The following is a 72,089-nucleotide window of genomic DNA, read 5'->3' as shown; positions in this document are numbered from 1 at the left end:
GATTAGTCACTCTTTTCATCACTCCCAACTCACACACTCACAAACTCATCACACACACACAGGGCCCTCACTCACTGCCAGCGCAAGGGACATCACTCTTTCACACACACCTAATCCTATCCATGGGACCTCTCACTACCCACACAGGCCAGGCTGACGTCCTGATACGCTCTTTTCTTCATCTCTATCCATGCAGGACAAACTGGCTCACAACAGGAGGGAAAGGTCACCGACAGGTGGAGAGATGCCGGAAATCAAAGTTCTGACAGAATTTGAAAACAGAGCCATACAGCTAGCCGGCGAGGATCTGGACTGGTCCTGTGCTGACGTTAAGGTCAACGCTGCTCTATCAAGTGAGGATCCAGCAGTGCAACATCCATCAGAAAGCCATGCTGTCAGTGATGTGTCCTCTTTCACAAGCCACTGCCATGCACTAATTATCTCCCCTTGCTTTCGCAGGCACATCTGCCAAACAGCCGACAGAATCCATGACCCAGGGCCTTCAATCAAGCTCCGAAGAAACCTCTGAAGAGGAATCTGAAGGCACCCTCCATGAAGTCCCGTCAAAGCGCTCACTCACACCCTCCACCAGTGCAGAGACACATCCACCTCAGTGGGACCTATCTTTAAAGTAGTCTCGGGATTAGAATCTGGTGAGCACATCGCTCTTTCTGATCCACAGCAGGCAGAGGCAGGGACTTCTCAGGTCCCCGGCACTCAGAGGACTCCTGGATGCCAGAACATTGTTGAGTCCAAGTCAGATGATGAGCCTCTGGACTCGGTCATGTCACAGTTGCTGGAGCTGCAAAGGCAAGCTGGGAAACATCAGGAAGGGATGTCCGCTACACTCCTCAGATTGCAAGGCACAATGGAAGAGTCCATCCATTTTCAAGCTGAGGTGATAGCACGGCATTGCAAAGCACCAAGGTCAACACTGGCAGGATGGTGGCCGCCATGGAGACCATGGTCCAGGACATCACTCCTGCACTGATGTGCAGCTTAACTCCATCGGTGACGCCATTGTTGGCCTCCCAAAGTGTGTATGCGAGAGAGGTGCTGGGCAGCTCGATCTCACTCCAGCTACCCCTTGTGCTCATGGAGTCAGCCAGGGGCCCCTGGGCACCCAAATGGAGGAGGATCAGCAGGTGCATACTCCAGGGCCATCTACCCACGTAACTCTGGGAGTGACCAACCCATCTTACTCCCCTCTTCCTGTGACCTCTGCAGATCAGCTTTGCAGGCCAAGGAGGATGCCACTGTCACACAGCAGGATCCCGAAAGCAGGCCGGGGCCCTCCAAGTCTCGGCTCTCCAGAGGACACCCACCAAAGTCATCACAGACAGGGGTCACAGTCAGCAGGCTGCCTCTACCTCTGCTGTAGAAATTCAGGGAGCACCAAGACATAGCGGCAGGGTTAGGAAAGTTAGGTAAAAGTAGTTGCACAGCCTGGCCTTGGGTGTTGATCACTTATACATACTGTTCACTAATGTCAATAAAGTCCTAAGAATGTCACCCTGTCTGTGGCTCCTTGTTCTGAGGAGCAGTGTTCATGTCACTCAGATGTGAAACCTTTCTGCACAAGATAAAAGTCAGGTGTCTCAGTCCAGGGCCTCTTCCTTGTGCTCTGTGTGGCCTTCAGACCACAGTGATGGTCCAGCCTCACACTCCCTGGAAACATCACTGATGCCTGCACCTCAATGGTGTTAGTCATTGCTGCCAGAATGTAGGGGGCAGGTGCCACAGAGTTCTCTCATTCTCTGTGTGCTCTTAGCACCTTTAGGGTGGGGCTGGCCCCCATCACACCAGGACCTGCAACCAACAATACTGTGCACCATCTCCTGAAGGGCTGAGGTGCTGAAGGCGGACATAGCATCAGATCCATCTAAAGTTTCATGGCTGCATCTCTGAGATGGCCCTGATCATGCGAGCTGCCCTCAGCTACACAGGAGTCAGACATTCTCAGAAGCTATGTGAAGATCTGTGGAGTGTCCACACTGCATGTTGTCATCATCCACCTGTGGTCAAGTGACTATTAGGGCCTCCACTGCATCTCCATGACAGGAGCATTCTCGTAGAGGGTATTGGTGCTGCGATAAGCCAGATTGGATTCAAACGTTCACAGCTACGACTTGAGAATCTACGAGGACACCTCACTGCATGTCATCATCATTCTCCCCAAATCTGGCAACTATGAGGGCCTCCCGAGTGTGCCTGCCAGTACAAGAGCCTCATTCACATCATCGCCAACACCGAGGATCCCCTCACCTTCATCCCTGTCAGCGTCCTCCTCATCGGAGGAGACATGTAGCTCCTCCATCTCCTCCTCAGACAGCTCCTCACCCTGTTGCAGTGCCAGGTTGTAAAGGGCGCAGTAGATGACGCCGATGCATGACACCCTCTGTGGGTAGCCTTGTCCCCAAGAAGCCAACCTTGCAGCCTCTATGGACCTGGAAAATGCAGGGATCTGTGAGCGACTCAGGATATAGGCATCGTGCACATTCCCTGGAAACATTGCACATACCTCCACGATGTGTTTCTGGTGGTTGCATCCTAGCTGCACACTCAGTGAGTGGAAGCCCTTGCAATTGATGAAGTCCAACGAGTGTAGCGATGGAGACCTGAGTGCCACATGAGTGCAGTCAATCGCATCCTGAACCTGTGGGAATCCCAAGATCAGGGCGAATCCAATGGCCCTTTCACCCTGGCTGTCCTGGTCCTGGGCGAAATGCACAAAGTTGTGTGCCATGGAGAAGGTGGCATCTGTGAACTCATCGATGCATTTGTGGGTGGCGGATTGTGAAATCCCACAGAGGTTACCTGTGGAGCCCTGAAAGGAGCTACTGGCATAGAAATTGAGCGCTGCGGTCACTTTCACAGCCATGGGCAATGGATGCCCTCCATGTCCCCTTGGTGCCAAGTCCTGCAGTAAGTGGCAGATGTGAGTCACCAGGTCCCTAAGCATGCACAGTCGTCGGTGACACTGGTTCTCAGTCATTTGCAGGAATGGCAGGCGGTGTCTATAGACCCTGGGTGGTGCTAGGCGCCGACCAGCCACAGCTTGCTGTCGCTCCTGGGCAGCGGGTGCAGGAGCCCCTGCTGCCCCTTCTTCATGAAGCTGCTGCTCCTGCCTTTGCGCAGCCAGGAGTCTCAGTCGCTCTCTTCTCTGTCTTCTATGGTCTCTGTAGACCATCAGCCACACAGCTAGGTCACCAAGGTCCATGATCCTGACGTGGTCCTCCTGCAGCATGAGAGAGACGTGGCTATCATGGGCGTACTTAGCGCCTTTCCTGGCCCTGTTTGACTGCCCTTTAATGCTTCCTAGAGAGTGCTGGTCACCCCCTCAGATGGTCAGAGCTGAGTGTGCTGCATGGCTGCCCTGTCAACCTGCGACATGGGGGAGACTGGTCCAAACTGGGATGCTGAGATTGCAAGGGGCTGTGAGCACCTCCATGCTGCATGTCCAGCGTTGGTGAGGAAATCATACAATGTGTGCAAACCAACTGCTCCATGGTCCAATAAAGTGGGTGGACTGTGTCAGGGGTGGGGGTTGGGTGTGGTAAGGTATGGAGCGCTTGGTGGCCTTCTGGTGCCTGCATGATGCTTACATGGGTGGGCAGGCTAGGAGCCCAACCCCAATCGTATCACTGTGGCTGCGCCTGATCGGTCTTAGCTGCAGAGACATGGTCAGATCTTACAGGTGTCCCTAATGCATGGCACTCCCCTTGCTTATTCCGCCCCCTACCTCAATTGCCAATGCACAGGATGCAGTGTCAGGGCAGCACCTGACCCTTTGCCCCCTTAGCAGTCACCTCCGAGGCTGGCCAGCACTTGACCCCAGACACCCCCCACCCCTCAGCAGTCATCTGCGGGGTCAGGCATCAGTTGCCCCATCCCCCAGCGCCCCTGAGGCCTGTAAACAATGGATGAGTTGTGAAGAACGCTGCTGCTCACTCACCCAAAGTGAAGGCAGCCAAGGGCTTGTCGCCTACATACTGTTGTGAAACACATTGGTGTGCTTTCAGTGTGGGTTCCAAGAACCTGGTGGGATGGCCTTTTAATTATATACTAATGTATTACAATTAGCTCCCTGCTGACCAATGACGGGAAATGTGGCCCGCTGTTGATAGGCTGAGCGGGAGATCGTGACCTGCTTTCATGCCAACGTGAAGTATGTGTCCCCCATATTTTCCACGCATGCCACCTATCACGCCCGCTGCCAGCGGGCTCAGAAAATTCCTCCCTGTAACTAGCTTATTAGTGATCAACAACACCTCTTCCCTGTATTGGTATGTTACAGCAATAGATTTTCAACTTAAAAGTCCATGCTCGCATTTTGCATAATTTTCAAGCCCTTACATTAGACTCCCTCACCCTCATAATTAGTTACCATGACTCCTATTTTAGTGTCAATTGCAACTTTGGACAGCATTCCACTTGGTCCTGTATCCAAATCATTAAATGTATGTAGTGAGCAGAAATAGGCCCAGAGCAGAATCCTATAGAACAACTGCCCACTTACAGCCGCTTTGAGAAACTGCCCTTAATTCCTACTTGAAAGCAGTGTTTAGTTCAACTTCTTATCTTCTCCCCCAATCCAAACACTCCAATCCATATCCCTTAATCCCCTTGAATAGTCTCCTACACGGTACCTTACTAAAGGCTTTCTGAAAGACCCCATACACCATCCACTACATTTTCCATCTGTCATCTCCAAAGAATTCTATCAGGTTTCTCCAACACAAGTTTTGGCTGTTTCTAATTAGCTTTTTTTTCATCTGACTAATTGGTAATTTATATTTTAAAGTAAAGAAGCCAAACTGTTCTTAGCCATGGACTTTAAACTAAACAGCCTGTGACCTTTGTGATTTCTGCCTCCCTTTTTGAAAATGGGCATCACATTGGCCACTCCCTAGCACACATCCACCCACAACAGAAGAGTGAAATATCATTCCTAGAGCTGCCACTACTCCTTCCTCCCTGATCCCACAGCACCCTATTTCCTTCACAGTGTTTCACTGTATCCCTTCAGGTCACTGCACTCTCTCCTCTTTTTGCTTAACTGACTTCCCTATTACTTCCCTTTAATTTATTTCAGTATCTCTCTTCCCACTTTAATGAATTCAGGATGTTCCCCTTCTTAATATTTCGTAATATTTTGTAATCACTGAAGTGAAGCACGAGATAAGTATTCCTATCAATTTCCACTTATCTTCTACTGACTCCCAATCCTCTCCTCTCAAGGTTCCTATATCACATTTAACAATCCTCTTTTCACTGATACATTTGTCGAATACCATACTGTTCTTTGATTTTTTTTGTGACCGTCTTTCCTCCCTTTCGTTCCTAACCGCATTAGAAACATAGAAACTTAGAACAATTGACAACAATGAAAGGGATCATTTGGCCAGGCTATTCTATCCATGCCAGCCAAAAAGGGAGTGATCCAGCCTAATCCCACCTTCCAGCTCTTGCCCCATAGCTCTGTAGGTAGCAGCACTTCAAGTGCACATCCAAATGTGTTTTTAAAAACACTGAGGGCTTCTTCTTCTATTATCCCTTCAGCCAGCAAGTTCCAGACACCGAGCACCCTCCAGGCAAATAAATTACTCCTCAGCTTCCCTCTGATCCGCCTCCCAATTATTTTCAATCTCCTGCATTGTTGTTGACCTCCCTACTGTCTACTAACAGAAATATGTCCTTCCTATCCACTCTGTCTAGGTTCCTCAATTTCATACATCTCAATTAAATATCTCATCAATCTTATCTGTTCAGCCTATCCAATCTCTCCTCATAATTAAAATTCTCCATTCCTGGCAATATCCTCAAATCTCCTGCACACCCGCTCGAGTGCAATCACATCCTTCTTGTAGTGCAGTGACTAGAACTGTATGCTGTACTCTAGCTGCAACCTAACCAGTGTTCTCTACAGTTCACGCAGAACCTCCTGCTCTTATATTCTATGCTTTGATCAATAAAGGAAAGTATCCCATATGCCTTCTTAACCACTATCTATCTGCCTTGCTACATTCCAAGATCTGTGAACATGCACCCTAAGGTCCCTTTTTTCCTCTACACTTCCAAGATTCCCACCATGTATTGTGCATTCTCTTGCCTTATTAGCCCTCCCCAAATATATTACCTCACACGTCTCTATATTAAATTCCATTTGCCAATTTTGCACCTGACCAGTGCATCGATTTCTTTCTGCATCCTACAGCTTTCTTCCTCACTATCAACCACATTGCCAAATTTCGTACCACCTGCAAACTTGTTAAAAGGAGGGGGTACAATTAAGTTTAAACCATTGATATACGTATACCACAAAAAGCAACAGACCTAGTACTGAGCCCTATGGAGCCCAACTGGAAACAGCCTAGTCACAAAATCCTTCAACCATTACCCTTTTCTTCTGATCACTGAGCCAATTTTGGATCCAACTTGACACTTTCCCTTAGATCCAATGAGTTTTTAATTTTCTGACAAGGTTGCGATTATCAAAAGCCTTGCTAAAATCCATACAGGCTACATCAAATGTGTTACACTCATTAACCCTCCTTGCTACCGCCTCAAAATAAATCTATCAAGTTAGTCAGAAACTATATTCCCTTAACAAATCCTTGCCGACTGTCCTTGATCAATCTCATCTACCAGAATTTTTTCCGATAATTTTCCCACCAAGGTTAGGTTGACTGGCCTGTACTCAGGTTATTTCTTCTTCCTTTTTAAAACATCAGTGCAATATTAGCAATCCACAGTCTTCTGGAAAATACTAACTCCTGCCACCAACAAACAGGAAAAGGAAATTAGGAAGTCAGCTCCCACTCCGACTGTCAATTTCTCCAACCACTTACATCATCATTGTGTGCCCTAAAACCTCAATCGCTGCTTCCTGCCACCCCCCCAACCCCGCTGTTCCCCCCCTATCCCTTTCCCGCTCTCTTCGCTCCCCTCGCTGCTTTGCTGGCTGCCCTCACTATTCTCCTCACTCCTCTGCTGTTTCCCTCACCACTCCCTCCCCCACTTCCCCCACTACATTCCTCGCTTCTCTCACCTCTTCCGCCATTCCCTTTGCCATTCTTCTTGCTTCTCACCTCCCACCCCACATCCCTAGCCAACCCTCCATTCTGGAAACAAGTCAGCGGTAAGGGGCCACTGAGAGAGCAGCAGGGGAAGTGGGCAGAATGGCGAGGTGAATGGGACAAGTGGCGAGGGAGTGGTTGAAGTGAGAAGACTGGCAGGTGCCACGGGGGAGCAACAGAAGAGGCGAGGAGAATGGCGAAGGGAGCAGGGAAGCAAGGAGAGACTGTCAGTAAACCACTCTTAAAGGCTAATGAAAACTCATATGTTTCTCATTGTGTGTCAATAACCAGTTTTTAAGGCAGTATTAAGCTAGGACAGTGCCTGGTCTGGGAAAATCCCTAGGATTATCTAAGTTAACTTGGAGTTACAATGTTTAATGAATGCAACTGCCTGGGGCATCACTCTCCATGTCTCTGACATGGCCTCTGCGCATGTGGAGGATGTTGTGGCACAAATAAATGTAGCCAATAAAAACAGCCACCTGCTCCTGGACTCTTGTGGACAGGACATCTGGTGTTGCTTCGGAAAAGGCAGCTACCTGTTTTTTTAGTTTCAATGGAGTCTATTGTTTAGATTTTCCAGTGTTTGTTTTTACAGGCGAGCCCATTATGGGTGCTTGGCTGAGTTTCAAAAGCTATTGAACCACATACCTCAGCTGAGGCATGTGCTCATATTTTGATAGACAGTTTTAAGGTGCTATTAAAGGATTGTGATAAGTAAATAAGTGTCTTTAAAACAGATTGACCACGACAGCACTCTAAATTGATACATACGATACCATCTCCTTGGTACATACATTACCAAGTTGCTGAGTAACCTATGAGTGGGTACTACAGTCAGTAATTCCATCCCTGGCCCTTCCTCCTGCCTTTAATGGTAACTATTCCACTATGCCTGCAGCAGCAAGTCCTTATTGCAGCATCCCTTTAAGCCAAATTTCTGGCTCCTGTTCAGCCTTCTAAGGCCTGGTACAGTGCTTTCCCCTATCCTCCTTTCTATGCCCTTCTATACCAAGAGGGGCCTAGATTTGGGTGTCCCACCCTTTTTTTTGTGGGAACATATTTGTTCTGAACGTTTCTTAAACTTGTTCCTCAGTCTCACATATATTCACTTGTTTTTATTATTTTTTCCATACCTACAAACTGTGTGCCTTCCTTTGTTACTTTAGTTTGTTTCTAATGTCTATTGCGCTGTGACACTTTGAAACTTAAAATATCTTTTTTAAACAGTTTATATTTATTCTGCAGGAGACTGACATGGTCCCTGGAGAAATAGAATAAGTAGCCTGAACACAGCTATTAACGTTGTTTTTCAGGAGTTCCAAGGATTTTTTTTTAATTCATTCTGGGGATGTGAGTGCTGATGTTAAGACCAGCATTTATTGCCCATCCTTAGTTGCCCTTGAAAAAGCAGTGGGTGGGTCTTCTTGAATTGCTGAAGCCTGTGTGGTGAAGTTGCTCCCACAGAGCTTTTAGCTAAAGAGCTCCAGGATTTGGGCACAGTAATAGTGAAGTAACAATAATATATGTCCAAATTAGGATGGTGTGTCACTTGGAGGGGAACTTGCAGTTGAAGGTATTCCCATGCATCAACTACCAATGTTCATCTAGATGGTAGAGATCTCCCACCAACTGCATCGCTGTCACAGACAAGGAAACCATGACAGTTTTACATAATTTTGTTGTGGGTCACTGAAAGGTTTTACTAAACATATTTCTGACCTAGAAAGTGTTAATTGACGGGAGCCTGGACTTTTGCCCCCACCCCACCACCACCCACCCCCCCAAACCTGGGAGCAAGCCTCGCCTCAGAAATGCCGCCAATCTCACTGGCCAGTAGCTCTCTAGTCCCAGCAGAGCCAGGAGCTGCAGTGGACAGGATTAGGACTGCAAACAGCCCCCAGAGCCTAAGTCCCAGGAATGCAGAACCATGTAAAGTTTTGGGATCTCGGGGGGAGGGGTTGAAAAAGAAGAAGCACCTGCAGTGGCCAGATATTTTGGGAGGGTGCCTGATGTTAAAAGGAGCCCATTGATGGAGGCAGCCCTCCCCATTTCATGCCCAAGGCCTGAGCAGGATCACTTTTTTCCCCCCTCCCCCATCCCTCAACTCCTCCTGGAAGCCTAGGCAGGAAACAGCCCTTTGTGGCCACTTAAGGGCTTCAACTGGGGCAAGGCATGGTGGGGCGGGGTGATCTGGTGCTGGTGGGTGGGGGGGGTGCGCATGTGGCGCTGACCTAAGCCTCACCTGTCCCAATGTAAAATTGTAGAGAGGTTAGAGCAGGTGAGAGCCCGGTTGGAAGGCCATCAAAAGAATTTCATGGCCAGCCCCCACCTATAAACCTGCCAGTGGGGAAACGTAAACTTCTGCCCATGGAGTAATGAGCAATGATTTTTGAACAACACACAGACATTCTATGTTCCTACATTTGCAGCCCTATAACTGTGCTGCTAACTCCTTGCTGTCTGCATGTTCAGGAAAGCCATCTTGGATCATTCTAAACCCATAAGAAAATGAAATAAAACTGTCATGATGTCGTTGTGTCTGACATTAATGCAACACAATGTTGTTTGTTTCTTTTCACCTTCCAATTCGCAAACCCATGGGGCAGGGTTTTACCCTTGGCGCGGGTGCTCGGCGGGGGTGTGTGAGGGCAGTCGGGAAGCTGCCCGCCGCACGTGACCAGCTCCGCTCCACGATTTCACACAGGCGGGCCAATTAAGGCCCGCCCTGCCTGGATTGCAAGCAGCAGCACTGAGCGCTACCTGTACAGGCGGGGGGAGGTGGGAGAGCCAGGCCTAGCCCATGGTTCGTGCTTGCACCGAGCTGCCTCAGAGAGATTGAAGCGCTTTTTTAAAAATTAATAAAGACAATAAAAATTTAATGAAACATGTCCCCTCATGAAATGGGGAATGTTTTAATTCCAAAATAAAGTTTTTATGTAATGTTTATTTGCTTTAGGAAAACTCATCCCACTCGTGGATGAGGTTTCCTAAAAAATGTAAAGGCCGCTTGGCCTTTTCTCCTGCCCACCAACCATTAGGTTGGACAGGCAGCGTAAATTTGAATTTAATTAGCTTGTTTATGGCCTTAATTGGTCTTTTTATTATCGGTGGACACGCAGCCGACTCTGGCATGTGCCTGCCAGACGAAATATTGCATGAGTGCGATGACTTCAGGATGCACGCCTGATCTCATCGTGCATCATTTTACGCTCGGGTATGTCGGGCACACACCCGCACACTGAGCACAAAATTCTGCCCATGAAGACAGTGCCCTTTTAACACGTATCGTTGTTAAATCCTATCAATACAATGGTCCTGAGTTCCTACAGGAATTCTCCCGTTACCCTGCCAGTACTTTGTTGGGAGATCTTTCCCACCTAGAAGAGCAAGGGCAGTTGGTGCATGGGTTACATTGGATATATGGCACAGAACAGGCCATTCAGCCCAACCAATCCATGCCAGTGTTTATGCTGAACTCCAGCCTCCCCCCATCTTGTTTCATCTAAATCTATCACAGTTACCATGTGTTCCCTTCTCCCTTTTTCTGGTTTCCCCTTAAATGCATCTACATCATTTGCTTCAACTTGGTAGTGAATTCCACATTCTCACCACTCTTTAGGGAATTCAGAAGAAACTTTTCTTTTCCCATTGGATTTCTTGATGACTATCTTAGATTGATGGCCTCTAGGTATTCTCTGTAAATGAAAACATGGTCTCTGTATCCACTCCATCAAAATCTTTCATAATTTTAAAGATTCCTATAAGGTCACCTCTCAGCCCAAAGAGACCCAGCCTGTCAATCTTTTCCTGATGTATACACCCATGCTTTCTGGTATCATTCTAGTAAATCTTCTCTTCACCCTCTCCAGTGCCTCTATATCCGTTCTATAATATGCAACCAAAACTTCATGAAGTACTCTCAAGTGTGGTCTAACCAAGATTCATTACCTGTTTAATATAACTTTAAAATTACAGCAAAATACTGGAAGCTGGAAATTGGATATAAAAACAAAAATGCTGGAAAAGCTCAACTGGTCTGGCAGCATCTGTGGAAAGAGAAACAGGGTTAATGTTGGATCTGTATGTGTCATACAGGCTCAAAATATTAACTGTTTCTCTTTCACATTAACTATTTGACTCTCCACAGATGTCAAACCAGCTGAACTTTTCCAGCATTTTGTTTTTATTTAACATAACTTTCCTGCTTTTCAATTTTATCCTTATAGAAATAAAGCCAAGCGCTTGGTTTGCTTTCTTTAAAAAGAAGAATGGCCTTGCCATGGGAACACCATCATTTCCAAATTCCCATTCAAGCCACACACCATCCTGACTTAGACATATATCACCATTCCTTCACTGTCACTGTGTCAATATCCTGGACTCCTTAACTAACAGCTCTGTAGGAGCACACACAGAGTACAGGAGGCATTTCCACTGGCCTCTGGTTCTCACTAACTTAGTGCAGGCCAGAAACGGAATGACTTAATGCCTTGGACTGCAGCTGAGTCAATAATGAACGGTTGCATTCACTGCTGATCACTGTGTCATTCACTGTTCCTGCTGCAAATATTTAAACAGCTCTACACGAGTTTGTGAAAACAAAGAGCAAAAGAATTTGCTGCCTGTATAGCACTATCATAGGACGTCTAAAAGTGCATTACAGACTGCTGCAAAAAGCAATCCCATAAACTGCATTGAAATAATGAGCAGATGCCCTGTTTTATCCTGTCGGATGGTTCCCCGAGCAGACGGTCAAAGTCATTTGGCAGAATGCCTCATCGCCAGAACTCTCCAACAAGCACCAAGATGTAGCTTAGCTGGTGGTGAGAAAGACCCTCATGTCAGATCCTTCCTACATGCCAGGAGTCTCACTTCCTCCACACGTTGCCCTCGAGGTGGCTGTGGTGGGGAAGAGACTGTTGTTCACCTCCTTGTGGATTGCGCCTTTGCAAAGAAGGTCTGGAGAGAGATGCAATGGTTTCTGTCGAGGTTCATCCCGAGCAGTGCTTTGGCACAGGACTCTGTGCTCTATGGGCTGTTCCCAGGGACACACACCAACTGCATCGACTGCAGCTAAAGGACCATCAACTCAGTGAAAGACATTCTTTGGTCTGCCCGAAACTTGTTGGTCTTCCACTGCAAAGAGTTGGGGCAGCTGCCACAAAGGCACAATGGGGAAAGGTCGCTGTCTAAGATCTTTCTACCACAGTGCACTGAGGAGCTGGGAATTGTATAGACTGTACGACTCACAATAAATGTATGTAGTGAATACTAAATGTATTATAAGTGTATTGAAGCACCTCAGAGAGTAACATGATGTATGTCGATAACTCCAATCCCATTGCATTGTCTGACTGTCTGTAATGTCCATATTGAAATGACTGTAATGTTCATTGATTGAATTGAAGCACCTTGTGATCCATGTGCAAAAGTTGAATATGATTGTACTTTTTGTGATGGCCATTTAGAAATGTTTTGTAATGTTCTTTCAGATATTTAATGAATAAAGTATATTTTCCTCAAAAAAAGATGACCTGTTTAGTGATATTGGTTTGGGTCAGAAGTGTGAGGAAAGGCCCCTATCGACACACCTCAATGGAGCAACCTGAATAGTGATTGGGAGACATGGGAGTTGATTATCAAATTGTTCTCTCAGCTAAAAATGTTACTTTCTATGTTGGCAAGAGAAGAAATTAAAAATTATAATCAAGTAGTATATTATACGCACATTGCAACTTAAGACAGTGACAGATCTAACAGATCTCTCAGTGAACAATTTATTTCAATAATGCAATAATTCTATTCATTCTCTAACAAGACTGCTGCACTTCTGATGCCAGAACCGTATATCACAAGGGCTCTTCTATTAAGTGCTGCATTATCAAGAGTAGCACTGGTGAGGGCTGGTGTTACACAGAGCAGTGGTTGAATCTCTGTTTTGAGTTCCCGCTTTCTGCTGCAGACAGTCATTAACAGTGATATGTATTGATTTTCCCCTGTATGATTGGCATCACAAAGCATCAGAGCCCTTCATGCTTCAGTCACGGTTCTGTAGATAGCATTCTCGTCTCTGAATCTGAATGTTGGGGATTGAAGTTCCAATCCAGAGATTTGATCATAGAATCTGGCATTCCAAAGTAGCTCTGAGGGAGTGCTGCGCTGTTGGAGGTGTCATCTTTTGCATGGGATACTAAACCATGGCCCTATCTACTCTCTAACTTGAATGTGAAAAATTCCCACAGCACTATTACAAAGAAGAGCAGCAAGGCTCTTATGATCAATATTTATCCGACAACTCACATGAATTAAACAGGTTATCTGGTTATTATTTTATTGATAATTGTGGGAGCTTGCTGTGCACATATTGGCTGCTGGACTACATTACAATAGTGACAACACTTTGTCTCATTGGCCTAAAGTGCTTGGGTCATGAAAGGCACTATATGAATGCAAGCTCTGTCTTCCTATTCTCCTCACCCACTCGATGATAAACAGAAGTTTATATTCCATGTTCTGGTCTGGAGCAGAAAGAGAAGCTTCTTTGCTTGCGCAATATGACCTCTGCTGCAACCTACCCTCTGCTGATCTCAGTGTACCATTAACCAGAATATTCTCCCAGCCCGTCTATTAGCTGCAGTCTTCCATCAGCAGTTAGCAATCATGGGGCTAATCAGAGGCTCTCTGGTTGTACAGTTTTTAATCCTTTTTGTTGTCCACTTTTGCCAGGCTGACGATGGTATGTATGATGATGTTTGTTAAAAACAGTTTTGCATTTATAAGAGATGTTAACTGGGCCTTCTGTTCTCTCAAGAGGGCTGGGGTCCAGATGGAAAGTTTATTTTAGTGTCCATAATTTAATAGGGGGTGAGGGAAGGAAGGGATGGGATTCAACAAGAACCTTTGACTGGGGGCTTAATATAAAAGGGAGGAGATTATACTTCAGTTGTATAAAGTCTTGACCCCATCTGGAGTTATGTTCAGTTTTGTGCATTACAGAAATGATGTGTTGCCTTTCGATAGGGTTTAAAGATTTTTTTCTCTTTTGTTAAACTGGGGCTGTAGTTTAAGCTGATACTGGGGAAATATAAGTATAATATTAAAGTTATAGCATAGCCAGTTAAACTCCATAACATAACTGGAGATAATCATTGAGTAATATTTCTATACTTGAAACCTAATTAGTTAAATAAAACAAAATAAAGGTGGCAGGGAAGGTGACATGTTACAGCTGTAGCACGTGGGACTGGTGGACACCAGTGTGGTCCACAGCAATCACATCTGCAGTCCGTCTGTAGCTTGAGGAACTTTGGCTCAGAGTTGATGAATTTAAGTCCAGGCTAGCGATGGATGCTTCGGAGGGGGAAAGTTACCCAGGCACTTTTGGCGGAACATTGTGCCTCCCCCCATGGCGAGTTTAATGCCCCTCTGCCATCAAATCAGACAGGAGGGTGATGGGTGGGGACCCAACCACCTTCTTGCCTCCAACTTATTAAGTCCATGGCTAAAAGGCCTGTGGATGGCCTTCCTATCCCACTGTCGTATTAACCGAGTAGATGGTGGGGGAGCTTGAAATGCAGGGGGCCAACAAGCAAACCCTGGCATGTTTGCTTGCAGATTCCCCGGGGAGGTCTCTCATACAAGGGCACTCAGTGCCTGATTGAGGGACCCAGCATCAGGAAAAGAAGGACCACTAAAAGTCACACTTCCCCAAGATCCCCTTTTGCCATAGGGAAAATAAGATCAGAGAGTTGAATGCATTGCTCAAAGGTTGGTGTGGGAGAAATGGGTTTCAAGGGGCACTGGACCCAACACTTGGGAAAGAGGAATCTGAACTGTTGGAATGGCCTGCACCAGAATCAGATTAGGACCAGTGTCCTGGTGAACCATAACTAGGGCTTTAGAGATGATTTTAAACTAAATAGTGGAGGGAGGGGTTCACATGTGGGGAGCTTTAGAAAGCTGAAGAGAAAGCACAAATCAATAGTGCAAGGTAGTGATACAGGTAATGATAACTAGAGTGTAACAGGAAGGGACAGAGTGTACAAACATAAGAGTGAACCAACAAATAGGGTCAGAGTAGGGAAAATGGTAAAAAGACCGAATGAAAGGCTTTTTATCTGAATGCACGTGACATTCTTAACAAGATGGATGAACTGAAAGCACAAATAGAAATTAATGAGTATGATAGCCATTACAAAGAAATGGTTATAAAGTGACAGTGCCTTGGACCAGAATATTCAAGGGCATTTGATATTTTGGAAGGACAAGAAGAAAGGAAAATGAGATGGGACAGCTCTGTTAATAAAGGATGAGATCAGTACAGTAAATGATCTTGGCTCAGTGGATCAAGATATAGAATCAGTTTGGGCAGAGATGAGAAAAAGCAAAGGAAAGAATTCACTTATGGGAGTAATTTATAGGCCCCCTAGTAGCTGCACTGTAAATCAGAACATAAATCAAGAAATACTTGTATGTAAGGTACTGCAATAGATTGGATGAATCAAATTGGCAAAGATTGTCTGGAGAATGAGTTCATAGAATGTACTCAGGACAGTTTCTTAGAACACTATGTTCTGGAACCAACCAGGGAATAGATTAATTTAGACCTGGTAATGTGTAATGAGACATGATTAATTAATGATCTCATAGTAAGGGATTCTCTTTCACATTCAGTTTGAGGGTGAGAAATTTGGGTCTGAAACTAAAGTCTGATGTAGAGCTGGACATGCAACGTGGCATGGACTTTTTCTCCAGTGCATGCAACAACTTTGGATTTACAGCCAGCACAGGGAAAACTGAAGCAATGTACCAGCCCACTCCAAAAAAGCCCTATCTCGAGCCCAAGGTTTCAGTCCATGACCAGAACCTGTTAGCAGTGGATATGTTCATTTATCTTGGCAACACAGTATCTCAAGCTGTTGATGACAAAACATGCAAGAATTACCAAAGCGAGTGTGGCCTTCGGCAGACTTATAACATCAGTCTGGGCATGAAAGGCAGTAAGTCTGCCTCCCAAATGAAATTGTATAGAGAAACAATCCTATTCACTCAGCTCTACGCAGAGAAGACTTGGACTGTGCACTAGCACTACACCAAGAAGCTCAACCACTTTCACTTGAGCAGCCTTCGGAAGCTTCTGAAGATCAGATGGTAGGAAAAATACCAGATACTGAGGTGCTCACCTGAGCTGGTACGCCAAGCGTCCATACCATATTGAGATAGCCACAACAGAGTTGGGCTGTTTATGCGGGCAGAATGCCTGACACTTGCTTACCAGAGTAAATCTTCTTGGAGAGCTCAAGTCTGGGGTGTGTTGTCATGGCATTTAAAGGAAGAAGAATGCTCTGAAGACTTCACTTAGGTTATTTAATATTGACTTTGAGTACTGGCAGAAGTTCACCCAGGATCACTACACCTGGCACAACCAAATAAAAGAAACAGTATGACATCCTTCCAAAGCAAGTATATGTCAGAGGCAGAAAGAAAACGAAAGGAGGAAATCCCAAGCCAGAAACTCATCCAAAACACATCATCTCTGGGAGCTGATGCACTGGATTAGAACACTGCTCATACACCTTTAGGAACTGGTGCACTGGATTAGAACACTGTCCCATCATCTCTGGGAGCTGTTCTAATCCAGTGCAGCACTGTCCCATCACTCTAGGAACTGGTGCACTGGATTAGAGCACTGTCCCATCATCTCTGGGAGCTGTTCCCTCACCTCTAGGAACTGGTGCACTGGTTTAGAGCACTGTCCTATCATCTCTGGGAGCTGTTCTAATCCAGTGCACCACTGTCCCATCATTCTAGGAACTGGTACACTGGATTAGAGCACTGTGCCATCATCTCTAGGAGCTGGTGCACTGCATTTGAGCAGTAATTGATCTTGTAAAATTCCAATCTATTGGGAAGAAGCCCCTTTACTCTGCTGATTGTTGAGTCCCATTAGAAATGTGTTTAGGCCATTTAAACCAAATTGACAAAGGACAATACTACAGTTTGCAGTATATTAGTTCCCTCATTCAGCATCTCCAAGGAAACCAGCTGTGGGGAATGTAATAAACAGTTTTTTTTTTAAGGTGATTTTCTATGAAGCTCTATTGGAGCACAAAACTTTACATCAGCTGTTCCTTACCCAGCAGTGCTTGGCATTGATACTGGGTGCTAAAATGCAAGTTATGTGCCATATAGTCCTCAAACAGTTGCATGATTTCATCAGTGTTTAAAAGTTCTTGAAGTAAAAAATTTATTGCTATCCTTTTTATACAAATAAATATTTTGTATACTACAGCAAATTCTATTGGGATACTCTAATTTTTAAGTTCTGATTTCAAAATGGCAATCCTGGTTACATTAAAGTGTGATAAGGTCATTAAAAATATTTTTCAAATTGCTATAATCTAAAAAAAGGAACTATGGATTATCCAAGCATTAATTTTATCAATTGGGATTTAGAAAAATGAGTGATGACCTTATTGAAACAGATAAGATCCTAAGGAGACTTGACAAGGTGGATACCAGGGGACGCAATTTAAAAATTAAGAAGTCTCCCTTTTAAGATGGAGATGAGAATATTGTTCCCCTCAGATGAAACAAGATGACAAGGCAAAAGCAGGAGATTTAGAACAAGAACTTTGTGACCACGAGGAGGCCCATGAAATGTTCAAGGGTGACCAGTAAACAGTAAGCAACAAGACCAGAAATTGCTCTTAATTCTCTGCCCCAGAAAGCAGTGGAGTCTGAGACATTGAATTTATTTAAGACTAAATTGGATAGATTTTTGACAGGCAAGGTTATGAGGGGCAGACAAGAAAGTGGAGTTGAGACCACAATCAGATCAGTCATGATCTTATCAAATGGCAGAGCAAGCTCAAAGAAACAAAATGTATAAAATTCTGACATGGATGGACAGACTGGATGCAGGGATGATATTTCCTCTGGCTGGCTGGTCTAGAGCAAGGGGTCACAGCCTCAAGATATGGTGTAGGCCATTTAGGACTGAGATGAGGGGAAATTCCTTCACTCAAGAGGATGGTGAACCTGTAGAATTCTTTACCACAGAAGGCTGTGGAGGCCAAGTCACAAAATATTTAAGAAGGAAATAGATAGATAGATTTCTAGACACTAAAGGAGTCAATGAGTATGGGGAGAGAGCAGGAGTACGGCATTGAGATAGAGGATCAGCCATGATCATATTGAATAGTGGAGCAGGCTTGAAGGGCCAAATGGCCTACTCCTGCTCCTAGTTTCTAAGTTTCTAAAGGGCCAAAATGCCTACTCCTGCTCCTAAATCCTATATTCCTGCCTGGACATGGGAAGAGCAATTGAATGGAGAAGTGTTCTTCTTGGCCACCATCACTGAATTTACTCTTGGTCTCTGCTACAATGGCCTGGAGGACAATTGCAGTGTTTGTTCCTACCCTACTTCAGCCTTTTATAACCACAAATCAAACGTCACCTGTGAAGTGAAAAAAGAAATGACTTGAATTTATATAGTGCCTGACACAACTGCTAGATGTCCTGAAGTGTACAGCCAATGAAGTACTGTTGTAGTGTAGTCACTGCTGCAAGATAGGGGAAGTAAACAAATGTGATTTAAATAATTGCTCTTAAAATAAAACTCCTGCTTTTCAGTAGTCCAATCTAAATAATAGTGGCCAAAGTCACCCATTGGAAAACAATTAGGCATCGAATGAAGCTTTGTGGGTAGAGCTTAGGAATAAAAAAGGGGCAGCCACATTGTTAGGTGTTTATTATAGACCCCCCAGATAGTCAGTGGGAAATTGAGGAGCAAATATGTGTACAATTTGCAGAGGTGTGTAAAAACAATGATAATAGGGTAGTTATATTAAATGATTTCAACTTTCCCAACATTAATTGGGATGGATATAGTGTTAAGGGCTTGGATGGAGTGGATTTCTTGAAATGTGTACAGGAGAACTTTTTAGGTCAATATGTAGAGGGTCCAACAAGGGACGGCGCAGTGCTGGACCTAATTCTGGGGAATGAAGCAGGACAGGTGGCTGAGGTGGTGGTGGGCAAGTATGTTAGTGATAGCGACCATAACATGGTACAGTTTAAGCTTGTTATGGACAAAGAAATCGACAAGTTGCAAAAAAAAGTTTTGGATTGGAGGAGAGTGGATTTTAGTAAAATAAGGGAGGATCTGGCCAAGGTAGACTGGGAACAGCTACTTGTGGGAAAATCTACACAAGAGCAGTGGGGGGTATTTAAAAAGGAAATGGGGAGGGTACAGGCACAACATGTTCCCTCTAGGGTGATAGTTAGGAGTAACAAGCCCAGAGGACCATGGATGACCAGAGATATTCAGGATATGGTGAAAAGAAAAAGAGAGGTTTTTAGCAGGTACATGGGAAGCAAATCAGTGGAGGCATTAGTGCAGTACAGAAAGTGCAGGGTGGAGCTTAAGAAAGCATTTAGGAGAGCAAAGAGGGGATATGAGAAAGCTCTGGCTGGTAAAAGTAGGTAAAATTCCAAGAAATTTTATAAGTATATCAATGGGAAGAAGATAACCAGGGAAAGAGTAGGGGCCATTAGGGACCAAAGGGGCAATCTATGGTTGGAGCCAGAGGACATCGGTTGAGTGTTGAACAAATACTTCACATCCGTCTTCACCCAAGAATGAGGATGAAGGGATCGAACTCAGGGAGAGAGAGACTGCAAGGTTCCTGAGCAAATTGATATAGGGAGTGACAAGGTACTGGAGTTGTTGACAGGCTTAAAAGTGGACAAATTTCCAGGTCTGGATGATTTGTGTCCCAGGCTGCTGAGGGAGGCAAGGGAGGAGATCGCAGGGGTTTTGACCCAAATTGTTAATTCCTCTCTGGCCACGGGGAAGGTGCCAGAGGACTGGAGAACAGCTAATGTGGCTCTGCTATTTAAGAAGGGTTGTAGAGATAAGCCAGAGAACTACAGACCAATGAGTCTCACGTCAGTGGTAGGGAAACTATTGGAGAAAATTCTGAAGGAAAGAATCAATCTCCACTTGGAGAGGCAAGGTTTGATCAGGGATAGTCAGCACGGCTTTGTCAGCGGGAGGTCATGCCTAACAAATTTGATTGAATTGTTTGAGGAGGTGACCAGGTGTGTTGATGAGAGTAGTGTAGTTGATGTAGTTTAAATGGATTTCAGCAAAGCCTTTGACAAGGTCCCACATGGGAGATTTATAAAGAAGGCAAATTGATAAGGTGGATTCAAAATTGGCTTAGTTGTATGAGACAGAGGGTGATAACAGAAGGCTGCTTTAGTGACTGGAAGCCATTGTCCAGTGGCATACCACAGGGATCTGTGCTGGGTCCCCTATTATTCGTCATTTATATAAATGACATAGATGACTATGTGGGGGGTAGGATTAGTAAGTTTGCGGATGACACAGAGATTGGCCAGGTGGTTAACAGAGAGGTTGAGTATCTTGGGCTACAGGAAGATATAAAAGGGATGGTCAAATGGGCAGATAAGTGGCAAATGGAATTTAACCCTGAAAAGTGTGAGGTGATACACTTTGGAAGGGGTAATTTGACAAGGAAGTATTCAAAGAACAGCATGACACTAGGAAGTTCTGAGGAACAAAAGGACCTTGGCATGTGTGTCCATAGATCTCTGAAGGCGGAAGGGCATGTTAGTGGGATGGTGAAAAAGGCATATGGGACACTTGCCTTTATCAATCGAGGCACAGATTACAAGTTGTATAGAACTTCATTGAGGCCACAGCTGGAGCACTGTGTGCAGTTCTGGTCACCACATTATAAGAAGGATGTGATTGCACTGGACTGGGTGCAGAGGAGATTCACCAGGATGTTGCCTGGGATTAAATATTTAAGTTATGAAGAGAGGTTGGATTGACTTGGGTTGTTTTTGTTGGAGCGGAGAAGGCTGAGGGGGCAACCTGATCAAGGTGTACAAGGTTATGAGGGGCATGGGCAGGGTGGATAGGGAGCAGCTGGTTCCCTTAGTTGAAGGTCAGTCATGAGGGGACACAAGTTCAAGGTGAGGAGCAGGAGGTTTAGGGGGGATGTGGGGAAAAAGTTTTTTAACCAGAGGGTGGTGATGGTCTAGAATGCGCTGCCTGGGAGGGTGGTGGAGGTGGGTTGCCTCACATCCTTTAAAAAGTACCTGGATGAGCACTTGGCACATCATAACATTAAAGGCTATGGGCCAAGTTCTGGTAAATGGGATTAGGTAGGGAGGTCAGGTGTTTCTCATGTGTTAGTGCAGACTCAATGGGCCAAAGGGCCTCTTTTGCACTGTGTGATTCTGTGATTCTGTGAATGGGAGAAGTTTCCTCAGCACCATGCAGTGGGCTTGGAGAAGGGTAGGTAAAAAAATTAACGTGTTGGGCCGGCTTCCTGATGTTTTCCTGCCTCCGACTGCTTTTCCCAGGCGCTGTATCGGATGGCAACACACTTGTCAGCAGCAGGAAACCAATTAAGGGCATCATAGTATCACTTCCCAGGTCAGTGGCCATTTGCCAGAGACACATCTGATCCTCGTTGTGTCTCTGCTTATCTCCTCACAGGAGGCGAGAGCATAGCGAAAGGTCAGAGCCACCTGAAATGAATATACAGAGTTAACATTTCATGAACGTTTCTGTTCCATTCAGCACATCTGCAGCTAAATGCTTTCAAGTGGAAGCGCTTTCCTACATGGTAGTTTTGGGTGTTATGATTTGTCTGCCGGTTCCAGCATTAGTGTCTTGTGATACCACCTTCCTCTCTGTTCACCTGAGCCTCACCCACTTGTATTGGGGCTGCACTTCCCTTCAACTGCTCTGATTGGCCTTATTCCTGCATCCAGCATACCATCCCAAATTGGATGGTGCTTTCTGGGGGGGAGTCTTAAGTGCCCGTCTCCAGGATAATTGAGCCTGATGTCCCACCACTTGCTCTTCTATGTTCCCAATCCTGAATTCATCCCAACAACAGGCAAAATTCAGCCCTGTACGAATCATGAAGAAAGGCGAGGAGCACTCGATTTTCCGGAGCTCAGTGAGGGTCCAAACTGTGGGCAATCAGATTTGACTCTGAGACATGTGCGAGTCAAAGTCACATGTGAGCATATTGCTCCCTTTCACCTGCTTTGTGTTGTGCAACTTTCACATGTTTCTCAATGTATTACCTTCTTTCTTCAGTGTTCCTGGAGGCCCGGGATGCATTTTCTCTGTTGAAGCGAGATCGACGAGCCAACAGTTTCTTTGAAGAGGCAAGAGCAGGAGATTTAGAGCGAGAATGTATAGAGGAATATTGTGACCATGAGGAGGCCCGTGAAGTGTTCGAGAATGACCAGCAAACAGTAAGCAACAAGGCCAGAAATTACTCTTAATTAGAAAGTATATTTTCCATTGTGCTGTAATGAGGCTAATAGTGTCATGTTCAGATGGGTTTTTAACTGGCACTATTAATCAGACATTAATCAATTTGCCCAATGATTCTTGAAGCTGGGGATAGTGTAAATGCCATCTCAAGAAAAGCAATTGGCTTAGGGTGCATAAGGTAGAATGTTAATGAGGATTCATAACATCAACAATAGCAGTGTGGGAAAGAGCAACTGCACAATCTTTCCACAGGAGATCAAGAGACAGTTCTGCATTTACTCTTACAATCTTCATTTCCAATTATTTCGATTTAAATTTCTCTCAAGATGTTTTTTAACTTGTGCTCCATTTAACTGTCATCTGCTACAGACAGCCCATGTTTGCCATATTTCCCATTTCCAATACTTGATTTGACAAGTGAAAAACATGGTATAGTATATACACAGGGGAAGAGATGAGCCTTTCTACCCTTATGGTATACATTGCGAATAATATGGACTGCCCACCATCTGACCATTGTCAGAATTTTGGTATCATAACTTTTGCCTGGATACTGGACACTGACCTGCATGTTTCACTGCCTATTGTCACACACCAGCTGGATATTGAGGGAGTGGAATCCCTTTCAGTTCTGCTGTAGGATAAGAGTTCTCATGCAGTCTGTAGAGTGATGTTGAGTGCAGTCAATAGCATCCTGCACCATGAGGAAGCCTGTAATCCTCATGAAAGCATGTGCCTGTTTCTCTCCTGTCTGAGAGAATGAATTATATTTACTTCTATTTGGTCAGTCCCATTCCCATTAAATGTCGTTTTTTTTAATAATATGCTAATTCATTCTTTCTTTTTATGAACTGGGCTCCTTCCAGGCTGGAAATGGCGATACTAGCACCAGCTCATAGATTGCCATCCACTGTTGCATGAGATAAGTTGCTGAAGTTCTCTATTCAGCAAGAGGTAAACATAAGTCATTCTCTCAGGTGGTAGAGAAACAGGCGCATGCTTTCATGAGGATTGCAGGCTTCCTCATGGTGCAGGGTGCCATTGACTACGCTCAACATCACTCTACAGGCTGCATGAGAACTCTATCCCATAGCAGAACAGAAAGGGATTCTACTCATTCAATGCCCAGCTGGTGCATGACAATAGGCAGTGAATCATGCAGGTCAGTGTCCAGTATCCTGGCAAAAATCATGATGCCATCATTCTGTGCTATTCCTCTGTGCCAGCTGCAATTGAGCTGGCACAGCAAACCAAAAGGTGGCTATTGGATGCCAAAGGACTATCCACTGACAACGTGGCTGATGACTCCAGTGCCCAATCCACATACATATGGTTAGAATATAGACAATGAAAGCCATGGTGCCACATGAAACATGATAGAGCAGACCAGTGGTGTGCTGAAACAGTGGCCAGCAATTTACACTCCACCCCCACCCCCACCCCGCCCCTGGGATCGGGCTGCCAGGTGGGGTTGATGTAAAATCAGTGCCATGGTAGGGACGCTGCCTCCACTGGTATTTTACCTGCGACAGAGACCTGTCAGGCGGCCTGCCTGCCCTTGGGCCAATTGAGGCCCTTAAGTGGCCAACTAGTGGCCAGTTATGGGCTTCCTCCCACCACCCCTGGTATTTTACCATGCATGTGGTGAGGCCACCAAGTAAACTCTGGTAGACTTGCTGCAGGTTTGTGGGGTGGTCCCTCCTGTTTGGACACCCTGTTCACAATTGAGTCCCTGGTCACGATACTCCCCCTCCCTGCTTGTTTACCCCAATTGCTTTCTCAATGGCAGCCCCACCACTCTGGGGACTGCCAGGCTGACCCCAGTGAAAGCCTCAGCACTCAGCTTGTTACCTGGCAGCATACATGTGATTAGAATATACAAAATGAAAGCCATGCTACCAGTCCCCTGGGGGAACTGGCTGCAATCCCAGCACTGGCCACTGCTGGACCTGAAGAGCCATAGCCATCTGATTGGCCAGCAACTCTTGGAGGTGGGACTTCCTCCCAGATGGGGCGGAAGTCTCATTCTGAGCCAATTAATGGACAGCTATAAAATCAGCTCAGCGCTTCTAAGTCACATGAGATGGGCTCGCCCCTGGATTTTCAATTGGGGAGCAGGGCAGTGCCTCTGTGTAAAAATTCTGATCAACATTTCAGTTGCCTGGACCATTTGGAGTAGCCCCGCTGTATCACCATCATGAGGGGATAGCCTTGCTACCAATGAACAGCTGAGAGGAAAGAACATAAAGAGGAGGTGGTGGAGGGGGAACAGAGGAGGCAACTTGGACAGCCTGGGCTGTCCATGAGGAACTCATCTGACTGCAAACACCAGTAAACGCAACCCTACTTGCCTATTCAGCAACAGTCCCACACTTTACCCTTCCTCTGCACTTGACTCATCACACTGTCCACTTAGTCGCAATGCAAAAATAAAAGCTACCACAAAATAAACAATTGAAACAAAATTCATAAGTGAAACCATGCCATACTGCATGCAAAAATCACCCTTGTTCATTTCTTTACTGCCTGCCTTCTGTGTGCTTTTGCCTGGCCTAGTGCTCCAAAGCAGAGCTACCCAGTGGTTGCAGCATGGCTGGTTGAAGACTGATGTCTTTCAGCCTGTGGGCTGCACCATCTTGATATGGGCAGCAGAATAGGTTGGTGAGCTGCCAGCTGACAAGAAGGGCAGTGGGTGAATGGCAATAGTGGGAAGACAAATGTGGTCAATCTGAGAGAGGATAGCAGGTTTGTGTTCCATGGTACTCTCGCAGAGCAGTGACCTGTTGGAAGATAGATTCCTGGACTGTTGAGATAACCTGCAAGCCCCATTGTAATCCAGAGCCATGATGCCAGCAGTCCAAACTTGTACATTGGCAATGTGAACTTACGCGACAGCAATGTGAGCTTTCACTGCAGCACTCAAACTGGGTGGCTGCTGTCGGAGCTGAAATGGAAGGTGCAACGTTGACCATCAGACACTACAGCATGGTTGGGTATGTGCGTGAATGGAGTCGGCTACCAGCTCCATGTTTGAAAGGATAGGTTGCAAGCTCGGTGCAAAGCCCTGTGCCAAGTTGGAGCCCAGATCCTCCATGCACCTCAACATTGGCCTCAGTCTTTTTGAAAGGCTTCAAAATGCAACAACATTTTATTGTACAAACTCATCAGCATTCTTCCGTAGGCTGCCCAACGAAGCCCTCTGAGTCCACTGCAGCAGGACACATGTCACACCTCACCCTAGGGTAAACTGGCACCTGTGCAACCAGATACGTGAAGCCCATTTGTGCCCTGTGTCTGTCCACGTGCAGCTCCCTCCTTTAATCTCTCCTCTAAGATATACAAAGTGTCAGATCCTGAACTGATAGCTGCAAGTGTTATAAGTACATATCTCTAAGAACAATGTTTTTTTGAAATTGGAAGGACGTTGAATTATTTGGACACTTTCTTGGGAACTGGCCTGGATTTTTTTTAAGACTATAAGTTCACTTTGGACTCTAAGAAAACTGTCTTTTCCAAGAAGTCACATGACTTCAGCTAAATGACCAGCAAGACACCTGAGGAGATAAGAACTATTTGTTTACGTGAACCTTAATTGCTGGAGAGAAAAAAAAAACTACTGTTTTCAGGCTTTGAGACACTGGTGATTTTCTGGAAAGCACCTGACTGAGATAAGTTTTTATGTTTTGATATTGTTTTTTTGGACTCACGTTTTGGGAATGAACCTAAAAGGAGAACATAAAAACAAAAATCTGAGGACTCGAAACATCAACTGTGCTCTTCTCTGCCGATGCTGCCAGACCTGCTGAGTTTTTCTAGGTATTTCTGTTTCTGTTTTTGTCTAAAATGAGAAGGTTGCCCAACTCACCCTCTCCCTGCCTCAACTGAGATTGTGTAGTTATCAGTGTCTCATCAGATTCTCATCTCAGTATAATTCATCTGTGTTTGGAAACCTGAGAAGCTGAGAGGTGGGAGAAATCCCAAGAGCATTGATTCCACCCTGTCCTCCTCCACACCAAAGTTCCTTTGGAAAGAACTTCTAGACAATTACTGTGATCAGCAATCCATCTTCTCATGCAGGAACACCAGATCGATAGCATCAAAACCCTTTGAACTTTATCCTTTTTCATGAAGTTTTCCCATTGGCCAAATGTTGTTTTTCCCTTGAACATCAACCTCTGCAGAGACCTTATTTTTGTCGTGTGTGTGAGTGTGTGTGTGTGTGTCTGTGTGCGTGTGTTGGAATTTAAAGGGGTATATAGTTATACATCCAGATTACAAATTGTATGTTGACCAGTTTTTGCAAATTGTTTTTTAAAATGAAGCTTTGTTTCATAATAAATAAATTAATCTGAGTTTATTGAAAGAAGCCTAGTAAAAGTCTCTTATTCTGGTTCTAACAATAGCAAAAATAAACAATTGGCCATTTTAGTGAGCGAATAACACATTTACACTTATGGTGCGACCTGTGGAGTAGTGGGGCTAGAGAAACTGTGCACTCCTCCTGTCCCAGTCGTAAAGCAAGTGTGAAAACGATGACAGTGCTATGTCCTCATCATCACTCTCTTCTTGGTGTTCCTCCAATGCCTATCCAGGTTGCAGCTCTTGAGTATCTGAAAGAAAAAAGACATAGGGTAAGGTTGTGGTATGGGGAGGAAGGAAAGTAAGACAAGCATGTTTTGACCAACTGCAGTTTGTAAAACAGAAGAGAGGGAGGAATGAGGAAGAAATGGGATGTGAGAAATGGGATTAGGTATGAGGATACTATCATCTTAAATAGTTTCAGCTCCATTGCAGGCCCTGAACTTAGCAACAGGCATCTCAATAATGGCCAGTCCCATCTCCTCCAAGGAGATGTTGGTATGCGTTTTTCCCCTCTGATTAGCTACTACTGCCTCCTGTTGTGAGTTACCTTGTCCTGCAAGAGAAAGGGTAGGGTAGCATGTCAGTGATTGTGGTGGAATCTGTTTGGGTGATGCCACTGTCTTGTTGAATAGCTAGCTATATATGCAAGGGGTGAGATTGGGTGTGAGGCTTTCCCAAGTGTAAAGTGTGTGAGGTTGAGGTGAAACTTTGGAGTTTTAGATAAGAGTCCTCAGTTTATTGGGAGGTGAGTGATGGGGCTGTGGTGACTTGAGCACTGTGTGAGGCTACTGGTGAAGATATGGCATTTGAAGGTGCATTCCCTGATGTGAACCACTTGTGTGAAGTCATTGAGCTTGTTGTAGCATTGCATCCAGGTCCTCGGGGCACCTGGCATTCACAGCTATCAGCTCTCACTCTGAGTATGTGCTTCAAGGGCCTCCTGTGAATAGAGAACCTCCCTCCTACTTTTCACCTCCTCCACCCAGGTAGCTGGGGCAGCATTCAAAGATAGCAGAGACAATGTTCTCCCATGTTGTGCCATCCTCACCACTTCCCTTCCAGCAAAACTATTAGCACCTGCTCCAGACACAATGCAGCTCGCCTTTAAGAGGTGCAGGGGATCTTTACGATGTGCTAGGAAGTTACGATTTTGGGTCCCCGAATGAAGCTGATAAGCAATGTGACACATTCAACAGACGCATCACAATTCCTGCGACCATTTTAAGGGTCTATCGAATGTAACCTCTAATGATAGTATCTCCTCTCACTTTGATAACCTTACATATATTTACATTAGAAGCAATTCAGCGAAGGCTCACTCAGCTGATTCCTGGGATGAGGGGGTTATCTTGTGAGCACAGGTACCCATTGGAATTTAGAAGAATGTGAGGTGATCATTTTGAGACATCTAAGATCATGAAGGGACTTGACAGGAAGGACATTGAGAGGACTAGAACTAGGGAGCCCATTTTAAAAATAAGAAGCCACCCATTTAAGATGGATATGAGGAAAATATTTTTCTCTGGGGGTTGTTAGCCTGTGAAATTCTATTCCCCAGGGAGCAGTGGAGGCAGGGTCAGTGAATATTTTTAAGGCTAAGTTAGATTATTGATTGATATAGGGGGTAGATAGGAAAGTAGAGTTGAGGGCACAATCAGATCAGCCGTGATCTTATCAAATGGCAGAGCAGGCTCAAGGGGTCGAATGGCCTACTCTTGCCCCTATCCATTATGTTCATATCCATATTAACATGTCACAAACCTGGAGTGTTTGGTCAATAATATGGCCCTGATAGGGGAGTATTGACAAACTAGCACACAAACAAAAGGCAGATTGCCTGTTCCTTCTGCTCCCCCATTCCCCTGCAATTCAACATCAAACCCAGATAGGATGTGTACCCTTTCCATAACAATGACAACCTCTTTTGAAAGTGTATGTGTGTAGATATTGGGTGATTACGTTTGGCTGGGATGAACCTACACTTGAATTTTTTTTTGTTATTCATTCATAGGATGTGGGCATCGCTGGCTAGGCCAGCATTTATTGCCCATCCCTGACTGCCCTTGTTTAGAGGGCATTTAAAAGGAAACCACATTGCTGTGGGTCTAGAGTCACATGTAGGCCAGACCAGGTAAGGATAGCAGATTTCCTTCCCTAAAGGACTTTAATGAACCAGATGGGCTTTTACAACAATCAGCAATGGTTTCATGGGCATCAGGCTTTTAAACCGAGGTTTTTTTTTAATTGAATTCAAATTCTACTAACTACCATGATTCAAACCCAGGTGCCCAGAGCATTACCCTAGATTATCTGTCCAGTGACAATACCACTATGCCATCACCTCCCCCAAACTCAAAGATGTTCCGTTTGGTGAGGTAGGAGAAAGGCGCCCATCACCTGTCAAACTCTAGCCCAACATGATGTCAACACTCAAACAAGAGGTGGTCCAAAAGGCAACAAAAACAGACAGGGGAGAGATATTGTTAAGGGAGCAGCAACATTTGCCGCAAACCATGTTTCTTCAGTTATTTATTAGTTATTTTAGATTTCCTTTGCTGTACCTACTTTTAAATCCACCTTGTGCCAACAGAGTGGTTGGCAGCAAGGTCAGGGGGTGAAATCTTGGGCCCTGGTGCTTCTCCTGTTTCTGGGCTCTCACGTTTGCCTATGCAACAGAACTTTTAAGAGGCCAGAGACTAAAGACTGAATGGTTCACAATTGTATCTGAATTGAAAGCTCTGCTGATTTCTGCCTCTCATTACAATATATTTTCAATATCTGCTGTGCAATAGAACTTTATCACAATATTTCAATCCCTCAAAAGCACCAAGATAAAGTTGGGTAATAGGTAAGTAGACAAAAGGACTAAATTGAAGTTAATCATGTGCTGGATGAAACAAGTTACTGATTCACTACGAACTGCATTTACAAAATGAATTCAAATTTGTAGCTAGCTTCCCCACTCCAAACTCCCCCCAACACCCCAACTAAGCTCTAACTTCCTCTCTAACCTTCCCCAACCCCTTACTCCAAGCTGCCCCCCAACATCCCCTCACAACTGCCCCTCAAACCTTCCCCCAACCTCGTTCCAACTTTACCCCAACCCCCGCAACAACCTCTTCCCTCAATCCCCTTCCAAACTCCCCCACAATTCCTCTAATGCCCCTCACAACTTTCCTTACCAACACCCCCTCCAACCTTCCCCCAAATGCTCTAAATCTCCCCAACCCCCCTCCCTCCCTCCTCCAACCTTCCCCACAATGCCCCCTAACTTCCCTCCAACCAACACCCCCCAAACTTCCCCTCCCAATCCCCTCTCAAACCTTCCCTCCCAACCATCCCCTCCCTCCTTTCCCCCAACCTTCCATCCAACCTTTCCCCCCAACATTGTCTCCAACCTTTCCCAAAACCCCTCCAACCTTCCTCTCCAACGCCCTCTCCAACATTCCCTTCACAGCCAGCCCGCCACACACAGCATCCGATTGGTTATAAAATAAGAAGTTTTTGAGCAGGAACACTCTCAGTTGCTGCTGCTGCTTCTCACCTTAGGAAAGGTTTGTGGTTTCCTGGTGGCCTTTTCTAAAACAGAAATCGGAAGTAGCAGCAGCAGTAGCAGCTAGTGAAATTGACCTGACACTGACAAATAGGCTTAAAAAATATCGCAACTCTCAGCCTGACAGATCCATTTTTTAAACCGGTCTTTCAGGTCTGCAGCTCTGGCTGCTCAGTGTGGACAATGAGAAACTGTTTACAACATGGAGCCTGAGCACCCTCAGACCCTGGGCCCACCATCTGCCTTGCCCTCTCCCAGTCCCTGGCTGGCAGTTGTATCCCTGGGCTCTGACAATGCTGCTAGGAGTGGTGATGACAAGGTTCAGTGACTCCCCCCGCCGCCACCCATTGGAAATTTCAGATCTCTGCACAGCGGTAGCAGGCCTGGGATCAGGAGCTCCAAGTGAGAGACCATTAGGTGTGAAGCTACATTATATTGTTATTTATCATGGAGGTTCAGTACTTTGATTCATTGAGACATTTGATAAAAGGACAACTTTGGTTAATATCAGTTTCTTTGGTAAGCAAAAGTGCAAAAGAGTGTTTTAAATTGTTTATTTTGCCCAGTGGCATGGTGTCTAGGTGCTACTGAGCAGGAAGGTTCGGATTCATGCATTGTCCTTCTTGACCTGAAAATTCCTCATCTTGCCCAAATGAGGGAAAATTTCAAGCCAGTTATATTGAGAAAGGCTCATGGGTCAGTTCTCCCTTTTAGCCGAAGAATAGTGAATAGGATCAGGTAACCTAAAGAAGTAGAGGAATAAAGTTAACTTAAAAAGAAATAATACTTTTTAAAAAACAGGTCTTCTCAGCATTCTCTTTTACAGCATGCTGTCTACTAATAATTTTCTTCTCTTCCTCAGTTGCAATTTTGGGACATCTATGATGGTAAGAAATGTTTTACAGTCTCCTGCATTTTGCATGTTATTTTCTTGTCTCTTCGCTTTGTCTTTCTGTATCACAAAATCTGTTCTGTATTCCTCCCCTACCCTCCACACCCACCCCCACCGCCACCTCTGCAACCTACCCAAAAAAGAGGGTAGCTGGCCTGCTGTCAGGCTTCTGAAGATGTGCCTCCGGGTTTCTGTGATACGAAATATGTATCCACTGGTTTTGTCTTTAGACAGTTTAAGCTGAATACTATGGATTTCTGACCATGAGACATAATAGGCCATGAAACATAATACAACAACAGGATTTTATGGTCCTGCCGAAGTCAATGGGCATTTGAACAGCACATTTTACGACCCCACCCCCGCCACTTTGGGGCTGCAAAATTCCACCCATTATGTTTTTTTAATGTAATAATGGAGATCACTGGTAAGGCTGGTGTTTATTGCCCAACCCTAGTTGCCCTGAAAAATTCATAGTTGACCACCTTCTTGAACCTCTGAAGTCTGTGTGACGAAGGTGCTCCCACAATGCTGTTACGTAGGGAGTGTCCCTTGTTCTACTTACTCGCAGTTTGATACAACTGAGTAGTTTGATAGGCAGCTTCAGAGGGCAGTTAAGAGTCAACCATGTCGGTGTGGTTCATTCTCCATGGCACTGCCCTGACCAATCAGAGACAACCTGCCTGGTTTGAATTTAAACAAAAGCTTGGCAGTTACCTGTTCCCTGGTGCATCCTCCATGGCAATGCCTCTACCAATTAGAGTCTAATTGTGAACCAATCAGCATTCTCTTCTCATGCAGTATAAATAGTTGTTCCCTCCGAGAACTGGTGCTCTTGCGAATCTATCCTGATGAATACAAGACGAAAAGTTTCAACAGCATGTCTCTATTTTTGAGTAATACTCAAGTTCTACACTACCAAATAACTATTTTAAATTCAACTTCTCAAACTCTATGGTGGAGATTGAACTTGCGTTCTCTAGATTCTTAATCCAGATGACCTGAGTGATCCTTGCCTTTTCTATTCTTCTCCTACTCTGATGTTTACACTAGCACATCAAATAATTTTGTTTAATATTATTGTATGCTCTGTTTTCAGCTTGTGTTGGTGAGAGAATGGGCGATTCCCCTCCAAAATACCTGAAATATTGCCTGCATGGTAAGGGCTTAGAGCAATTAATTTTGCCCATAGAAACTGGACTGTGAGAGTAGCCTTCTCACTCATTTAACACCGCTTAACACAGGGCCGAGTTCTATTTGTCATCACAGTGCTCAAACTTGAACTACACCAAATGTTATCAACAGATGCCAATCCATCTCAATAAATTAATAGGCTTAGGAAGATTATGATTCTCCTGCCACCAACATTCACCCTCCTAATTCAAACATTTTGAGACACGTCAACGCCAACTTCCTTTGGGATGTACTGATTGTAACTATTTAATAGCTATGCAAACATACTTTATACAAAAGCAGAATACTATAATGCTGGAAATCTGAAATTTGAAAATAGAAACTGCTAGAAACATTCAGCAGTACCTGTGAACAGAGCAATGGTGCTAATGCTTCAGGTTAATGACAATTCATAAGAATTTAAAGACGTTATATCTGAACAGCATTGAAGGAAATCTGAAACTTGGGAACAAAGGGACTGAGCAGTAAGTTGCACATCCGCAACATTTTCCAGTTCTGATGAAAGACCACTGACCTGAATGTTAATTTTGTTTCTCTGTTCACAGACGCTGCCAGAGCTACTTTCATGTAGAATCATTGAAGTGTTACAACACAGAAAGAAGCCATTCAGCCCATTGTGCCCATACTGGCTCTCTGCAAGAGCTGGTCCCACACCTCCGCCCTTTTCATTAGCCCGGCAATTTTTTTCTCTCCAGGTGTTTACCCAATTCCCTTTCGAAAGCCATAATTGAATTTGCCTCCAGCACACTCTCAGGCAGTGCATTCCAGATTCTACTCACTTGCTGCTTTAAAAAATGTTCATCATATTGCGCTTGCATTTTTTCCAATCACCTTAAACCAGTGTCCTCTGGTTCTCAACCCTTCTGCCAACAGGAATAGTTTCTCACTGTTTATTCTATCCAGACTCCTCATGATTTTGAACACTTCGATTGAATGTCCTCTGATCCTTCTCTTCTCCAGAGAAGCCCCAACTTCTCCAATCTATCCATGTAACTGAAAATCCTTATCACAGGGAACAGTCTCATGAATCTTTTACGCACCCTCTCTAAAGCCTTAACATCCTTCCTAAAATGTGGTGTCAAGAATTGGATACAATACTCCAGTTGAGGTCAAACCAGCATCTTATAACACTTCATCATAACTTTCTTGCTTTTGTACTATGCCTGTGTTTATAAAACCAATATGCTTTATTCCACTTTCTCAACCTGCTGCGCCACTTTCAATGATTTGTGCACATCTGTCCCCATTCTTCTGTTCCTGCACCCTTTTTAGAGTTGTATTCTTTATTTTATATTGCCCCACCTCATTCCTTCTGTCAAGACTTCACTTCACACTTCTCTGTATTAAATTTCATCTGCCATGTGTCTGCCCATTCCACCAGCCTGTCTATATCCCCTTGAAGTCTATCAATATCTTCCTCACAGTTCACATTACTTTTAAGTTTTGTGTCATCTGCAAACTTAAAATTGCGCTCAGCACACCCAAGTCTAGGTCATTAACGTATATCAAGAAAAGCTGTAGTTTTAGTACCGATCCCTGGGGAACCCAACTCCTCCCTCCAGTCCAAACAACTATTCAGCACTCCTGAGTGTTCCAGAATGTTCTGTTTTTGTGTTCCCAACTTCAGCCTTGTCACTGCAAGCAGTTATTGAAACATCAATAACTCTATTACATAGCTTGACTTTAATAATGGCCTTTCCTTCCTCTATGGATCCTGGGAAAACCAGTTCCGAATAAAACCTTTTCTTGGCTTCTCTTTCTGGAGAACAAAGACAAAAGAGGGATCAGCACTGATTCCAGTTGTCTTAAGAACCCAAAGCCAGCAATAGGTTATAGGTCATAGGGTAGTGAGCACAAGTGTTTCTAAATTGAATTTTTAACTTCATGAGCCTTAAAGTGATTTGTTCTTGAAAAGCCCGGCCGAAGATTCTGGTAATGCACAACAAAATTCATGTGGATCAGCATGAGCTCTGGTTCTGCTCCCCGGCCTCTCCACAATACCCCATTCCTAAGCTGAACTCTTGGAACCTCAAGTCACCAGGACAACAGTCAAATGTTCAAATTACTATTGACTCCATTAGTAAGAAATAAAAGTGTGATGGAATTCAAATTCTTTGTTTCTTGTTCAGGAAAATGCTATCAAGGAATTGGCTCCAGTTACAAGGGCAATATTTCAATGACATTGTCTGGAAGGGAATGTCAGTACTGGTCGAGCAACTATCCACACAGACCAATGTAAGTGACTGAGGTGGTTTTCATCAAGTAATTCAGCAATAATTGAAGTTTCTTTCCGATTCCATTCCATCATGGCTGTTTAAGACTTTTAATTCACAATTTACAATATCTGTAAATATGGAAAGGAGATATCAATAAAAAGTGGCCATTAAACTGTTAGATTGTCATCAAAACCCAATTGGTTCACTAAAGTCCTTTAGCGAAGGAAATCTGATATGTGATTCCAATCCCACACCAATATGATTGACTCTTAACTGCTCTCGTGGCCTAGTGAACCTGTTAGTTTATATAAAATGTCTACAACTACACGTCATGAAAATATAATTTTCATAATATTATTGTAATTTATTGTAAAAGTGGGTTAATAGTGGGGTTTGGGTTAGTTTATCTGTGTGTATGTGGGAGATTTATTTGAATTGGAGACAGCTGGTCTGGAGGTTTTGAGTTATCAACAAGAAGCTGGGTTTGAAATGTTAAATACATAAACATGGCTGAAGATTTAAAATGTGAGGAGTATGGAAAATTGCATTTTTAGATAAATTTGAGTAGTTTGAATTTTAAAGAGATGGTAAAATGTTACAGTTAGCCAGAAGAAGCTAAGCCAAACAATGTGTTTATTTTTCCCAAAGGTTACTGATAAAACTAGTACTATGAAAGATTTATATTATGATAAAAATAAAGTTGCAAAGACATATCGGAACGATGGAATTTGCATTATAAGGGAGAAACATGTATATGGGAGATGAGGCTATGTGTAAGGGGAAAAGGAATTCTAAGATCTAACATAAATATGAAAAGCCTCCAGATTCTGTTCATCAAGTTGCTGCCTACAAGAACCAAAGCTGAGAAAGCTCACTTTGAAACTCACTGTCCAGGGTATTGTGTTGCTTTGCCTGTTTAAATCTATTTGTTTTTACTGTTGCCTTAATGGAGGTGTATCAGGGAGCCAGATTAAATAATGGGTTTTAAGAGTTATTGTAGTAGTCATTTTTAGACCTATGTATACACTTGAAATCTTATCTTTTGTTAAATGTTTAATTTAGTTTTCTAAAAACTTCTGAAGTCCTGGTAGTCTTATTACTTCTGAATTCAGGGCAAGCATCTCGAAAAAAAATACAAATTGCAAAACAGTTCTGACCATGTGATCAAGTTTCACGCATGGATTTGATACGCCTAGCACACATCATCTGCCACCTCATAACATACAGCAGTTCAAGAAGAGGGATCCCCACCACCGTCTCAGGATAACGAGGAATGGGTGATAAATGTCACCATCACCAGAAACACACACATCCTGAGAGTTTATTTTAGTGTGAGGAAGGGCTATCAATTGGTCATGCGTGGTAGATTTTTCACTGTGACCATATTTCAAACATGATTATTACAATCAATCTATTAAAAAAAAACCTCACTTTGACAAAAATTTGCCAACGATGAATGAAAGTGAGGAACAGTTTAACCTTGGTGGTGGGAAAGTTTTTAAAAATTATAATTTGGGACAAAATTAACAGTCACTTGGACAAATGTGGATTTGTTAAGGACAAATTGCGTTTAATTAGCTTGCCTGAGGTTTTTGAAGAGGTAAGAGAGGTTTGATTAGGGTAATGCAGTGTAAATGGACTTCCAAAAGGCATTTGATAAAGTGCCACATAACAGTCTTGTTAGCAAAGTCAGAGTCATGGAATAAAAGGGACTATAGCAGCATGGATACATACATGGATGCATGATAGGAAACAAAGAGTAGTGCTGAATAGTGCCATAGAGTACAAAAGCAAGGAAGCTATGATAAGCGTGTATAAATGTTGATTTGTTCTCAACTAGAGTTCTGAAGTGATACTAGAGTTCTGAAGTGACACCATTCAGTGACCTGCGGGACCCAGGGCCGCATCTCATCAGAGGCAGCCAGCTAATTGGCTGCCGCTGGAACTGCCATCCCTAATAATAATGGCTGCCCATGCCCAGGATCTGCCAGCCAATCAAAGGGCTGACAGCCCATCAGTGCCACCAGGGCAGAGTGGCCACTACTGGGACTGCACCTGGAGGAAAAGAGCGCAATGGAATGACACGCGCATCTTAACCAGATAACTGCCATTGTTGAAAGAAGGCCTGTATACGAGGGCCCCCTCCACCACAAACCCTTGGGAAGCCACAGGGTTCACCTAGTGGTCTCCCCATGCGGTACCTGCAACCTGTAAAATGCCAGTGATGGTGGGAAGAAGCCCTTAATTAGCCACTTAAGTGATTCACTTGGCCTCTGCATGTTTCCCTACCAGGGCAAGGTGGCATGGCAGAGAGATGGCAATGGACAGTTGACCACCCCACCCCCACCTCACCGCCTTCTCTCTTCATTTTACAGTCCATGGCCACCTCCTCCCTGCCCTCTAGCCTGTCCCAAGGGAGCTGGTAAAATTCAGCCCATTAACTCTGCCTTGCCCTCTACAGGTACTGCCTGACCCGTTGAGTATTTCCTGCATTTTCTATTTTTATATCAAATGAATTCTATTTTTTCAGGCTGCTAATTGACACTTATGTTTATACATTCAGATATAATCCAGAATCACACAACCAATCTGACCTTACTGATAACTATTGCCGAAATCCAAGTGACAGTCATATGGGGCCGTGGTGTTACACGAAAGACCCAGCAGTCCAAACAGAAGCATGTTACATTCCGCGTTGTGGTGGGTCTCATGTTTTAAAACATTTTTGCTGCTTATTTTTCTTCCAGATTCAAGCACCAGTTGTTTAATGGCTGCATATTCTGTGAATGTTGTGGTGTTAGCTCAGATGGTTTGGGCCATTTCAGTGCTGCGGGAGGAGCAGTAACACAATTTCTGGGATTCAAGGGAGTTACGCAGAAGATGAGCGTAGGTCTGACAGGCATCAAAGCATTTTATAAATAGCACAGAGACTCTACTGTGACCATTGGCATTTCTGCTGGTTCTAATAATATTTTCTCACTTACCGTGTCTTCCTTTAATTTGGAAATTCCTTTAGATTTTTTATTCTATCCTGAAGGCATTGCTCTGGCTGGCAACCATCCTGTAACTTGTCCAAGTGACAATTCTCATGCCGAAGCAGCGAGCTACTGAACCATTCTGGGGGTGGGAGGAGGGCATCACAATCAAATCCAAATCTCTGCTTAAGCAACCATCCACACTGCACAAAAAAAGGGGCTGCTGGAAGGCAATCAGGTGCAGAGGCCTTTGATGACTTGCTCCCTCTTCCCCATTCTTATCCCAGAGATGCTGCAGTATCCTGCAGTATTGCTGCAGTATCAACTAGCATGGGACAGACCCAGGATCTTCCAAGGCTGCGTGACTCCATGACAAATAATGCTGTAGATTCAAGGGGACATCATCAGCATTTTCTGCATGTTGAATCTCCTTTTAGCTGTCCGTGTAACACATATCAGAGGACAAGCAGTGAGGTATCCCAAGCTCATGCTAATGTTGTGCTTAGGCTGCCCAGGTGACTCCTCTCCAATTTTCCCTCATTCCCTGGAGAGCCCTGGCTCGCCTTTCTGACTGGAACACTGAAATGGTCAACTGAAGATGCACAGGCACAAGCCTGTTAGGCAAATCCAGCTCTTAGCTTGGGCTTTTGTGCACAGTACAATAAATGTGCCTCACAATGACAGGCCATTTCCCATGTGAAAATTAAGGGATGTTTAGCCAGATCTTACAGATTTTTTTGCTTCTTTAGGTGAAGAATTGCCACCATTGCCGACAAAACCGCCAAAGCCAGTCTCAGTTGATCCTTGTATCCCAAATCAAGGAGTAGGCTACAGAGGAACTCTGAATGTAACTCGAACAGGAAAGCATTGCCAGGATTGGAACTCACAATACGCTCACAAGCTCAATTTTACCAAAGAGGAAATGATATCAGCTAACCTAGAAAGAAACTACTGCAGGAATCCAGATGAAGATGAAGATGGTGCCTGGTGTTTCATCAGTGACCCTGAAATGGAAATGGATTACTGTAAACTCAATTACTGCGGTAAGCTACCAGAAGAACTGTACTGCTAGTACAGTTTCCAGTCACCACAAAGGTCCTGTCAATGTTGTATAATGTGTATGTCACATGTGGAAAAACAGCTAGTACCACATCGAGAGTCGGTGGCTGTGTCATCAAGGAGCCAATTACAGCCATGGCACAGGGAACACTGCACTCAGCTTTTGATATCATGGGAGTTGCTAGCTGAAGGAAGAATATCATCTATGTAAGTCACTTTGTATCAGCATAGTAGTTGCACAATACAATGGTAATGGAGTCGTTTCACAGGAATTAATCAGCAGGGGATTGAGAATTGCATGAAATAATAGTAGAATGTTTACAGAGAACGCAAAAGGACAACATACCTTGTATGAAGACAATTTGGTTTAGATTGCCAGCATAGAAATAACAGACAAGGGTTTAACGTTATCAAGGTTTTGGTGAGACTATGGATTAAGAGAAAGTGAAATACGCAGCAGGTCATTAAGCATGTATATTGGTAAAACAACAAGAACCAAAAACCTTTGTTTAAATTATTTTAAGAGATGTGAGCATCGCTGGAAAGGCCAGCTTTTGTCGTTCACCCCCTTTTGAGAAAGTGGTGCTGAGCTAGCTTCTTGATCTGTTGAAGTCCATCTGGTGTAGGCACACCCACAGCGCTGTTAGGATATGGAAGCATTTTAATAAGACAAGAGGGGCATAAGAAACAACAGATAAATCCAGTTGCAAGGAGGAAGTTAATGTGCTGTGCAGCCTGCTTGGGAGGACTCGTGAAGCAGCTGAAGATGATCCAACTACGAAATACAGCTTCTAGTCCCCCGCAGCTTTCTGAGGGCTGGTTCCCTCTGGGACACCTTTGCTCATTCTACCAGCATCCCAATTTCCAGCTGCCTTTTCTCTGATGTACCCAGAACACAAATTCCCACAGAGAGATGATAGAACATCGACCTGAAACGTTGGGCTGGATTTTCACTGAGACTCCACAGACCTTTATAGGTGGTGGACAGGACCTAATTCCACAATTCCTGCCCCATTCATGGCACCCCCAATTTTCCTAGCACAGGAGAAGGGTGTGGGCAGTGAGTCCCCAGTGGTTAGCAACACCCCCTCTCTCTTTCAGAGGGAGGGTTATTACCCACTGCACCACAAGACTTCCATCACAGCCTCTGAGGTATTGTGAAACATAGGACAGAATTGTCAGCTCCTGTTTGCAGCAGATATCATGGTGGGCAGCAGTAGAAACTATCGGGGGATACAATCTTCATCCAAAAGTACTGAGTGGGTGATCCATCTCAGCCTGCTCCAGGGGACCCCAGCATCACAGATGCCAGTCTTCAGCCAATTTGATTCACTCCATGTGATTTCAAGAAATGGCTGAAGGCACTGGATACTGCAAAGGCTATGGGCCCTGACAATATTCCGGCAATAGTACTGAAGAATTGTGCTCCAGAATTTGCCGCACCCCCAGCCAAGCTGTTCCAGTACAGCTAAAACACTGGCATCTACCCGGCTATGTGGAAAATTGCTCAGGTATGTCCTGTATACCAAAAGCAGGACAAATCCAACCTGGCCAATTATCACCCCATCAGTCTACTCACGATCTTGAGTAAAGTAATGAAAGGGGCCATCAAGCACTTGCTTAGCAGTAACCGGCTCACTGATGCCGAGTTTGGGTTCTGTCAGGGCCACTCAGATCCTGACCTCATTACAGCCTTGGTTCAAACATGGACAGAAGTGCTGAACTCTTGAGGTGAGGTGAGAGTGACTGCCCTTGATATCAAGGCAGCATTTGACAGAATGTGGCATCAAGGAGCCCTAGCAAAACTGGAATCAATGGGAATCAGGGGGAAAACTCTCCGCTGGTTGGAGTCATACCTAGCACAAAGGAAGATGATTGTGGTTGATGGAGGTCAATAATCTCAGCTCCAGGACATCACTGCAGGAGTTCCTCAGGATAGTGTCCATGGCCCACTATCTCCAGCTGCTTCATCACTGACCTTCCTTCCTTCATAAGGTCAGAAGTGGGGATGTTAGCTGATGATTGCACAATGTTCAGCACCATTCGCGACTCCTCAGAACTGAAGCAGTCCATGTCCCAGTGCAGCAAGACCTGGACAATATCCAGGCTTGGGCTGAGAATTGAGCAAGTGACACAAGTGTCAGGCAAGGACCATCGCCAACAAGAGAGAATCCAACCATTGCCCCTTGCTGTTCAATGACATTACCGTCACTGAATCTCCCACTATCAACACCTTGGGGGTTGCCATTGACTAGAAACTGAACTGGACTAGCCATATAAATACTGTGGCTACAAGAGCAGGTCAGAAGCTAGGAATCCTGCGGCGAGTAACTCACCTCCTGACTCCCCAAAACCTGTCCACCATCTACAAGGCACAAGTCAGGAGTGTGATGGAATACTCTCCATTTGCCTGGATGAGTGCAGCTTCCACAACACTCAAGAAGCTTGAGACCATCTAGGACAAAGCAGTCTGCTTGATTGGCACCACATCCACCAACATTCACTCCCTCCACCACCGATGCACAGTAGCAGTAGTGTGTACCATCTACAAGATGCACTGCAGGAATTCACCAAGGCTCCTTAGACAGCACCTTCCAAACCCACGACCACTACCACCCAGAAGGACAAGGACAGCAGACACATGGGAACACCACTACCTGCAAGTTCCCCTCCAAACCACACACCATCCTGATTTGGAAATATATCACCATTCCTTCACTGTCGCTGGGTCAAAATCCTGGATCTCCCTTCCTAACAGCACTGTGGGTCTACCTACACCACATGGACTGCAGTGGTTCAAGAAGGCAGCTCACCACCACCTTCTCAAGGGCAACTAGGCATAGGTAATAAATGCTGGCCTAGTCAGCAATGCCCACATCCCGTGGATGAATTTTTTAAAATCGCAAAAATCAGCCTCACACCATCATAAAGCCCAATTTGTGATTGTCTGCTCCACCCGTAAATGACAGGCCTTGTTTCTCTCTGCCGCACGTCGGCAACCCGGGAACATCAAACAGATTGTACATACTTATTAATGTTTCTTTCCACTGTTTAGACGACCTTGTGGATGTATTCCAAGCCTCATCAGAGGAGGACCAAACCACATTTGCTGGTCGAACAACACAGACTGAATACAAGACTTCCTTCAGTCCTAAATTTTTTGGTAAAGGAGAGAGTGGTAAGTTCAGCTGGGTTCCTCTTGTTGTTATTAAAATGGAAATGAGGCATAATTAGAATCAGTCAAATTATGTTTGTTCAGACTCCCCCAATGGGCTGTTGTTGACCGAGTGCTGTGAATGAGCCTTGGCCAAGCAGCATCAGCATTCTGCACAGCATAGTGTGAACAACTCTTACAAGTGAAACTGATTTACAAGAAGATCATTCAAAAGTGGCAGAATGATGTAAGAAAAATTAGATTTTTGGTTGCCAGCATCATGGGTAGCTAGATGAAAAGCCTACCATATCCCAAGCCTTGGGTCATGTAGTTCATTATTAGCCTTCCATTGGCAGTCTGTTTGCTGTTCGGACAGTTGGAACCAGCACTGCATTCAGTTAGCAGGGAAGGAGCAGCAAGGACACAATATCAAGTAGCCCATGCCAGGTATATTGTCGGCTCACACAAGCACATCAATCTACCAATCTCGGCACAGTGCCTGGGGGTGACAGCATGGCAGTGACTCGGTTAGCAGGAAGGTTGTCAGACAATTGTTTTTTTTTGTTGACAATTCAGGTACGATCCATGCAGCATTACTTGGGGAGGCGGTGGCATTCGTGGTATTGTCACTAATTAGTATTCCAAGCTGCGGCCCCCATGTTTAATGCACTGTGCTCCTCCCAATCTACCTGTGGAGTGTCAGCCAGTTTTCTGCCCACAGCTGATCAACAATAACACCATGAAAGTACGACACAGTTCTACAGGGCAGCTGACTTTCCAAGAGAATGGGAGGCTGGTCATTGGTCTATATTGCTGTTTTGGGCCTCCCATGAACAATGCTGCATCCTGAATCAAGAATAAGGGTTTCCATTCTCTCAGTATCCAGCTGGTATGTGACACCAGTATAGAGGAATGGTAGTGAATGTCAGATCACTGCTAACTCAATTTTTAAAGCTATCATTTGTACCAGCAATAAAGATAGAAGAAACCAAAGTGACCAATAAATTTCTGGTTTCAGATCCCCACTGCATGCAGAAGCAGAGCCCAATATACAATGAGCTGCGTGCTACAGTAATGCTGCCAAGATCAAACTTACTGCTAGAATCTTAAAGCATTGCTCCCGGAGCTTTGCATTCCATACTTCCCTCAAGGCCTCTGAAATAATTTTCCTCAGTTGCACATTTCATTACTTTGCAGCAGTGTCTCACTAAGGAGGTAAAATGAAAAGAAGATGGCAGAGCCCTGTGGCTGATTTAGGGGGAAACAATATTTGTCGAACCACCAATGTAGCAAGATATGCTGATGTGCCAGTCACTAAGTCGTCATACACTCCAATTCCATCCAATGGAGAGGCTACCTTGTGGATGGTATCGGTGAAATAGGATTGTATCAGTCTTTAAAAGGCAAGAGATCTTTGCAGGAGAAAAGATTCGAGACGCTGGAGGTTCTGATGTGAAAGGAAAATATTCAAGAGGAATGCGGGTCATTAATATACACTGAACAAGTTTATCGCATGGGTTGTTATAATTACATTTACTCATCAAGCCGGTGATTGTTAACAATGCTTCCGAGAAGCTCCTGCCAGGCAACCTTTCCACCTACCTCAATAAAGCTGGGCCATCTCCTTTCACCTGCCTTTCTGAATGAAATTAAACAGTGTAGCGGAGTCTCTGAGTGTTCCAGTGTCGGTATGTGGGTGTCACACTGATGGTCTTCAGCTCCCACAGTGCAGTTTAGACATGCCACTGAGAATTTAGCAGAATTATGTCAGGGGAGCCTTCAAGCAGAAAACAATGGCACAATCTGTGAATGGTCTGTCATTAAATGGTTCTGATGCCTTAAAGGCAATTTACTGACCAACAAACAGATTCTCTCAGAGGCAGCTTCCTGGGTATCAAACCAAAAAAGATAAGTAGTGTCTCAGAATAGCCATCAGAGTTCACCATATCTTTGACATAATTAAACAGTCAGTCCATAGTTCTCTTGAGGCCTAATAGTTTTAGTACTAAATTTTGGACCTCCCTCCCAGTTCTTCCTACTCTGCTGTTTTCTCCCCCATATGTTCAACATCTCACCATCACCCACCATTGTGCTTCATATCTCACCACACCACTCCTTATACTCCAGTTTTCAGCTGCTGACCACCATACCTCCCAACCCCCAACTGCCCCACTCCATCATGTCCCTATTATGCCAGTATGCAGATCAGAATGGGGCCACCCTAACCATTACACCTGTCAACTCTACGTTGCTTAGCAATAGAGTCATCTAGCAGGATTAAAAATGTAGGGCTGCACTGAGGCTCTGCATGTCTGAAAGGGTCATGTGGACCCAAGGGAGAGCTCAACGTTGTAATGGAATACCCGTAGCCTGCTCTCAGGATGCTCTGATATTCAACCGTTTATTATTGTGGCTTTATCAAAAGGCAAATGGAAGTTTTAAGCACAGATGGACTCAGCATGCTCTCATTGTTTTTAGAATGTGGTCTGAGAGCATTGTTCGAACGCAAAAACAAAGAAGATCAAGGAGAAAGGTCAATGTTGGAATCCATCCGTGAGCGGATTGTGCATGGCAAGGAAGTTGAAATAGGGAGTGCCCCATGGTAATGTGCAAAGTCTTTCCTGCCTACGTATTTATGTTTAAAATAGTAGATCATTGAATAGCTTATACAGGAGGGAACGTTTGCAAAAGGCATTGGCAAACTAGCTTCGTTGACACTCAAATGCATTGATCAACCGGCAGTACAGCTCTACAGTTGGTAGTGTCCCTCCTGGTATAAGGCCAAAAAGTGAGTTGTTTCGTGAAAGTACAGGATTCAACAAGATTACCGGCTGAAAGTTTTTATTCTTCTGAAAACATTGACTATACTGGAGTCCTCCCAGGATATTACCAAGTGGCCACGCCCCACGTGTAATCCAGCCAAAGAGTCTAAACATCCAATCCAACTGCTGTCCACATGTCATGGCCCCATGTGTGTACTGTCCTGTAGGGCGCCCCTGGACAGTAGTTGGAAGTGGGAACCCTGGCTGTTATTATCCACGTGAGCTCAAAATGCTCAGATGAAACATAGTGATCAGATAACTCGGCAAGCAAACATGGGACCTTGATGTATCCTCATTCTCAGCACTATGAAATGTGTGGGGATGCCGTGAGGATGTGAAAGACACTATATAAATGCAACTTCTTTCTTCTTGTTCCAAAGTCTTCTCATTGCTCAGAAGATCTAATTTTACAACTTAATTGGCCTAATAAGTAAATGCACTGCTGTTGGCCTGGGTTTTAAGACTACAGCCTCTTGTTCTGGATTCACATACTTTTCTCCCAAATGAACAATTTGAGGTAATAATCTCCCAGCAGGATTTCACCCTTTTTAAAAAAAATTTCTCTCTTTCCCTTAACAGGCAAGTGATGCTGTACCGTAAAAGACCACAGATGTTGCTATGTGGCGGCAGTCTAGTGAGTGACGAGTGGGTTCTTACCGCGGCGCATTGTGTCTTGTATCCACCATGGGACAAGAATTTCACGGAAAAAGATATCGTTGTCCGGCTTGGGAAGCATAATCGAACTGGGTAGGTCAAAAAGATACCAGTTCAAACTTGTTCTCATAAAAGATACCCTGGTGCCATTTTGAAAGGGAGCAAGAATGTAATTTCCTGATCAATATTTATCCCTCAACCAGCACCACAAAAACAAATTTTCTGATGACTATCACATTGCTCTTTGTGGGACCTTTCTGTGTGCAAATTGGGCTGACGTGTTTTCTATGTCACACCAGTGCCTACTCTTCAAAAGTACTTCATTGGCTGTAAAGTACTTTGAGATGTCCTGAGATTATGAATGGCTCTATAAAAAGCAAATCTTTCTTCTTGCTCTGATCATAGGCTATAAGGGAAAATGGAAGAGGCCAAGCGAAAAGAATCAAAACCACTTCTTTAAATTCCATCCCTTAATCCGCAGATGATCAGAAACCAATGTGTGTGTCAATTAAATGGGACTCAGATTCAGGTTTCTTAGCCACTCCTGGCCTGTAGTTTTGGATTAGTGAAAACCGGCATCTTCTTGCTCTGCCCTGCTTCCACAAATTTAACCAGTCACAGGAATTGTACTGGTTCATTCAGAGCCAATCCCAATAGTAACATAAGATTTGAACAGTTTGGGTGTCATGAGATCATATGGTAGAAATTGTACTGTGTCAGCCTGTACTGAGGACAGGAAGCAATCTTTTAGATGAGCTAGGCCTAAGACCTGATTGAAATTGGGTCCCAGGCCTCATTTTAATTTTGACCAATTACTCAGTGGCGAAATAGCCATCAATTTTAGGCTACTAGCTGGGACACATTGGCAGAAGGAGGTAATAGCGGGGAAGTGGCTGTGATCGGGGCGATTGTAAGGAGGGAGGTAATCAGGAGATAGAAGGTTAATGGGAACAGCGAGGCAGGAAGGGAAGACAAGTGGAAGGGGTAGGAAGTGGGAGGAAGCAACTTTCTCTCAAATTTTTCTTTGTTGGAGGCATTTTTTTCATATTCATTCATGGGATATGGGCATCACTGGCTGGGCCAGCAATTATTTCCCACCCCTAGTTGCCCTTGAGAAGGTGGTGCTGAGCTGCCTTCTTGAACCGCTGCAGTCCACGTGGTGTAGGTACACCCACTGTGCTGTTAGGAAAGGAGTTCCAGGATTTTGACTCAGTGGCAGTGAAAGAACAACAATATATTTCCAAGTCAGGATGTTGAGTGACTTGGAGGGGAACTTCCAGGTGGTGGTGTTCCCATCTTTCTGCTGTCCCTGTCCTTCTAGGTGGTAGTGGTCGTGGGTTTGGAAGGTGCTGTCTAAGGAGCCTTGGTGAATTCCGGCAGTGCATCTTCTAAACGGTACACACTGCTGCTACTATGTGTCAGTGGTGGAGGGAGTGTATGTTTGTGGATGTGGTGCCAAGCAGGTTGCTTTGTCCTGGATGGTGTCAAGCTCCTTCAGTGTTGTGGGAGGTGTACTCATCTAGGCAAGTGGGGAGTATTCCATCACATTCCTGACTCGTGCCTTGTAGATGGTGGACAGGCTTTGGGGAGTAAGGAGGTGAGTTACTTGTCACAGAATTCCCAGCCTCTGACCTGCTCTTGTAGCCACAATATTTATATGGCTAGTCCAATTCAGTTTCTGGTCAATGGGAACCCCCAGGATGTTGATAGTGGGGGATTCAGTGATGGTAATGTCATTGAAAGTCAAGGGGCAATGGCTAGATCCTATCTTGTTGGAGATGGCCATTGCCTGGCACTCGTGTGGCACGAATGTTATTTGCCACTTGTCAGCAAACAAATTCAATGTTTGTTGCACTAGTGGTTCCTTTAAGGTTGCTAATTAGGCCATATGTAAACCCAGTTGTTTGACTGTAGGAGGCTAGTGTTGTCTTTGTTTGGAGCAGCCCAATTTTGGGAAGGGGTCCTTAACAGGCTTTAGACCCCATATTAACATATTGTTAATGTGCCTGACGATTTTCAGATGTAAACCTGGGACACAAATACAGAGACTACAAACTCAACTGTGGGACCTGTCCAGATTGAGTGCAGCCCACCTCACTGCTAAATTAATACAATTTTACACCATTTTACCCACAGAAAATGGCTGCCACTCATACCACTCTGTACAGTGGTTCACGAAAGTGCACTGGCCAAACAGCCCTGGTCTGTTTGAGCATTCGCTGTAGCCTGGGATTAATCACTCACATGGAAACTAGAACTCTGCTGAGACCAGCGTAGCGGGATACTTTAAAACATTTGGATCTCGCAGACTCAGCTCTGTAAACCGTACTTCACAGTGGGAGCACAGAGCTTAGAGCACAAAGAGGAGAAATGTGTGGAAAGGTGAACCGTGTATATTATAAAGGGGAATTTTTTTGTCAATTGCTCCTCACTTCCTAATCTCCTTTCCTTTCTGCCAACATTTCCTTCTTTCTTATGTGGTTTCCTTTTATCCTTGCTTATTTTCTCTTTCCTGTCACTTCTTCCCTCCTTGTTATTCATCCGTTCCTTTCTTGTGCCAGTAACAGTTGTTCTTGATTCTTTTATCCTTCAGGTATGAAAGCAGAAGAGAAAAAGTCTTTGCACTCGACAAAATTATTGTTCATCCCAAATATGACTGGAAAACAAACCTTAACCGTGATATTGCATTATTGCATTTGAAGAAATCCACTGTATTCACTGACTATATATCACCCATCTGTCTACCCAACATGGATGTCACCAGTAGGTTAGTATTAAATTCTATTTAGTCTTTCCACCTTTTTATGCGCACAGATAGGTACAAGAGCTTTCATTATCTAAACACAGCTTGGCAGTGAGAGGCATAAATGTCAGGACACATTATCAGTGGTTTGAGTGATAATGGGGAGGAGCATGTAAGATCATTAGAAATAGGAGCAGGAGTAGGCCATTGGGCTCAATGGATCTGCTCCACCATTCAGTAAGTTCATGGCTAATCTGATTGCGGCCTTAAGTCCACTCTCCTGTCTGCCTGCCATAACCCTCAATTCCCTGTAGATTAAAAATCCGTCTAACTCAGCCTTGAATATATTCAGTGGTCCTGCCTAGATGCTTTCTGTGGAAGAAAATTCCACCAACTAGCGACCCACCGGGAGAATAAGTTCCTCCTCATCTCTATCTTAAATGGGAGACCCCTTATTTTTAAACTGTTCCCTAGTTCTAGATTCCCCAACAAAGAGAAACATCTTCTTAACACCCACCCTGTCAAGCCCCCTCAGAATCTTATATGTTTCAGTAAGTTCACTCTAATTCCACTAAGCTCCAATGAGTATAGGCATAACCTGCTCCACCTTGAAGACAACCCTTTCATTCTAGGAATCAGTTTAGTGAGCCTTCTCTGAAATGCTTCCAATGCAAGTATACCCCTCCATAAATAAGAAACCAAAACTATACGCATTACTCCACGTGCGGTCTCACCAATGTATAATTTCTAAAAGCAACACTGGTGCACTATTGTGAGTGGTGAATTTTACAGCAGGGAGATCAGCGCAGATTAAAAGAACAAAAATAGAATCGGGAAGTGTTGGAAATACTCAGCAGATCAGGTTGCATCTGCAGCGAGAGAAACAGAGTTCATTTCACTGATGACCTTTAGAACTGGGCTTGATTGCCTGAATCCAGTCAGACAGTTGACCATGTGGGATTTCTAACCATATCACTATCTGCTGCTTTACCTGGTGACAGGGCAGTTAATGGTGCAATCACAAAGCTTGGTATAAAGACCTGAGTAGTATATTGGGTTAATGCACTTGTGAGGTACCCGAGTTGTGATATAGAGGCCTGAACCCACTTGATAAAAGTTTTCGGTTTCCTTTTACTAATGGATAGCTTGTAAATTTGAAATAACAAAATGGTGTCCTTTCCCACACTGTTTTAGGGTTTACTGTCTCAGGGTACAATTTTACTGACTGAGTTGTTTGGTTTTTGCTGAAAGTGCAGGGTGTGTTCATCCGTTCACTTACATTTGTTGCCAAATTGTGAAACAAGGTAGCCAAGGCAAATTTTGAGATAGGGATGAGAAAATGGAGTTCAGGATGATTACTTACACCCCAAATGTAAACAAGTGACTTTGAAGGAAATGATTCATTGGCATGGGTGGGCAAGCGGGGAGGGCCTTGTTCACAATAACACTTGTTGTGCCACAGCAAGCAGCAATAAAAGAGATGGCCCCTAAATATCTTAAACTTCCCTTAACAATTTGTAACAACAAGTTGTTTGTAGTTTATGGAGGGAGCTTGGATCAAAAAGATCGACTAAGATTATCTGTCTACCCAGGGAACCACTGTAATTGTTTATCACCATCGTTTATCTCTCTGTATATCCACTGTATTGTCGAGCACCATAAACAGACTTCTTGTCACAAACCATATTTGATGTTGAATTCAGCTGTTCACAAACATCTGGAACCTAGGTTTGAATGCAGCAGCCCTGAGATATTGGGTGTAAATCTCCTCCGTTTAACAGGCTATAATGGCTCTGACTAAAGTGGACTTTGGCAGTGTCAACTTGCTTCCCAATGGTCATGTGCTCGCAGTGCAAAACTACCTTACCAATGCCAATCTCAATTACTGAAGCCACATGTCAGAATGGGAAAATCTCACCTAGATCCAGTAGAAGAGGCTCTATTGGTTTTAGGCATGAGGTGATGATCTCTACTCGTTATATCTAACTTAGGAGCACATGAGTCTGGATACCTGAAATGGGAAAATATTCATTTCTCAGTGTCAGTATCGTTCAGTTTGATGAGCACAAAAAAATTCTCTGGGGAACTTGCCTTTCTTCTTTACATATCTTGTCTATTATTCTTATCTAGATTAATCTCAGCCAGAGAATCAACTGCCTCATTAATTGATCTTGTGTCCTCCTGTAGCGCCCTCACAACCCAACAAGTATCTATTTTTAGTCTATTTTAATTTCTCATCTAAATGCTCCCCCTCAACGACATCATCCACAAACAGTGTCGGTTTCCAAATGCACAGCCAGCTCCACCTCACCTCCTCCTCACCACCTCCTCCACCTCCCCACCACCTCCTCCACCTCCTCACCACCTCCACTACCTCAACACTTCCTCCACCTCTTCACCACCTCCTCACCACCTCCTCCACCTCACCACCTCCTCCACCTCCTCACCACCTCACCGCCTCCTCTACCTCCCCACCACCTCCTCCACCTCCTCACCACCTCCTCCACCTCCTCCACCTCCCCACCACCTCCTCCACCTCCCCACCACCTCCTCCACCTCCTCACCACCCCCACTACCTCAACAATTCCTCCACCTCCTCACCACCTCCTCCACCTCCTCACCACCTCCTCCACCTCCTCATCACCTCCTCACCACTTCCTCCACCTCCTCACCACCTCCTCCACCTCCTCCACCACCTCACCACCTCCTCCACCTCCTCACCACCTCCTCCACCTCCTCACCACCTCCTCCACTTCACCACCTCCTCCACCTCACCACCTCCTCCCCTCCTCATCACCTCCTCCACCTCCTCATCTCCTCCACCTCACCACCTCCTCCACCTCTTCATCACCTCCTCCACCTCCTCATCACCTCCTCCACCTCCTCATCTCCTCACCACCTCCTCATCTCCTCCACCTCCTCACCACCTCCTCCACCTCCTCACCACCTCCTCCACCTCCTCCTCCTCATCACCTCCTCCATCTCATCACCCCCTCCACCTCATCACATCCTCTACCTTACCACATCCCCCACCTCCTCACCACCCCCTCCATGTCCACACCACCTCCTCCACCTCACCACTTCTCTATCCCACCACTTCTTCCACCTTTTCCTCCACCTCATGTCCTCTACCTCACCACCTCCTCCTCACCTCATCCTCACCTCCTCCTCTACCTCACCTGCTCCTCTAGCTCAACCACCTCCTCCTCACCTCCTCGTCTACCTCACCTCCTCCACCTCCTCTACGTCATCGCCTCCTCAACCTCTCCAGCCCCTCCTCTACCTCAACCACTACCTCCACCTCATCCTCCTCTATCTCACCAGCTCCTCCTCACCACCTCCTCCACCCCACCACCTCCTCCTCACCTCCTCCTCTGTTTCACCTCCTCCTCTACATCACCACTTCTACCTCACCTCCTCCACTACCTCACCACTTCTACCTCACCTCCTCAACTACCTCACCTCCTCCACCTCCTCTACCTCACCTCCTCCACCTCCTCTACCTCACCTCCTCCTTTACCTCAACCACTTCCTTCTCCACCTACTCTACCTCACCACCTCCACCTCAACTCCTCTTCTACCTCACCACCTCCTCCTCACCTCCTCCTCTGCCTCACCTCCTCCTCTACCTCACCTGCTCCACCTCCTCTATGTCACCACCTTCTCTACCACACCTCCTCTCCTACCTCACCACCTCCTTTCCACCTCCTCTACCTCACCTCCTCCTCTACCTCACCTCCTCCCCTAGCTCACCTCCTCCTCTACCTCACCTTCTCCTCTACCTCATCACTTCCACTGTCTCTAACTTAACAGTCTACTTCTGGACATCAAGTACCGAATGAGAAGAAATTTCCTCCAATTAGATATTGGGAAAAAACTTAATCCATTCTCTTCAAACCCCACAACAAACTTGTTCCTAGCCACTGACTTGGTCCCTCTCCTGGAAAGTGTCTGCGACTAAACATTGCTAAAACCGTCTATTTCCACCTCTACAACATCATCCGCTTCCATCCCACAACTCACCTGCCGTGGAATCCCACATCAATTACTTTGTTACTTCTAAACTTGACTATTCCACTATTCCAATACACTCCTGGCCAACCTCCCACATTCTGTTGCCCCTCAACCTGAGGTCATCCAAAACTGCTGTTTGTGTTTGGACTTGCAATGAGTCCTCATCATCCACAACCCCAAACTCCCCCACACCTTGTGCCTGCTGACCTATACCACCACAATTTTAAGACCCTTATCCTTGTTTACAAATCCCTCCATGGCCTCCTTATCTCTGTAATTTCCTCCAGCCTCACAACCCTTTGGAATATCTGCACTCCTCTAACTCTGGCCTCTTGAGCGTTCATCATTCCCTCAGGCTAAGCTCTGGAATTTCCTCCCTCCATCTCTCCACCTCACTTTGCTCCTTTAAGATACTCCTTAGAACCTACCTCTTTGACCAAGCTTTTGACCTAATGTTTCTTTATGTGGCTTGGTGTTAAATTTTACTTTATAACTCTCATGTGAAGCAGTTTGGGAGTGCATTATTATATTAAAGGAACAATATAAATACTTTGTAGGAGCTTTGTAGGGGTTGCTCATTTTACTTATTGGTGATGTGTTTAACTGGCAAGCATTGAGAGTGCAGCTTGTGACAAGTGAGAAATACAGAATTAAATGGTGGCACTGAAGCTTAGCAATCCCAGGGGTGAGACTGACCATAGAACTGAGGTTGTAGGGGAGTTTGTATTGTATGTTATGCCACAATCCCATGATACTCTTCAATTGGTATTGTTATATAAAGTATCTATCTCTAGAGCAGGCCAGCAATGCAGTACAACTTGTGATGATGCAACGTACCTTAATGCAGAAGGTGCACTGACTCGTATCCATGATTCAGCATGCATTTAACTCCCTAACACAAAGACCATCCAGAGACAACTAAACAACTGGATCTGTGGTGCTTCTATGCAGCAAAGAAAGGATGACAACCCCTTCCTCATAACCTGAATTATACTATTTTAAATTATCTGTTGGGGGATAAATGCCATTCAATTTGCCAGGTGTCAACAGTGATGGTGAGTGAACCTCCCATTTCTATCAGCTGCTGTTTTATCTTCCTTCCCTGCTATTTTCCCCCCGCCCCACCCCATTAATTTGCTCCCTCCCCTCCTTTCTGGAAAGTGTTTGTAGTATAATGGTCTGGTATATACAGGGTTAATGTGGGACTGAGTACAGTACTGCCCCACATAATGATGTAAGAAGGCACATGACCCAGACCTGGTGTCAGTCTGATGTTGGCCAGAGACGTGTTAAGATCCAGACATGGAGAAAGCTCTTTGCCTGTACCCTTTACTTGATATATGTACACAGTTATAAGTAGTTAATAAAGACTTGCTGTTAACATACAGAAGACTTTCTTAACAGACAGGTTCTGTAACCAACACCATTAAAACATGGTGGTAGCTGGGGATCAAAAAAACCCTCAACCTCACAAGAATGTTGAACAACTAAAGGAGAGAAAATCTTTAATGGATTCTGAATTGAAAAAAGCTCCCATCTACAGACACTGAGAAAATTTGCCAGGAAAAACTCCAGACAGAAGAACCTGAAGGTAAAGGCAGAAATTTTACTGCAGCAGAAGACTCCATAGGATCTCCCTTGGAAGTCCAGCATCAGCATGCAGAACCCATAGCCTGCAAGCAAACTTCTAGGCTGCAGCCAGTCCTGAGAAGCTGCTGTTACTAATTCAGTCAGAAGCACTGTTTGAGTGAAACCCTGTTGCTAATCCCGATCCCTGACTCTGAGCTTCAATGCGTGGCCTCCAAGTTGAAAAGAAAAAATTATTAATAATTAACTGACTTAACTCTGGGGAACCTTGCGATCAAACAAATCCTTAAATTGCCTCTGGTTAATTTAAACACCTCACTTCTCACAACACTCCTTCGCTGAATAAATCTAGTCAACAGACAGCTGGCCCATGCAGCCATGGTTAAAAATTCTTTTTCCTAAAGCTCATCACCGAAACTGTACAAAGAGACCAGCAATGCCATCTTGAAATCCAGAGAGCTGCAATAAGCTCTGATGAGAGAAAAAGTTTAAAAAAAACGGCAGGCAGAGCTCAAAACTCAACTCCCAGGATCTTTTGTCTGTTTTAAAAATTCATTAGAGAGCCCAAATGACATGTTTCCAATGCAGGGAGAACAGGATAAGTTTTTTTTTAGGAAAGCAGCCCTCGATTGCAGTGAGAGCTCGTCGAAGTTGACAAGCACAGGAAGAAAAAATAGCAACTGGGGAGTCATTTTTAAGAAAAAAAAGGTTACTGCACAGCCATTCCTAAAAGGCCAACAATATTTAAAACTGCAACCACAGAAAAAATATTAAATGGCCATGGATCAAAAATGCAACTTACCAGATTAGTTTAGACTCATCCCAGGGCCAAAGCAAATGAAAAATTGGGTGTCCTGAAGAATGGAATTTTTAAACTACTGGAGAACACCAGGGCCAAAATTTTACCTCTGGCGTGCGGGCGCCGCCCAACATACCCAAGCGTAATATGACGCGCGATGATGTCAGGCGTACATCCTGACGTCATTGTGCACTCGCGTGTTATCTCATTCAGCGAGCTCGCAGCCGATAATTGAAAGCCCTATTAAGGCCTTAACAAACTAATTAACTTGAACTTTACGTTGCCCGTCCAACCTAATGGCCTTTCCATTTTTTAGGAAACCTCATCCACGAGTGGGATAAGGTTTCCTAAAGTTAATATAAATTAAATAAAAACTTTATTTTGAATTTAAAAGCATGTCTCATTTTTCATTAAATTTTCATTGTATTTATTAATTTTTTAAAAAGCGCTTCAATCTCCCTGAGGCAGCTCCATGCTCTCCCTCCTCCCCTCCACCCACACAGGTAATGCTCACGATCCATGCTCATGTGAAATCGCGGTGCGGAGCCAATCACGGGCAGCGATTGGCTTCCGACCGCTCCTACCCACTCCTACCGAGCCCACCCAACGAGGGAAAAGTTCTGGCCCAGGTCTAAGTAAGAAATCAGAAGAAGTCAAGATTAATACATTTTTATCGTTGTTTGGTGGGCTTGCTGATGATGTAATCCTAATGCCGTGCATTGATGAGTCCCCAAGTAGCTTTGATGAAATATTAGCACCCTTGGACAAATGTTTTAATCTTCAAGCTGAAGAGGGTTCAGGGCTTGTAAAGAGGCAGAAAATACCCCCAGGGAAGTGTAGAAAAGTCAAAAGATACTACCTGAACACACCACATGAGGGTGCCAGAGAGGCACATAACTTTCTGGAAGCCCCAGTAAGATATATTTATGGGAATACCGAGACAGATGTCCCAAATGATTTCGTTTTTGCAGACGAGGACACGTTTTCAGAACTGTAGCAGAAGCTGTAGTGAATGATGAGGAAAAAGCCCAGCGGCAGGCAGTTCAAAAAAAATAATCAGAGAATGTTCGTTTCCAAGCTGGGTTGGACGAACTCAGCCTGAAGTACAGCCAGGCACAACAGCAAACAAGTATGGTACCTGCAGAGGTCGATGCCTTGAAAGACTCTTTGACAAACCAATGCGCATCCCTGGAAAAACAGGAGGAGTTGGAAAAGTTGTTGAATGCTACTTCACAAAAAGCTGCGTTGAAGCTATCAGCAATGACAAAGCCATTTACTGATAAGCAGATTCAGAAGGCAAGTTGAGCAAGAAAATAAGCTATTGAAAGAGCAGTTAATTGTCCTTCAGGATCAGATTCAAAAACAGTCCATTGCTTTTCAACAACATGACAGAATAAATAATACCTTGAGCAGCAGAATGGCAGTACAGCAGAACAATCTCAATGAGACTCTGTTAAATTACAGGAAAATTCAAGTCAAAGTACTTGAGCTTCACAACAAAAAGGAAAGCCTGTTGAAGGATCTTCATACGCTACATGAATCCCTCAGGTCTGAGTTTGTCACTCAGGAACATTACAAAGTGAGACAAAATGAATATAATGCCACTCTGAAAGAACTGACCAATCAGTTTTCAGAGAAGCCCAGGGAGAAAGCTGAGAGGTACAAGAATGAGCCTGCAGTGCTGAAGGAAACAATTGCACGTTTGGAAGTAATCTTGGAAAAGTACTACGTTCCCAAAGAGATGTGCGGAGCGATGAAAATCAAGAACATAGAATGACAAGCTAAGGTGGAAGTTCTCACTAAAGACCATGAGGTCTTTCAAAAACAATTGGCAGAAGAGCAATTATAGAATGTGAGCTTGAAAGACAGCAAAGAGGAATTATACTCTGTCAAGGAAAAGCTGATCAGTGGAGAGAATACAACGTGGGGCAGAAGCCAACCCTCAGTCCAGCCTATCAGCTCACAAAGACACAGGGACAACCCAAGTCAGGGAAAGCAATTCCTGAAATGCCCAGCTGAGCGACCTTGCCAAGCACCCCCACAGGAGACACCTGCGCAAGTACAGCCCAATTCTTCCACTGCAACAGACAGGGGCACCTTAGTAAACTGTGCAAGTCAAAACTGCAGCACTGCACAGATAAACTGAAGGTCATCCACAAGCTCAAGACCAATAAGCCAGAAGACACTCAGTCATGCTTCTTGGGTGAAGTCAATGATTGTGGTTCTTCATTTAGGAATGCAGACACTCCTGGTAAATGGACATCTAACATATTTTAAATTAGATTTAGGTGCCAGCGTTACAGTCATGTCAGACAAGGAACCATGGCTCAAAGGTCTCTGGCTTTGAACAAAGTTAGCAGGGAGAGGCCAACTCCTGGTCATCAGCATGATCCTGGAGCCACTGAGCCTGGCAGCAAACAGGTCTTTGAGCTGATGTGTGTCATCCGTAACCAGCCTCTCTCTCTCCTGAGGAGGAATGCTTGCTTAGTCTTGGATCTCCTCCAGACAGCAGCCAACTGCAACTGCACGGTCCTGAGTACTCGAACACTAAAGAGTATTCAGACTTAGATTTCTCCTTCGACCTCTCTTCTCTCTTCTCAGAGCAGGTTTGCCCATTATCATTCCAGGCCCCGGAAATTCCCTAATGGTCAGACCAACCTACCATCCACATGATTACCATGACACCTCCTGTGGAAGCATTACCAGAGAACGATCAGCAGTCTGAGAAGCCTCTACTTCCAACTATGATGTTGGTACAGCTGGTCGACACATCAACCATTGTGCACACACTGCAACTTCCAGCCAGTATGCCACAACCACAGGGGATACTGGAACCTGGTACCAGTCTCTCATCATCAACAACAAAACACAGAAGTGAGCGTACCATTAAACATTCTTCTCACTACAGGAACACTCTTCCACAACCTCAAAGGGCTTCAAGATGGTGCACATGGAGAAAGAAGAACAAGCAGCACCAAGGAGACAAATACTCTGTTCGCCCACCCTGCAAGAAATGATCAAGACTAACAACAACCCTGGATCAAAGCAAGAGATAAACTGACCAGGCTTGGGTTAACATTACTTTTTCTTTTACTCATTTACAGGATGTGGGCTTCGCTGGCTGGGCCAGCATTTATTGCCCATCTCTAGCTGCACCTGAGAAGGTGGTGGTGAGCTGCCTTCTTGAACCGCTGCAGTCCATGTGGTGTAGGTACAGCAACAGTGCTGTTAGGAAGGGAGTTCCAGGATTTTGACCCAGTGACAGTGAAGGAACAGTGATATATTTCCAAGTCAGGATGGTGAGTGATTTGGAGGGGAATTTCCAGGTGGTGATGTTCCCATGTATCTGCTGCCCTTGTCCTTCTGGATGGTAGCAGTCATAGTTTTGGAATGTGCTGTCTGAAGAGTCTTGGTGAGCTTCTGCTGTGCATCTTGCAGATAGTACACACTGCTACTACTGGTGGAAGGAGTGAACGTTTGTAGAAGAGGTCTCAATCAAGTGGGCTGCTTTGTCCTGGATGGTGTCAAGTACCTTGAGTGTTGTTGGAGCTGCACCCATCCAGGGGAGTATTCTATCCCAATCCTGACTTGTGCTTTGGAGATGGTGGACAGGCTTTGGGGAGTCAGGAGGTGAGTTACTCACCACAGGATTCCTAGCCTCTGACCTACTCTTATAGCCACATTGCTCTTAATCAATGGAAGAAAAGAATGAAACCATACCCAAATGCCAATCCAGCCTCCAAGCCAACAACATGAACCAAAACCAACAGAGCCAGCCACTCTCCCGACAGAATGGCAAACAAGATGTGCAAGGGTTATAGGGCCTCCAGACCACCTGAACCTCTAACTTGAAAGGGGAGATGGGATAGTGAAAATTTTGTTAATGCTAATACTTAATAGCAATAATGTTGGAATAGCATTAAGGTTGTACAATTAGGTAAATGTGTAAGACTTATAACGATATAAGACTTGAAGTAAATCAATATCTCTATATCCATGGGATAAAGACTTGGGGGAGGTGTAGTTATAAGGGTCTGGGATATATAGGGTTAATGTGGGACTGAGTACATTGCCCCCCTCACAGTGATATAAGAAGTCACATGACCCAGACTTAGGGTCAGTGTAGTATTGAACAGAGACGTGTTCAGACACAGAGATAGCTCTTTGCCTGTACCCTTTACTGTATATATGTATATAGTTACAAATAGTTAATAAAGACTTACTGTTAACAAACAGAAGACTATGAAGACTTCCTTAACACCAACACCATTAGGACTGTGTTGACTCCTTGCTCGGCAGTGCTCCTCACCCAGGAGTTGCTCTTCAGCTGTGACCTCAGTAGGGGGCACTCTCACCGCTGGGTCAAAAGGATTTTTTGGTTCAGGCTCCAGAGACTTGAACACACAATCCAGGTTAACGCTCCAGTGAAGTACTGAGGGAGTGCAACACTTTTGAGCGACAAACTGATGTCCGTCTGCCCTCTTAGATGGATGTTAAAGGAACTGAAGAGGAGCAGGAGAGTTCTGCTCTGTGTCCTGACCAATAATTATTCCTCAACCAGCATCACTAAAGCCGGTTACTTGGTCATTTGCCTCAGCGCTATTTGTGAGAACTTACCGTGCACGAATTGTTGGCCCTGTTTCCTACATTACATTTCAAAAACAGTTGACTATAAAGCACTTTGGGAAGTCCTGAGTTATAAAAGATGGTATATAAATGCAAGTCTTACTTTCTTTGGTCCATGTGGCTATATCTTAGGTGTGAACCTCGATGGTAAGTGTCAGTTGACAATAGGGCCCAATTCAAATTTTCACCCAACATCCATACATTCAGACTTTAGAGTAGGGAGTCATCAGATTAGCAATCAGGAGCACAGACTCTGCAGATGCCCTATCTCAGCTCCTGCTCCCTGAAATGAGGACAATGGATGCTGCCTACGGTATCCCATTCCTGTGATCAGATGGACATTGGGACCTGCCTAGTTTATGTGGCTCAGTGCCTTTACTGACCATGTGATTGGAAAGCAGCCTCTATGGAAGATCTGGATGAGGCTCCATTTGTTTGCACACTGGAGCTGTCAGTTCTTCTTTGATGTTTAATCACATGACTTCCTACCTCCAACTGCTCTTACCCCACTCTCCTGCCATTGGCTACATCCATCATGTCCATCCTGGTGAAGCTTTGCCCTCCCACCCAGGATGAATCTTGGCTGTCTGTCAAACAGCCATTTTCCATATTGCCATTAATTTTACGACTAACAAACAAAAGCGTTCAAGAAAATGATTTAAAAAATACAATTTTTATTAACATCCTGAGGTATTTCTCCTGGATTGTTGACAACAGTACCTTGGAGATTAATCTTTAATTCCTGGAGACTCCAAAAACTCCACTCTGGAGCTGAGACTGAGTGTGATGGTGCGTTACAGTTCACTTAGGGAGTCCAGGTTGCTGTGGCAACATGTATTTTTGCACATGTTGTACCCTGGAACTATAGATAGTGATGGTGGAGGCTCAAACATTCCTTCTATCACATGGCTGACCAGGAATCTCTTCCTGCTTGCCATTGGCATGTGTTGGATGAACTTGCAGGTTGATACTCAACCTGTTTGGCTGACATTATGAACACATCTTCCTTGGCAATCAAGTCCTAGGCAGGGACACTACCTGCTGAGCCACAAGATCTCGCTCAGAGGTGGAGAGCAAGGGTAAAAAACGAGAGATTTACAAGTTCAAGTGATGGGAACGGATCAGGTTGTTGGACTGGGATTGTGTCACCAGCTCTGCTGGTGCGGATAACGATGCCCTTAGCAAAAACAAGCGACAGGAAGGATGGGCAAGGCATTAAAATGATCTCAGCCCCTGGTTTATTTTTCAATAGCCGGAATGCTCAATCTTTTGTTATTGTTTCCAGGTTATTACAAAGTCAGCACTTGGGCCGGATCACAGGCTGGGGAAACCTACAGGAAAGCTTTGTGAGCACTAAATCTGTGAGGCCTCAGGTTCTGCAGGGTGTCCAGGTTCCCATCGTCGACCATGCGACCTGTAAATCATCCACCAATATTCACGTGACAAAAAACATGTTCTGTGCCGGTGAGTCAATGCAACTTTGGAGAAGCATCTCACCAAGGGAATAGGTACTGGTGTTGGTTAGAAGGCTGTCCTTTCACCACTGATTGGCAGGTTGAAATCTTCCTCCTTCCCCTTGACCTTTGAATGCTGTAAAAGGTTGGTGACAAACTCAGCAGAGTGGCCGGTGAGCCCATACGGACTGTACAAAACTGTCTTTAATTTGTCACGGGTATCAAAGGCAGTATCTCAAACAGCCCCCGCAAGTTACTTGTATACGCTGTCAGTCAGCGTCACTACCCCACACATGGGTAGCCATATGACTAGCCTTATGAAAAGTTTCCAAACCCAAATTGGACCAAATTTCGTTGAGGTGGTTCTGAATCCATCCTCGCTGTTAGTTTTGAGAAGAGCAGGATCAGCTCATTAACAGTGCAAAGAAGGAAGAGTGATTTGTATTTATTTGTTCTTGGAATATGGGTGTTGCTACATTTATTACTCATTTCTAGTAGCCCTGAGACAGTGATGTTGGGTTTTCTCCTTTGAACTGATGCTGATCCTATGATGATGGTGATACCATGATGTTGTTAGGTGGGGAACTCCAGAATATTGATCCTACAACCAAGAAAGAACTAATGATGTATGTCCAGCTTAGGAGAGTGTGAGACTTGAAGGGGAGCTTGGAAATAATGGCATTCCCAGGAGTTTGTTGCTCTGATATTTCCGATATGGTTGAGGTTGCAAGCAATGCTGTCAAAGTAACCATAGGGAGTTGCTGCAGAGCATCTAGTAGATTGTATATACAGCAGCCACAATGCACCAGCAGTCATGGGCTTGGATGTCATGAGAAGTGAAATAGTCCCTCCCATTCAGGAAAGGGAAATGGCAGGCACTTCCTTCATGTTTTAGTGACTGGTTTTCCAGCAGTTTCAGCAAAGAGCAGATCCACGCATTTAGCCTGGGCTTGATTCCTTTTAGGGGGAGATGGTGGCATAGTGGTAATGTCACTGGGCTAGTAATCCAGCAGTCCAAGTCAATATCCAGGGGACATAGGTTCATAATCCCACCAGGGACAGCTGGTGGAATTTAAATTCAATTAGTAAAATCTAGAATTGAAAGCTAGTCTCAGTAATGGGGGTCAATGGCCTAGCAAGCCATTCAGTCCTAGGGCAATTAGGTATGAGCAACAAATACTGCCCTTGTCAGTAACACGCATATCCCAGGAAAGAATAAAGAACATCCAATCATTGCTCCCAAGCCCAGTTAATGAGTTTTGGGGGTGGGGGGTTAAACAAATGAAAATTACATTCTCTTGAATTAAATAGAATGCAGTAGAAACGTTACGCAAATATAATTCCTAAATCTCTTTCCTGCCTACAAAATAGGTTAACATTAAATAAGGTAGTGGTTAAAAAAATCATTCCTATACTTGAAAATATTGTTAGGAACTTCATTCTTAGAGGGAATACTAACAATGGGAAGAGTGATGATGGGGAATGGTGACAAAAGGAATGATGGGAGAGTGACGAAGGGAAAAATAAAGGGTGGGGGAAAATGGAGAGTGAGGAGGGAGGAGTCGAGATGGGAAGTGATGAGGGGAGAGTGAAGATTGGGAGCGATGGTGTGAGAAAGGAAGATGTCAATGTTGAAGGGGAAGTGCAGATGTGAAGAGTGAAGATGGTAGAATGAAGAAGTCAAGACGTTAGGCGTGAAGAAGACAGGAGGGGAGATAGGGAATGATAATGTGAGGAATGAAGCTGGGTAGTATGAAGAAAGAAGGAATGAAGCTGCTTACTTTCCAAGTGAAATGTAAATATGATGATCCCTCCTGAATTAACAAAAACTATTTTCTTTTGGAGACACGAGGCATTGAGAAAATTGTGTCCTATCCAGTCACTTTGTTAATATTGCTTAGAAATAAGTGTGATTAGCGTAACCATTGAGCTGGACTCAATGAGAGAGTCAAGAAAAGACAACTGAGGAAGGTCACAATACATGTGAACTGTTCTAAACAGGAGAAAGGCGTAGGTATTTCATTCACTCCACCATTCAGCTCATGTTTTTATACATTAATTTGTAATTTTTGTCCATTGTAGGTCACAGTCCAGAGTCTGGCCTGCATGGAGATGCCTGTGAGGGGGACAGCGGGGGTCCTTTTGTAATGAAGGTTACTCTTTTACATTTTACTAATTTCTTCATGTTTTCCAAGCACATTGTAACTTGTTTGTGTTCAAACAATCAAAGTAACTTAAAAGGGTGAATGACTGCACTGTAAATGACCCAACTTTGTCCTGTCACTCATACCCTGCCTGGAAAGGATCTATTCACATCAGTTAGCCAAACATAAGAACATATGAGTTAGGAGCAGGTCCAGGCCACTCAGCCCCTCAAACCTGCTCCACCATTCAAAAAGATCATGGCTGATTTGATTATAACCTCAGCTCGACATTCCCACCTACCCCTGATAACTTTTCACCTTCTTACTTATCAAGATTCTATCTACCTCTGCCTTAAAAATATTTGAAGACTCTGAGTTTTGAGGAAGCGAGTTCAAAAGACTCACGATCCTCTGTGAGAAAACATTAAATAGACAACCCCTTATTTTTAAACAGCGATCCCTAGTTCTAGATTCTCCCACATGAGAAAACATCCTTCCCACATTCACCCTGTCAAGGCCCCTCAGGATCTTATATGTTTCAATCAAATCATCTTTCACTCTTCCAAACTCCAACAGAGAAAAGCATGGCCTTTCCTCATAAAACAAGCCTCCCATTCCAGGTGGTAGTCTAATAAACCTTCTCTGGACGGCTTCCAATATCCTTCCTTAAATAAGGAGACCAATACTGTACACAGTACTCCAATTGTGGCCTCACCAATACTCTGTATACCTGAGGCATAACCTCTCTACTTTTGTATTCAATTCCCCTCACAATAAATGATAACATTCTATTAGCTTTACGAACTACTTGCTGTACCTACATACTAACCTTTTGTGATTCATACACTAGGACACCATTTAGATAATATGCTTCTTTTTTGTACTTCTTGCCAAAATGGACAATTTTACATTTTCCACATTATACTCCATTTTCCAGATCTTTATCCATTCACTTAACCTATCTATATCCCTTTGTAGCCTCCTTATGTCCTCTTCACAACTTACTTCCCTATCAAATTTAGCAACCATACCTTTGGTCCCTTCATCCAAGTCATTTATATAAATTGTAAAAAGCTGAAGCCTTAGCATTGATCCCTGTGGCACACCACTCGTTGCATCCTGCTTACTCTCTGTCACTAATTTTTCTGTCTCTTTCTTTCTCGCTCACTCCACCACTCCATGCACAGATTCTCAGTCCCTCAGCATAATACACCATCATTTTCCTTTTTCTTCCTTTCATGTGTCTTTGATGAAAAGATCCTTGAATTTCTGAGGCATTGGGTTTCTGAGACAACCCCATTCATATGTCATTTTGTGACAAGGATTCTAATTCTCAACCCTTAAGGCACAAACCAGTGTTCAGAGCAACGCTGATAGAGACTTAGGAGTATGTCAACTACCCAGCAGCTATGCATTTATCAATGGAGCATGTACAGGAGCATCAAGTGACAGGGGCGGGGGAGGGGGGGGGGGGGGGGTCGGCGGGGAGGGACACAAGATATATCTCAAGAAGAAGGACTTTCCAAAAGTTGCAATCATTTATTGCCTATCCATCTTACACTTATATTGATTTCAAAGTTCATTCCAATTTAAAACTTTCTGCACCGTACACATCATTCTTTGGTGGTGAAAGTATAATACCTCCCTGTGATTAGGTTGTCTGTTCCCCTTGTGAGGACACAACTTGCTTCTCCATATGGCCAGCCGAGATCAGAATGTGCCCTGAGAGAAATGGGATGGATATGAAAACCATCAAGGGGACTGATATGGTGTCTGTCTCCTTTGGCATATTGATGCTATAGGTTTTCTAGATGAGTCCCTCTGGAGTAGAACTAAATGTCAGCCATGGCTCAGTGGTAGCACCCTTACCTGAAAGTTAGATTGTTGTGGGTTTAAGCTTTGATTCACTTTCATTTGTAGCATGTAATCTAGGCTGCCATTTCAGTGTGGTACTGTAGTGTACTGTAGTGATGCAAGTGCCACCTTTCAGTTGAAATGTTAAACCAAGGCCATGTCTTCCCTCTCAGATGGATGTAAACAATCCTTTGGCACTGTTTGAAAATGAGCAAGGAGTTTATCTGGTGTTTTGTTCCTCACCAGAGAAGCCGATTATTTGGATAATTATTACATTGGTTTTGGAGCTTGTTATGCATAAATTGGCTGCAGTGTTCGCCACATTACAATGGTGATCATTGGCTGTGATGTACTTTGGGACATCTTGAAGCTGTGAAGGCCTTATATAAATACTGTTTTTCTTCCTATGTATCTAATTTAAACAGAAGAAATTCATTTTCTTTTAATATATATTTAAAGATATTTATTTCTGAATGCCATGCAGAATCCAGAAAATAATCGATGGTACCTGATAGGAATTGTCTCCTGGGGAGAAGGATGTGACAGGGATGGAAAGTACGGATTCTACACTCATGTATTCAGGTTCAGAAAGTGGTTGATGAAAGCTATACAGAGCATGAGGCCTGCATAAGAGAACTAAAGGTTACAATGTTTGACTTAAAAGAGGGCATGGCTATTTTACGATATCAGCAGAAGGAATTAAGGATAAATTTGATGTTGATACATGATTCAGTCATTCCCTGTGCTTGAAGTATTGTTTAACATGTTATGAAATAAAGTCAAATTATTACTGAGAATATGTTTGAAGAGTTTTATTTGTCTTCACCCTCTCTTGACCTTCTCTGCCATCTTTTCCATTTTTCCCATACATATCCCTTGTATTTATTAAATATCAGATTTATATCTCCGTCTACCCTTCCTCCAATAATACACACCTTTAAAACCCATTGAAAAAACAATTTGCAACTCACACCTTCATTTGTCACACATATAAATTACTGTATCTGTGAAATTAATCCTGTGCATGCAGCAACTTTCAATAGCCCCATATGGCATCAAACATTCTGTCTCTGCACTGCTGTAACCTCGCCAATAGCGCACTGGAAACCCAGCTTATGTGTGAGTGGGGTTTCCAGTGAAGTTATTGTTTTGAAGCAGCTCTTAGGAAACTCTCAGGGATTGTTGTTTCCCTAGTAAACAGAAGATTAAAAGAAATAGGAGCAGGAGTAGGCCACAGAGCTCATCCAGCTTCCTCCATTCAATAAGGTCATGGTTGAATTTTTACACCAGTTCCACCTTCCTGCCCTATCCCCAATATCGTCAATTCACCTAGTGCCCCAAAATCCATCTATCTCACTCTTGAATATATTCAAAGACTGAGCAATCACAGCCCTCCAGGGTTGAGAATTCTCAAGATTCACAACTCCTCTGACTAAGAAATTTCTCCTTATCGCTATCTCAAATGGCTGACCCCTCAACCTGAAACTAAGACCCATTGTTCTATACTCTCCAACCAGTGGAAACAGCCATCCACCCTGTCAAATTCCCAAAGAATGTTATACATTTCAATGAAATCACCTTTCATTCTTATAATTTCCAGAGGATTATAGACCCAGTCTACTCAATCTCTCCTCAGAGGACTGCTGTCTCATCCCAGGAATCAATATAGTAAACTTCCATTCTGCTGGGAGGGTGATGGTGGAATGGTGCCTCTTAAAGAAGTCTTTGTAGTCTTCAGTAGGTTAACTATAAGTCTTTATTAACAAGTAGAACTATTTACACATGTAAAGTAAACGGCACAGGCTAGGAGCTATCTCCATGCTGAGGTCTTAACCCATCTCTGCTCAACACTACACTGACCCCTGGGTCTGGGTCATGTGCCTTCTTACAACATTGTGCGTGGTACTGTTCTCTGTCTCACATTAACCCTGTATGTGCCAAGCCCTTATACTACACCTCCCCGCAAGTCTTTATCCAATGTATTTGGAGTTATACTAATTTGCTTCATGCCTTACATTGTTATTAGTCTTATGCAGTTACGTTGTTGTTACAATGTTGTCACTATTACTCCATTATCAGTATCCCATCTCCCCCCTTCAAGTCCTTGAATTTAAAGGTTCAGGTGTTCTGGAGGCCTTATAACTCTTCCACATCTTGTTCACAGTTCTGTTGGAGAAATGGTGGTTGTTGCTGTTTCTTTCTGTTGCTCTGGAGTTTGATCTGGCACCAGGGTATGCTTTCATTTTTTTCTTACATTCCTTCATGTTGAACCCCACTTGGTTGGTTCTGCTATTGCATTGATCGGTACTGGCTGCTACTCTAAATCAATTCTTGCTTGTGCTCATCTCCTTGTCACTTCTTTCTCTTTTTCCATCATCATGTGGGTCAGCTCTATCAATATGGATGTTCACGTTTCAACAATGGAACCTTCATTCCCACCTCTTTCACAATTTTATCCAAATTTCTGATTAATTTCTTCTTTTCCAGTTGTTTTCCGAACTTATGAGTCTTTTCATTCGGCTCAGCAACCACTCTGGTAAGCTGAGTTGTCTTTATTCCAGAGTTATCTGCGGAACTCTTATATAAGTTTGACAACTTCACCTGGGCATTAAGTTCTGTTTGGAATGTTTCCTGCCTGGTCACTGACTCCTGTTTAGACTCTTTCAGTTAATTCGTTAGATCCTCAATGTGCTTCTTAGAAATCTCCTTACCTGCTTTCAAAGTTTGGGTTTGTTCTTCCATACTACACATCTCGTCCATCATGTTGTTCAGGTTGGATCAGAATCCAACAATTTCATCGGTTTTGGTTATTAATTCTGTATTCAAGCAACTGTTCTGATACTTCAGCAATTCCTTCTCCTGTTCCAGGCATTTCTCACGATGTTTACTAAAGATATCCGATGCTTGAAGCCCATCAAGTTTTAACTGAAGATCTATCTTTGTTGAATTTGTTTCTACGTTCGTTTTTTAAGCTTTTCAAGTCCTCTTTCAAGTGTTCTACTTCCTATGAGCAACACCCCAGTGTTCTCAACAGTTCTCAGTATTCCTTAAACTTATCTTTCGTGCATGAAAGTTGATTCTTGACATTGATCAGTTTTTCCTTGGCAGAGTATAATTCCTCTGTTCTATCCTTCATTCTGTTACATTCTGTAATTGCACTTCTGTCAATTGTTTTTGAGGCACTTCATGCTCTTAGTGTGAACCTCTATCTTCGCTTTCGCTTATCATTGTATGTTCGTGATTTTAATCTCTTTGTACTTCTCTTTGGGCTCCTTCCAAATGTGCAGCTGTTTTGTTTAGCACTGCAGCCTCCCCATTGTAACTCTCGGCTTCCTCCCGGAATATGGAATATTCCTAACCCTAACCCTAATGCCAACTGGCTCTTCAGTTCTTTCAGGGTGGCATTAAATTCTTTTCATCTCACTTTGTAACGTTCTTGAGGAATAAACCCTGACCTGAGGGATTCTTATAGCATGTGAAGGTCATTCAACAGGTTTTCCTTTTCATTGCAAAGCTCAATAACTTTATCTTGAATTTTCTTGTAATTTACCAGAGTCTCATTGAGTTTGTTCTGCTGTTCTGCCATTCTACTGCTTAGGGTAGTCTTATTCCATCATGTTGCTGAAGGGCAATATACCATTTTTGAATCTGATCTTGAAGGACAATTAGCTGTTATTTCAACTGTTTATTTTCTTGTTTATCTTCTCACTCTGTGTTTCAGCATATTATTTTGTCAATACTGATGGCTTCAATGCAGTGTTTTCTGAAGTAGCATTCAATGTCTTTTTTTCAACTCCTTGTGTTTTTCCAGGGACACATATTGGTTCTTCAAAGAGCCTTGTTTCTTAAGAGCCTTTTAAGGCCGTAACTTCTTTGAGTACCTTTTCTATCTGCTGTCGTGCCTGCCTGTACAGCTGGTTGAGTTTTTCCAACTCCCGCTTCGATTTGCCAGCCATGGAATTGAGGGTCGTTAATTCCTCCTGGTACCTTTGTGGTGTCTCTGAAATTTGTTTGTCCAGATCTCGAACACTTTGGTTGTTTGAAGTCTTTGTAGTTTAATGTGCATTTTCAAAGGTATATACTCAGTTTGAATCGTGCACTTCAAATCTTCCAGGTCAGCTTTGATATGATAATTTTACTGATTTTACTTCTGCTTTATCCTGCGCCACCTGCCATAGGGCTGTTTCCTTGTCGTTCACTGCCAGCTGCTGGTATCATTCTGAAAACTTGTCAGGGTCTTCAAAAAGGAATTCCTTTGGGACTTCTGGAAAGTTCCCTGCCTCTCTGGCACCTTTGTGTGGTTTTTTTTGAGTTTTAATTTTTTTCTCCTTCTGTCACTTTGCTGAAAATTTTCAAAGCCTCTTTTTAAGCTCTGCACTATCCTCAACTTAAAGATTAAAATATTAATCAAAGGCTGTTAATTGTTCCTCAAACTGCTTGTGGATCAATCAATGCCTTGCATTAGGACAATGTGATTTGCCAGATCACCAAACAAGTATAAAAATGCAGAGGGCTTCCTCTGATTTTTTTTACTGAAATCTGGTGTACTCCAGTTATGTGAAAAATCGCTTCTCAAGGATGCCACATTTCCAATTGTGTTTGGCCCTTGGATTAGTCCAGATTGAGTTGGAAGTGTTGAATTGTGATCCGTATTAGAAATGTTTAAATTGTATGTGCAACTTTAAGAGCTCACAGGCTTCCAAGATGGCATCACCATTAACTCCAAGACAAAGCAATTTCCTGTGCTTGCCGGTTTTGGCAGGGTCTGCAAAATAGGGATGGCATGCTTCTTGAAGAAGACTATTAGCAATGGTTACCTGAATTGGCTGTGTGCCGACTTCTTTCATTCTGAAGTTTGCTGTAACAAGTAATGAGGCATTTGCATTTAAATCTATGTTTGCCATTTTCTGAGCTGGACAGGAGCAATATTTGCTAGAGATTTAAATAATGAATTCTTTTTCTGCTCTTACAAGTTCGGAGGCCACATGTTGGGGCTCTGACTGGGGGGTTGGGTTTTAGTGATGGCCTTTCCTTCAATGGCACCTCTGACACTGAATTAGGCGGAGGACTCTTAGGACTAGCTGCAGCCTGGAACTTTAAAAGATTTAGCTCACCCTTGCGGGTGATGTAGCCTCTGCGCTCTGAAGCTGGGCTTTCAAGGGAGATTCAATAGAGTTTTCTGCTGCAGTAAAAATTGCTGCCTTCAGCTTCCAGACCTTTTCTGGTGAAGTCTCTCTGCATCTTCAGCTTTTGTTGGAAGCTTCTCTCAGGTCAGCATTTTTGTTGAAGTTTTTTAGTCTTCCAGCATCTTGGTTTGTTTCAGCATTTTAGCGAGATTGAAGATTTTTGATTCCCAGCTGCCACCATGTGGGAAGGTGTTGGTTACAGAACAGTGTCTCTTAAAGAATTCTTCATAGTGTTCAATAATTTAACAGTAAGTCTTTATTAACAAGTAGAACTATTTACATATGTACAGTAAAGTGCATAGGCTAGGATCTATCTCCATGCTTAGGTCTTAACCTATCTCTGTTCAATACCACACTGAGCACTGGGTTTGGATCATATGCTTTCGTACATCACTGTGTGGGTGGTACCATACCCAGTGCGACATTACCCATGAATGCCAAGCCCTTATACTATATAGTCCACCCCCTTTGAGGCAAGTATATCCTTCCTTCAATTAGGAGGCCAAAACTGTACAAACTTATCCAGAAGTGGATAAATCAAAGTCTTATAAAATTGCAGCATGACTTACTTAAGGAAATTCCAATTACCTTACAATAAAGGCTAAGGTACTATTTTCTAATTGCTTGCTGTACCTGCATAATAACTTTCTTTGAATCAAAATCCCACTGAATACCAAAATAAATACTTTTCCAATCTTCCTACCAAAGTCCATTATTTCACATTTCCTCTCATTATACTCCATCTGTTGTCACATTCTTGCCCAATTACTTAATCTGTCTATATCCCTTTGCAGCCTCTTTGTGTCCTTCTCACAACTTACTTTCCCACCTAACTTTGTATCACCACTTGTAGGCTGAAATCAAACTCTACCAGGCCATTGTCCTCACCACCCTGCTGTATGGCGCAGAATCTTGGATGTGCGATAGATGCCACACCAAAGCTCTGGAATGTTTCCACCAGTGTCATCTGAGGTCCATCATAAGAATTCAATGGTAGGACAAAATCACAAAAATGAGATCCTCCATCATGCTGGGCTCAACGGCATGGAGACCACCCTCCAGAAAATTCAACTTCGATGGGAAGGCCATGTCTCACACATGGATGATCACAGAATTACTAAGCAGCTCCTATATGGGGCTCTCTTTGATTCAAACCTGCTGACAAGAGTGGTGCTGTTGTTGTCTGGTGAGCCGAGCTTGACTGAGCATAGAATGAACGTCAACTCTGGCACTTTCTCCAACTCCACCGGACCATGACCCAATCTTTCAACATCAAACCATCATCTTCAGGGCTGTCATTGACTTCATCTCCACTGGAGATCTTCCTTTCATGGCCTCAACTCATAGATCCTCAATTCCAAATAGCCCGCTTCTACCTCCTTCCCAAGATCCACAATAGACTGCCCTGGTAGAGCCATCATTTCAGCCAATTCCTGCCCCACTGAACTGATTTCTTCCTATCATGATTCATTTTCTGTCCTTCATCCTGTCTCTTCCCACCTACATCCTTGACACTTCTGATGCCCTCTGTCACTTTAACAGTTTCCTGACCCTAATCATCTCCTTTTCACCAGTCTCTCGTCCCATCTCTCTCCCACCATCCCTGCCAGGATAGGCTGAGGGCTCTCCATTTCCTCTTGGAATGGAAGATCAACCAATCTCCATTCACCACCATCCTCCTCCACCTGGTTGAGCTTATTCTCATATTTAACAATTTCTCCTTTAACTTCACTCACTTTCTACAAAAGGCATTGCTGTGAGTGCCCACATGAATCCTAGCTATGCCTCTCTTTATATGGGTTATCTGGAATATTCCTTGTTCCAGTCTCACTTGGGCCTCCTCCCTCACTTCTTTTTCCAGTTTATTGATGACTGTATCAGTGTTGTTTTCTGTTCTTGCCCTAAACTGGGATATTTAATCAGCTTTGCTTCAAATTTCCACCCTTATCTCACCTTAACATGGTTCTTCCTTGACACCTGTCTCCACTTCTGGGAATAAGATGACATTGAATATTTATTACAAGCACACTGACTCCCATAGCTACCTCAACTACACTTCCTCAGACCCCACCTCCTGTAAGGACTCCATTTCTCCTAGTTTTTCCACCTCTGTCACACCTGTTTGGGCAATGCAACCAGTGCTTCCAATATGTCTTCCTTTCTGTCAACTGAGTATTCCACTCCCCATCGGGTTTGACAGGGTCATCGACAATGATCCTGCAGTTCTGCTGTTACTCCTTCCCTTCTATTATGACAAGCTCTCTTTGTCCTCACCTTCCACCTCACCAGGCTCCATAATCAATGGGATCATCCTCCTCTATTTCCAGCACCTCCAGTGTGATGTATTCACCAAACATATCTTCCCTGCCCTCTCCTTTCAGCATTCTG

At 44.1% G+C, this 72,089-nt stretch overlaps 1 protein-coding gene across 1 annotated transcript; it reads left to right on the top strand.

Annotated features, from left to right (window-relative positions):
* The first annotated feature begins 13,742 nt into the window (after positions 1 to 13,742).
* Positions 13,743 to 65,271, top strand: f2 (coagulation factor II (thrombin)). Its single transcript, XM_041196661.1, has 14 exons — positions 13,743 to 13,818; positions 22,231 to 22,391; positions 31,191 to 31,215; positions 32,320 to 32,379; positions 34,544 to 34,649; positions 37,194 to 37,330; positions 38,355 to 38,648; positions 41,720 to 41,842; positions 44,297 to 44,420; positions 45,220 to 45,387; positions 47,888 to 48,061; positions 60,349 to 60,527; positions 62,600 to 62,670; positions 65,000 to 65,271. The coding sequence occupies exons 1-14, from the start codon at positions 13,743 to 13,745 to the stop codon at positions 65,144 to 65,146; spliced, it is 1,845 nt and encodes a 614-aa protein (XP_041052595.1). The 3' UTR covers positions 65,147 to 65,271.
* The last annotated feature ends 6,818 nt before the right edge of the window (positions 65,272 to 72,089 follow it).

Source organism: Carcharodon carcharias, chromosome 10 (genome assembly GCF_017639515.1).
Source record: "Carcharodon carcharias isolate sCarCar2 chromosome 10, sCarCar2.pri, whole genome shotgun sequence".
In the NCBI taxonomy this organism is placed as follows: Eukaryota; Metazoa; Chordata; class Chondrichthyes; order Lamniformes; family Lamnidae; genus Carcharodon; species Carcharodon carcharias.
Note: the sequence above shows the minus strand (reverse complement) of the source record. Positions and strands in the feature narration are given on the sequence as shown.

Bases quoted from the DNA above. Each gene is read 5' to 3' on its own strand.
- f2 (XM_041196661.1), top strand. From the start codon at position 13,743: ATGGGGCTAATCAGAGGCTCTCTGGTTGTACAGTTTTTAATCCTTTTT. The intron at 31,216-32,319 runs GTAAGAAATGTT...CTCTGTTTTCAG, and splicing joins ATTTTGGGACATCTATGATG to CTTGTGTTGGTGAGAGAATG. The intron at 34,650-37,193 runs GTAAGTGACTGA...TTATACATTCAG, and splicing joins AACTATCCACACAGACCAAT to ATATAATCCAGAATCACACA.